The 72089-nt window shown below is 48.8% G+C and overlaps 1 protein-coding gene across 1 annotated transcript; it reads right to left on the bottom strand.

Annotated features, from left to right (window-relative positions):
- Window positions 1-36172: 36172 nt before the first annotated feature.
- On the bottom strand, window positions 36173-51778 carry LOC135808206 (zinc finger protein ZIC 1-like). The gene is made up of 2 exons (XM_065321361.1): window positions 51361-51778; window positions 36173-38855 (listed from the first exon to the last, which is right to left on the bottom strand). Exons 1-2 carry the CDS (start codon window positions 51488-51490, stop codon window positions 37192-37194), a joined length of 1794 nt encoding a protein of 597 aa, XP_065177433.1. The 5' UTR covers window positions 51491-51778; the 3' UTR covers window positions 36173-37191.
- Window positions 51779-72089: the final 20311 nt, after the last annotated feature.

Below are 72089 nucleotides of genomic sequence, written 5' to 3'. Positions count from 1 at the left end.
AAAACGTGGTCGGAGCATATGCAGCATGTCCGGTCGGTATTGAGCGTGCTCCGGGACAACCAGTTATTTTGCAAACGGTCAAAATGTGAATTTGGAGTGGAGAGTGTGCGGTTCCTGGGACATTGCATCGATGGACTGCACATCGCCCCTGACCCAGACAAGATTGCAGCAGTAAAGGTCTGGCCCGCTCCGACTTCCGTCACAGAGGTGAGGCAATTTCTTGGATTTACGAATTATTTTAGGCGATTCATAGATCAATACTCATCGCTCTCTAAGAACTTAGAGGAGATAACGGGAAAACATGCACGATTCGAGTGGAACAGCTCTCGGCAACATGCCTTTGAATCGCTAAAGCATGCCTTGTTGAATGCGCCCCTATTGCGGCTGGCTGATGTGAACCGACCATTCAGAGTGGTAACAGATGCAAGCGATTTCGCCTTGGGATGTGTTCTTCTCCAAGAACTAGAGGAAGATGCCTGGCATCCAGTGGCTTATGCTAGCCGAAAATTGTCTGCTGCTGAACAGAATTATACAGTTACAGAAAGAGAAACATTGGCCGTAGTGTTTGCGCTAAAGACCTGGCGCATCTACCTCTTTCAACACTTTGAGGTCATTACAGACAACATGGCGGTAGTTTATCTGAAAACAAAACCAAGCATTACAAAGAGAGAGGCGCGATGGGTTGAATTCCTAGCTGACTATGACTACACAGTCCGTCACAGACCCGGCAGAGAGAACCCTGCAGATCCCCTTTCGCGTCGCCCAGATCTCCATGAGAGTAACCTCGTGGAGAATGCAGTACCACGTTTGAATGCTATTGAGTATGCTTTAGCAATGAATGATGACGTGTCCAATACAATATCAGATGCCTACCAGAGAGACAAAGAGCTAACTCCCATCATAGAAAGATTGAAGCATTCTCTCCGAGATAATTTGCATGATCGCTATTATTGGGACGAATCCACTGATCGCTTGTACCTCAAGGCATCCCCCAATAACCGGTTGTGCATACCACAGTGCGGTGTCCGGTTAAAGCTCATTCAAGAACACCATGAGTGTGCAACGGCTGGCCACCCGGGTCGTGATCGAACGTACTTCCGCCAAGCACGTTTTTTCTACTGGCCCCGAATGGGTCTCGATATCAAGAGATTTGTCAAAACCTGTGATCTCTGCCAGCGAACGAAGGGAGGTCAGCCACGAACAGGGCTTCTCCAGTCACTTCCAATACCTAATAGTCCTTGGCAGGATATCTCAATGGATTTTATTGTTGGATTGCCCCTTACTTCTCGTGGCTTCGACGCAATTTACACCTTTGTGGACCGACTTACGAAATGCGTACATCTTGTTCCAACAAACTCGAAGATTGATGCTAAGGGCAGCGCTCAACTGTACATTTAAAACGTGTTTCGTCTGCACGGGCTGAGCTCGACCATTGTTTCCGATCGCGATCCACGATTCACTGCAGCTTTTTTCAAAGACGTATTCTCTCAGCTAGGAACTAAATTGGCATTCAGCACTGCTAACCACCCTCAAACGGATGGTTTGACAGAGAGAGTTAACCGGCAAGTGGGAGATGTTCTAAGAGCATTTGTGAACTTGAGACAGGACAATTGGGATTCGCTTCTACCACTCTGCGAGTTTGCAATAAATAGTTCACAACAGTCATCTGTAGCTAATACACCGTTCTATCTGAACTATGGGTTTGACCCTAAGTCCCCGCCCGAATTCATTCTTACGGGAGGGGAAAGGAGTGATTCGGTCGATTGGCTTCATGAGCAGGAAGCCGCACTAAGGATAGCTCGAGATGCAATGCTCGACGCCCAGGCAAGGCAAGCTCTATACGCAGACCAGACGAGAACGCCCAGTGATTTGAAGGTTGGTGATAGCGTTCTTGTCTACAGAGACTTTCTACTGACCCCGGAAGCTCGTGGCCAGCCCTCTCGGAAGTTGCAACCCAAGTGGTTTGGTCCGTATCGTATCCAGGCTAAGATTGGAGCGAATGCTTTTCGCTTGGAACTACCCCGTACACTTCGCTGCCATCCCGTGTTTAATGTCACTGCTCTTAAACGCTACGAAGAGAACACGATTCCTGGAAGACACCAACCCCCGCCTCCGCCCTTCACAGATCTAGATGGACACACACGCTATGTTGTCGAAGCCGTTTTGAATCACCGACACCGCAGTGGTGAGCAACACTTCCTGGTGCATTGGAAGGATTACCCCAGCAGCGAAGCTACGTGGGAGCCCGCTGGCAACCTATGTGATGAGTCTGGTCGGAATATTAAACCGCTGCAGAACTATCTAGCCTCACAACGACAGCAGCCTTGATCTAACTGGGCTGAGCCATATGCATCTCTTACTGAGATAGTTAATAATATGTTATAGACTGATATAGTTTTGCGTCATCTCCTTGTGAGAGTGATGAAGTTGAGTTGGATTACACTTCAATGTGGTTATGCATGTGCATGAGTGATTATTTAATATTCCCCTTTCCACAATTGCATCTCCTAACTGGATTGTGTTATCTAATAGAACCTTGGGCTTCCTATGGGGCCGGGAGAGTGTAATAGTTTTACCTTGACACTTCTTACGAAGTAGTGGTTGCGACTTCGGCGATGATATTTAAGAAAGGTTTGCTCCCCACTCCGGAGCTCGCGCTATTCCGCCGACTTTACTTGACACTTGACTGACTCACGACTGCCATCCAGAGCACACGAGAAGTCCATCAAACCTTCAACTCGGCAAACCTGCAAGAAAGCACCACTCCCTGCTCAATACACAGTGTTTCGGGGAATTCACCCCTCATCAGTTGAGCTTGAGTAGGCTGAGGAAGATTGTGCCTGAAGAGCACCACTTATATAGTGCTCTCCAGGCACAAACATCACCAGGGATACAAACTTACAGAGACGCTCCGCTTCCAGCGCGACAAACACCTCGTGAACACCAGATAGCAGCGTGAGTCAGTGTCGCTCCTGGACGGTGAGACAGACGTCGAGGACCCTCGGTCATTCGCAACGCTGTCACCTCCAAACCAACTAGTCGCAAGCCCGCGCTGGGCTTGCGCTGGGCAGGTTTGCCGAGTTGAAGGTTTGATGGACTTCTCGTGTGCTCTGGATGGCAGTCGTGAGTCAGTCAAGTGTCAAGTAAAGTCGGCGGAATAGCGCGAGCTCCGGAGTGGGGAGCAAACCTTTTTTTGACACTTCTTGCTTGTCTTATGGTAACACCTTGTGTTCAAACTATTCTCACTCCTGCGGTTCTCGCCTTTCTTTTGCTTTATAACCTCTGGTTTGAACATCATTCGGGGAATTCTCCAATCAATCAAGTCTATACTGTTACAACTTGTCCGTATTCCATCGCGATGACGTCCCTGCTGCAGTCGACCACCCAGCAGATGGAGAGGTAACACCTGACGAGGAGCCATTTACTCAGGAAGAAGTTCGAGCAGCAATCTCACGGCAAAAACCGGGTGGTGCTGTTGGACAGGATGGAGTTTCCGCCGTTTTGCTGTAGGCCGGTAAAGATGCAATCACCACTAATCTTGGTTAACAACATTCTTCAACGCTGTTCAACTGGCAAAGTATGGTCCAGAAGACCTCAGACGCGGTTTGATCGTGCACATATATAAGCCAAATAAGCCTGCCGGCTTCCCCAAAAGTTACCGACCAGTTATGCTTCTGTCGGTGATCAGAAAGGTCCTGACCCGTATTCTCACACAGCGCTGCACTACATTCGTGGACTCCTTTGTGCCTGAAAGCCAGGCTGGCTTCCGCCCTGGGCGGGCGACTGCGGACTGAGTATTCTTCACAAGAATGATGTGCGAGAGGGCCTTGCTAGGAGACTGGAGTTACTCAGCGGCGCTTTTAGATTTCAGTGGCGCATTTGATACAATAATCAGGCAGACTGCTGTTGACCGTCTGGCTTCGGCAGGTGCACATGTTAGCACTATTCAGCAACTAGTCTCCGAAACCTCTGCTTGCGTGAAGCTGGGAAAGCAGCTCAGTCAGTCATTTCCAACTAATGTTGGAGTGGTGCAGGGGGACCCCCTGTCACCCCTTATGTATATTGTCTACGCAGAAGGTGCAATGCAGAGGATCAGAGAAGCCTGCCCAGAACAAGTCAATCTACCTACTAAGTTCACCCTGTATGCAGATGAAACAACAGTGCATGACCACAGCCGGACAGCAGTTGAAGCAACCGTAGAGAAATGCGAACCCATCTTCGCAGAAGACAACTTAAAACTAAACATCAGCAAAACACAATTTGTAACAGCTACAAAGTCAGATGCCTCCTGGAGGTCGGTCAAACTGTTGGGTTCTCGTCTGGGATCAGCGGAGGACATTGATGCACGTATCATAGCAGCGAACCGGGCATTTTCCAGTGTATCATGGAAACGCCATACCCAGCAGTCCCGCTTAAGCATGTTCAACTGTCTCATTTTGCCAGTTCTCCTATATAACTGCGCGCTATGGACTCTAACAAAAGACTTAGAAAGCAAAATTGATGTATGGCACCGCCGTAAACTCAGATACATACTTGGAATCATCTTTCCCAATAAAATTTCGAATAATGCTCTTTATGCTAAAACTGCTCAATGCCCAATAAGTGCAGTCTGTAGACGCCGGCGCTTATTATTGTTTGGACATGTCATTCGTGAAGGGAAGGACGCTGTGTCCTACAAAGCCCTTCACATGGCAATGAATATAACAGATATAAAGGAGCCCAGAGGTCGCCCAGTGACCAGATGGGTAGACAACATTAGGAATGACCTTTTACTTCTCAATATGTCTCTTTTGAAAGCGGAGCAACTTGCCACAGACAGAACGCACTGGCTCGACGTTGTCGACAGATGCATGACCCTCCTTTGATTTTTCATATGAGCTATATGCGTGCTGTATTATCATTATTATTATGTACATTATATTGTTAGATTGACAGCATGAAAAAAGGTGAAGGACACTAAAAGGTTCAGGTCTCAGTAGCTACATGACTACCAGGACGACATCCAGGAGCGATCAACGAATACACGATGGACGTAAGGAGAAGTCTTAAAACTCCCCTAGCACAATGAGGGTCAGAACCGGGTTCAACACCCATAATTATGGTTCAAATGGTCCGCAGGGACCGGGGCTCTGCCAACCGCGGAAGGTTGTAGTAAGGTCACTGTTTCCGAACACAGTGTCCACCACCTTGTTTCATGCTGTCAATCTAACAATATGTGTGAACTATAACAAGGTTTATCTAATACTAGTTTTGAAATAGTATTGGGTTATATAAGTCATGTCCCCGGCTCCCTCTCTCTTTCTCTTTTTCTCTCTCCCTCTCTCTCTCTCTCTCTCTCCCTCTCCCTCTCTCTCTTTCTTTCTCTCTCTCTCTCTCTCTCTCTCTCTCGCTCGCTCTCTCTCTGCTATTGGCGTGCCTGATTGTGATGAAGCCGAGACCCAAGGTCGGCAGAGCATCCCAGACGACGCCACCACTCCTCTTATTCATGGATCACACAGGACGGGTTTACGTGGTTCTAGTAAAAAAATTTTTTTTATGTACAATGTCATATACATGCCGCCCATCTGATCTGGCTGCGAGCTTGTTAGTGATGTAATGCTCTGTGTAGCAGAGGGTATGCGAAAGCACGGTCACCCTAAGGCTAAGATTTCCTTTGTTGACAATGCATGTACATGTATGGTCTCCTAGCCTGGACAGGGAGTGGCATGTCTCTGCATGAGAATTCTCAGTTGGCACGTGACAGAGTTGCCTGGTAGTCACATCATGCATCTACTGCTTACACAGCTGCAGAATGTTGTTGTTGTTGTTGTTGTTGAAATTTTATTTTGTATCGCAGACCAAACGGGCAATGGTGCCCAATATTATGATGGCGATAAAGTAACGGCCGAGAGCCAAGGATACAACAAGCAAGCCTCCACGAAAGAGAGAAAAACACAGAAAACACTGACTGCAAATACTCAAAAAGAAAAAAGAGAAAGGGAAAAAAAAGAAAAAGAAAGAAGAAGAAAGCACAGTTGAGTCACAGTTGAGTCACGACTCCAAGTCCAAGCCTAGATGCTGGCTAACCATAAAAATAAACCTTTAAAAGTCTCTTGAATGATCTATGGCAGGCGAGGGACTTGAACTCTTGGGGCAGGGCGTTCCATAATTTAACAGCAGAAACGAGCGGCCGACAGTCACCAGAGACTCGCCTGGTGGCAGGGACAACATACGCATTTGGATCGTTGATCCGAGTGACGCCTTCAGTCTGGCGACGTTGGCGCTTGGACAGGAGATTACTAATTCTGGCGGTGTGGATACGAAGCATGAGGAGGCGGAGTTTACAGTGGGCGTTTTGGATGATGGGGATGAGGCCTAGACGGGTGTAGATGGGATCTGTGTGGGAGGGGAATGGCTGGTTGGCAACGCAGCGGATACATCGCTTGTCGAGGACCGAAAGCTGATGCCGTTGGTGCGCAGAGAGAACCGAGAAGAAGGCATTAGATCCATACAACATGTCCGGTAGTATTAACGATCTGTAAAATAGCAGGGCTTGTTGCTCAGTTAAGCAGGAGCGAATGGCTCGCAGCGCCGTCAGTTTCTGGGAGGTCTTCCGTGTAATAGTTGCAACTTGAGTCTCCCACCGAAGCTGGGTGTCGAGATGTAGACCTAGATATCGAGCATTTGTGGTCTGAGCTAGGGGATTTCCATTGCATTCTATGTTAAGTAACAAGGGCTGCCTGCGAGACGCATGAAGGGCTAGAACGTGGGTTTTGGAGGGATTTAGTATTAAGCCTCTTTCTTCCAGAAAGTTGGCCAGGTTGGAGACTGAACGGGAGAGGATTAAATTCAAGAATTCGACGGATTGACTGATGGCGTCTAGCAGGATATCATCAGCAAACAGCTGTGAGTGGGCTGGAGCTGTGATCTGTTCTATTTCCATTGTGTAGATGGAGAACAAAAGAGGACCCAGCACACTGCCCTGAGGAACACCACACTCACAGGGAGAGAGGGCGGACGACTGGCCATTGCTCAGGACGACTCGCTGACGGCGGTCAGTTAGGTAGCTCATGAACCAACTGAGAGCCGTTGAGGTAATACCAAGCTGAAATAGATCTGTAACTAAAATTTGGTGTTTGACCTTATCGAAGGCCTTGCTCATATCGACAAGTACAAGACCTGTATGGCGCTGCTGATCCGCTGCCTCCAAGTATCTGTCTACAGCCAATGTCAGGGCATCTTCTGTGGAGTGAAGTGGGCGATATGCGAACTGGTTTGCGGGGAACAAGGAATTTCCGGAGAGGAACTTACAGAGTCTCGTGTGGACTACCCGTTCTAGGACTTTGGAAACTATTGGTAATAACGATATTGGTCTATAGTTCTTAGCGACAGCTTTGTCGCCTGACTTGAAGAGGGGACGAACATCCGCAATCTTCAGAGATGCAGGAACAACACCAGAAGCCAGAGATGCATTGATTAGTATGGTGAGGGACGGTGCAAGGACAGGAGAACAGTGTTTGAGGATTGCAGCTGGAACCTGATCGCTGCCTGCAGCTTTGCGCACGTCGATGTTGGAGAGCAGCTTAGCGATCTCTTGCACACTTGCTGGAGCAAATTCTTCGAGGCATTCCTTCTTCGTGGGACCCAATGGGGCTGAGAGACGTAGTGGTCTAGTTGGGTCTGACACAACACCGCTGAATTGGTCACTGAGCTGTGAGACACTGACGGCTGGTGGAACTGAGGACTTTTTACGACCGCTGAGGTAGTTGATGGTCTGCCAGGTTTTTCGTGCGTTGGCCTGACTAGCAGCAAGAAGGTCCCTAAATTAGGTGGCTCGGAGATGTCATGACATACGCTTGGCTTTGTCTCGGGCAGAAGTGAAGACATTGCGTAGTGCCGGGTCTGCAGGTGATGCTTTCCACCGTCGATGGGCCGCGTCACGTCGCTGGACTAGGTCATGTAGAGCTGGCGTCTTCCAGGGGAAGGATTTCCGGGTAGGAGCTCTTGGGCGGTGTAGACGGATAGGAGCATGAGTGTTCAAGGCCGCGACAAGTTTCTCCAGCCACATATCCCACATTTCATCTTCTGTCCGCGGTATGCCGAAGTTCTCTAGATCGCTATTTAGAAGGTGGTGTACAAATTGACCCATATCAATTCTTGCAATGTTACGGCCACGTCGCACGGTCGGTGTGCAGGACGTTGTGAGTCGCAAATCAAGTGCCAGAGCGAAGTGGTCACTGATTGTACAAGGTACTACGACACAAGAGTTCACATGATCGTCTCCGACCAGAGCGAGATCCAGGGTTGTTTGGCTGCCTTGGGGTCCAATTCTGGTAGGACTGTCCACTTGGTTCTTGATGTCGAAAGAATTACACAGGTGCAGCAAGCTGTTTAGCTGGGGGCTGTCGCGGGAGCTTACATCGACATTGAAGTCTCCAACAAGGACCAGAGGTGACGTGGGAAGTGTGGAGATGACAGTGTCTAGTGCATTCGTCAAGTCTTGCCAGAATTGCACAGGAGTGCCTGGAGGACGGTACACACCACCAAGGAGAACCTTGGAACGCTGCCCACTGACCTCTAACATGAGCATTTCCACCTGGGTGTCAGCCTTCACAATTCGGGCTCGGAGATGATCTTGCTAAGCCGCCGCCATGAGTTGGCCTGTCGCGTCTGACCAGGGTGTAATTCTGTATGCGTAGGATGTCATCGGAAACGGAAGTTGTTAAGAAAGTCTCTGCCAGCATCATTATATCAACTTTATGGGAAAGAATATAATCTTCAATTTCATGCTTTTTATTGAGAAGATGGCAAACATTTAGGAATCCTATTTTGAGGTTACTTTTAATTAATTCATGCTGTAGGGGATTTACCGTGGGGCAACTATTTCGTGGCTGAAAGATAGGTGCATGAGGGTTTAAGGGTTGAAAGGGGGCTGCGTGAGGATTTAAACAGAACATTTAGTGCTCCTCTGCAGCTCGACCAGTTGCTACACTGTCAGCCTTGAAGCGCCATTCTCGAACTCTATGCAGTTTTCTTCTTTAAAAAAATTCTCATTTTTGATTTTTTTTCTCACTATTGCACAGAGACTGTGCGCCTTAGCCTGCAATAGTGCTCAAATCCCCGGAATAGGCAGAGCGTTGTACGCAAGAGGTACACAAAAGAAAGTATAAAGGACTGTTTTTTGTTGTTCCTCAGAGTTTCATGGTAAAAACCAATCATCAGAAAGACAACATAAGGAGATTAGAAAAAAAGCGCAGGTATATGAAGGCAATCGTGGGGTCGTTCTTCCAGCCGGATGAAATCCGAATGATCAGTTACCTCCTCCAGGACACCGTACTGAGGGTTGTACTCCCATCCGCTAAAATAAATAAAATAAAATAAATTCACGGTTCGCGCGGTACTCGGCTGGAAGCCGAGTTTTCCGCATCCGCCGTGGGAACGCCACCACCCTCTAGGATCAAAGGCGCAGATGCAGCGCCTAAACGGTGGGAGGTGAGTAGATCAGACCCACCACCAAGTGGTCAAAGACCGAAATCCCATTAGCTGCATCCATGTTGCTCTCGTGCCAGGCCACGAGTTCCCAATTAACTGTGGGTCGCAGCACGGCTGGAAAAATTCCTTCCGCTTCCAAGCAGGACTTGAACCTGGTACCCTCTGTTTCTCAATCATGGTCTTAGACCATTCCACTATGCCTGCCTGTTCTTCACCTGTTCTTCCCATCCGCTAAGGGCCCGTCATTCCCCACTCTCCGCGGCACACCCCAAGGTGACTCGTTGTCTCCTGTTCTTTTCATTGTTAACCTTGAGGTTGCCTTGCGTGATGTTCGGCTTCTTCTTCTACCACAACCCCCTGCCGAAATCTCCCTGGGATTACCAACTGAAACTGCCTACGCCGATGATGTGGATTTCGTCACTACTACTTATTATTTTTTTATTCTTCTTTTACTAGGGAATTCCCCACAGGCGTCAGCGCCTTTTTACAGGGAACCCTAGGTATAATTTGATGGATGAGCGAAATTCAGCTGGTGAACTAGACATGCGGCAAGACGGTGGAAGTGTATTCCACCTGGCAGTGCCCAAATAAGAAATTGCACTAAAGCCATATCGGGTGTTAGCGGGGGGGGGGCAGAACAAGAGCAGCAGAGACTTGGCCACGGGTGGTGGCTGCAGTGTGAGCACCATGGGCGCGCAAGGTGAAGCGGTCTCGCAGAAGAGGACTATCAAGTCCATCCAGGCAGCGGTAAACAAATACATAGGTTTTGAAGTTGAGGAGTTTCTCTACTGATGGTGAGAGGCTGAGGACCCTCCTTCCAACCATATCCAACAAGCTCCTCGAATGGGATTTGAAAGTGAATGAGACAAAAACAGAGCACACGCACATCGAACGGCACACTGATCGCATTGAGGAGGAGTGGCGAACTACCAAGAAACTCGGGTCCCTATTAGGTGATGCCGAGGATATGCTACGACGACAGCAACTGGCAACTGTTGCCTTTGGTAAACTCTGGACGCTGTGGATCCGTAGGTCGCTTAGTTTCGGAGGATCTCCGCATCCCGCTTTATAATGCCTTTGTGCTCACTGTACTCTGCTACAATTGTGCAACATGGGCACCAACGAAACAGCAGCTGAGCCGTATTGAGGCCTTCCACCGAAAACAGCTTTTTATTTTTTTTTATTGAAAACCACAAACCTTCAGACATGTGAATGTGCACATGATATACAGTGTACATACGTATGTATCGAGAAGGCAGCACGGAAACGGCAGTGGTGGTGAGGCCTGGGCAGCTCGTCCGACCGTGGGTCTCGGAGTCAACACTGGGCAGACGCACCGGGGGGGGGGGGGGGTGGTGGGGGTGGTAGCTTAGGAGATAAGGGATGAAGCCAGCATGATCATAGTATGTAATGCATATGCAGAAGTAATAATGATGTTAATCTTAAAAACAATAGTGCGGTGGACCTGCGCAGAGGAAAGGCATCATGGACATGATCTACGTGTATAACATAATAATAATAATATTATAAGTGAGCTAGGGCACATCATACACACACATATGCGCATGTTCAAATAGGAGATCAACCTGATACACATACCAACCATGTGCACCCACCCACATACACACACACGCGCGCACGCACGCGCGCGCACACACACACACACATGCTCGCACGCACACACGCACGCACACACACACATACACACACCACACACACGCACACACATACACACACCACACACACACACACACACACACACACGTACACACACGTGCACATTCACGCAGACGCGTAATCATACATAATATTTGTGCACAGACTCACTCTCTCACAGTAACGTCCAGAAAACCACCACGCCGAGTCCCTACAGCCGGTCGGTCGCCCAGTCCCAGTGGCTCGAGCGCAGGAATCGGTGGACGCTGCACTTGAAGGACTGCAACCTCTTCTGGTCGGGCTGATCCAGGAGGTGTTGGCGAGGCAACTGGTTCCAGGTGTCCAGCACTCCTTCAGGGAACGACCGGCGGACGTTGTTGCGAGAATTGGCTGGGATATCAGACTGCAGCTGGTAGCGGTGGCCGGCCGCCATCCGCGCCTGCTGCCTGGTGTTGGCAGGATGTTGGTCGTGGTCTGGTACTGCTTGGGAGGGGGGCAGCATTCGGGTTAGCATCTGTGGGCCTGTCAGGTAGTGGATTTTGTAGAGATAGCAGAGAGCAGCCACTTTGCGCCGGAGTTCGAGGCTTGGCAGATATGCGCCTTCGCCGATCAGATGCAGGGCTCTCCGCTGTACAGCATCGAGTTGGGCCAGCACCGTCTGAGAAGCACCCATCCAGACTAGCATGCCATGCTCTAAGACTGGGCGAACAAAGCCGTTGTAGACCGTAAGACGGCAGCCAGGGTCAAGCACTGCTGAGGCCTTCTTCAGGAAGCCCAGTCGCTGTGTGGCGCGCAGGGCTGACTGTCGAATCTGCTGGCAGAATGTCAGTTGACTGTCGAAGGCTATCCCAAGTAGCTTCAGGCACTGGGTTTCAGGAACGATTTCACCTTGGGATGTGACCGGAGGGCAGGCCCAGGGCCGACGGTGGTGGCTGACGTGGAGTAGGTATGACTTGGTGGGCTCGAATGTCACTCGCCAGGTCGCACCCCAGGCAGCAAGGGCATTGACGGCGGTCTGGAGATCATCACAGTCAGCTGCGAGGTTTCCGAGATACCGGATACACTTGTAGAGCGTTGTGTCGTCTGCGTACGTGGCAAGGCTGGTCGATTGGGGAAGGTGGTCCTCAGCGTCATTAATGTAGATCAAGAAGAGAGTGGGCCCCAGGATGCTTCCTTGAGGCACACCTGCTCGGATGGCGTGTGTGGCTGATGTTTGTCCACCAACTACGGCCCGGATCTGGCAGCTCTCTAGGTAGTTTTTCAACCATGAGAGCAGGTGGCCAGTCAGCCCAAGGCATCTGGCCTTGTGAACTACACCGCGGTGCGACACTTTGTCAAATGCGCCGGCCACGTCGACAGCAAGGACTCGGGTCACACCCCCAGCATTGGACGTCCGACTCCACTCATGCTGAAGTGAGAGGAGAAGATCAGTCGTGCCCAGGCCGCGTCGGAACCCGAATTGCCGTTCGGAGAGGACCTGATTGCTTTCCAGGAAGTTAGTGATGCTGCGATTGATGATGGCCTCCATCACCTTAGAGAGTATAGAGAGGAGGGAAATCGGACGGTAGTTCTTCGGGGTAGACTTGGAGCCTTTCTTGAAAATAGGGACAACGTTCGCGATCTTCCAGGATGCAGGTTGCACCCTGTCCCGGAAGCACTGGGTGAATAGCTTTGCCAGAGGGCTGGCGAGTGACTGCGCTGACTTCCTGAGCACTTGCGCCGGAATGCCGTCAGGGCCAGTTGCTTTTGAAGCGTCCAGGTTCTTGAGAGCTCGCTGGACTGTGGCAGGGCGGAAGTGTACGGTCTTCAGCCTATTGTCCGTGCGTTGGCGAATAGGGGGCAGAGGTGTGTCTGGCAGGTCATTGGCACCAAGGCTACATTTCTCCGCGAAGTAGTGACCGAGGCAGTTTGCTTTCTCGATGTTCGTGGCATGCTCTTTGCCAGCAGGGTCGACAAGAATCGGGATGGAGCTATTTCGGGAGGTTCCGATGGACTGCTTGATGGTTGACCACCACTGTTTATCTCGAAGGCTGCCGGCCTGGAGTCGTGCACGGACTATTGCTAGATGGTGATTCTGGGCATCACGTAGGCAATCAGAAGACCGGTGGACAGCGAGAGTATAGTTAGCTTGACATTGGGGCGAGTCTGGTCGTCTCTTGAGGGACTTCCAGGCACTCTGTTTCGCCTTCACGGCCTTGCTGCAAGCTGGCGTCCACCAAGCGGGATCAGAGGGCCAAGTACAGAGAAGTTGGGATGGGATAAACTGGTTCATTCCATCTATGATGGCAGAGGTAATATTGGTGCAGCTGCTGTTTGCATCCTCAGACATGAGGGCATCCCAGTCCACACTCCTAAGGTGGTGGTTTAGTCTGTCCCAGTCAGCGCGGCCATATTGCCAGACTGATCTGGCCGTCTTGGGCTCTCGACATAGTTCTGTCTTGAATTCTGCCAAGATGGTGGCGTGGTCAGATCTACCAATTGGGGGGCCGAGCCGGACCGTCGGGTTGCCCAGGTCACTCATGATGAGGTCGACAGCTGCGGGCGCTAATCGGCATTGTGTTCCCGAATCGGATCAGGAGCGAGAAGCTCTATGAGCGTACCGGCGCGGTTCCTCTTGGTATTATCATCTTGAGAGCTAGGCTGAGGCTCTTTGGGCACGTCCTCCGGCTCCCGGCTGACTCCCCACCATCACTGGCCATGGGAGCGTACTTCGCAGAGCCTCGTCCAGCGGGCTGGAGGGGACGACCAAGACACACACTACCAACGCTACTACAAGATGATGCCAAGCGGATTGGACTTTCCTTGTCAAGCAAAGTCGATCTGGAGGCGTTCCGTGCCCTTGCTGCTGACCGAAGCGGTTAGGTGGGCATCTGTGCCCGAGTGGTGTCGGCACCCTAGTTTTTGTCTTCTTTTCGCTTATTTCTTCTGTTTTTCTGAAACTGTTGTGGTCTTTTGTATCTATTCGAAGTGGCTTATGCGAACACTTTTGGCTGGTTTGCATGATTTTCGTACCCATTAATGCAGCTGCAGGCCATGCTGATGTCTACGCGAACAAGCACAGTCTCTGAAGCACAGTCTCTGCTGGGATGACGACTACACCATAGCTCAGTGGTTAGAGCCTCGCTATCTACAAGCGAGGGTCCCTGGTTTGAGTCCTGGTGGTGACAGTCAATTTTTTCTTCAGACTTTTCCCGTTTGTCTCTTTCCCTCAAACTAGTGAAGAACAAGCACATAATAATAATAACAATAATAAATAATATGAAACTCGGGTATTGAGCCAATAATAAAAGTAGAAAGGAAAAGGACATATGGAAACGAGTTAAGAGTAACTCTCCACCACTGTAGGCACTGTAGGCACTGTAGGCACTGTAGGCACTGCAGGCACAGTGGGTTGGTCAAAGACCATGATTGAGATACGAGAGGTACCTGGTTCAAGTCCTGCCTGGGAGCGGTTTTTCCAGCCGTGCTGCTACCCACAGTCAACTGGGAACTTGTGGCCAGGCACAAGGGGTACATGGATGCAGCTAATGGGGTCGCTTTCGGCACTTGTGCCAGTGGTTGTGAGACTTACCCACTCACCCCCACCGTTAGGCGCTGCATCTGCCGCTAGGGTTTATCGGGTGTTAGCGGCCGTCGTGAGTTCCCTTCGGGAACGGATACGATAATTTACTTTTTTATTTTTTTTTTACTCCACCACTGTAACTAGATACTATGATACTAGATACTATAGTATCTAGTTAAAGTGATGGAGAGTTACTCTTAACTCGTTTCCATATGTCCTTTTCCTTTCTACTTTTAAATAATATGAAGACCAGCATTGGAGATGGAATAATTCAGTGCAGACAATATGATATTCAACAACCTCCCAGAGGCAGTACGATCTAACGTGCAAGAATGAACATCTCAAGGTACTGGGTGCCTATGGTGAAACATGAACACGCACACTCGTCCACACACACACACTGTCTCACAATAATCCACATACAGCCTCTCGCTCTCACACACTCCACACTCCCGCATTATTGCACCTAAACACACGCACACGCACACACACACACACACACACACACACACACACACATACTGTACTTACTGTTGCTCACTGCCAAAACTGGTCACGTGAGTCCCCCGGGAGAGGGGAGAGAGACTCAAAAGGAATCTTGGAAAGATGACTCAATTGGTTATTGAACCGCCCAACGGCCAACACCCCCTGAAATCCCCAAAACTCTGGGTGGACTTGAAAATGATCCCACTTATGGGCTCACCACACCTCAGTAAGTGGGTGAGGACAAGGTGCAGAAAAAGGATTGACGGCATTAGGGTATCCGTCCCGGGATCCAACTGCAGTTACCCCTGCCCCCAGTGAAGGTAATACTCGATACACACACACACACACACACACACACTAACACACTCACACATACACATACGCAACAACTGTAACACATGCGCCAAACACACACGCACCACACATGCACCACACACACACATACCTGGTCATGGTAATCACTGCCATTATGGTCACGTGTCCCCTTGCGGGCCGACAATATGGAACGACGAGCGACGGCAGTCTGCTGAGAGAGAGAGGTCAGGGACCCAGGAACCATGTTCGAGAGAGCCATCTCCGGCAGCTATGGATCTGGCTTATCATCGAAAACGATTCCTCTCAAGGCTGCCGCTTGAACTGGTTCATCATTCTTTACAACAGAGCGAACATTCCATGAGCCAATGCTCACAGTCGTTCCAAGTCGTCGTCTTCGTGTGGTAGTTAGCTCCATTCGCGGGCTTGTAAGGCCTCGCGAAGGACTCCGAGGTGGGGGCGACGAGGAGAGTGTCGGCATCGTAACTATCCGACCAAGTCTCCTGTCAATGAAATCCCCATCTCAGGCACTGTTGGCCTGGACGGCTGGGGACACCCCAGGCCGTCCACAATGCCGAGAAGAAGCACGGACGGAGGCCAGAAACAAGAGCCCAAAAAGGTACAACCGTCCTCCACCACAGTAGAGAACACACTAATTTTGAAGATGTTCAACTATTTGGAAGATGTTCTTATCGTCGGAAACCATTCCTCTCACGGCTACCGTCCGAACTGGTCAATCACTCTCCACAACAGACACACACACACACACACACACACACACACACACACACGCCAAACCCATAGCACGCCATACACGTCATGTCACTTCATAACCCAGAAAAAACTTTTAAAAATCTGATGTTGCTGTAGGATGGGGCACGATCCTCTATTTTCCAGCTGATTTCAAAGTTGCGCTGGGCGTTTTGAAGGTCCCAAATATGCTTTGAGAGCTCCGTCGATGTAGAGTATCTCTCATGCGGAATGTTGTTGAGTGGTTGTTGTAGCGCGATTTGAAGGTGTTGGCCGTCCGTCCGGTGTATGATGTCTTGGTCTGGGGGTTGACACATGTGCCTGGTACAGTCAGTATCGCCTATAGCGTTGGTGTTTGATTTTGGGCATTAACACTATAAGCCATAGTAATATTATTACTATGACCGATATTGCATGCAATGTATGCGAGTGGGGTGTCAAACGACTCAGCGCGCCGTGTACATACGCACTACATACATGTACAATGTCATGTAGCTGGCTGTAGCTCCCGACACACAAAATCAGCATTTCCTCATGATGGAGGCATATTTTGGCAATTTGTTCGAGCAAAACTCACCAAACAACACTCACTGGACACGTTCTTCACGAAGAAGTAACACCCTGTTCTCCTCTGACATCGCTTGATTTTGCATCAATCACTATAACCGATGGAAAATAATGTAATAAAGGTCTTTTGAAATATGAATTTGATCACTATAGGCGATATATTACTATAGAGGATGATTACTATACGCAATAACTGTGTATACTTAGTTATGGCAAATGAAAATGAATTTGAGACATTGATCACTATATCCGGTAGATTGCTATAGCCGCCAACCTTATACTAAGTTATAGGCGATACGGACTATATATGATGTCAGTCGACTGGCACTACCCCTTGAGCGGGCAGGATGGCTTGACCTGGCAGTTGCAAGGCTCAACGGGCGGCCTTGGCTGAAGCTTCGCAGCGTTGTGACCTTTGATGATGGAGGCTACGTTTCTCATGCAGCTGTAGCTGATTTTTATCTTGTTTTTGTTGAAGATCTTCAACAAAAACATGTGCCGATCCCTTTGGAAAATGCTTTTGGATGAGGCCCAGGAACCTTGCACCAACGTTGGTTCTGACCGTTGTGCTATAGGGCGGGTTAAACCAAATCACATCTCTGCTCCGCCTTCTTTTCCTTTGTCCGGTTCGTCACTATATGCCATGGTTCTTGGATGTCCGCTTGCTGCCAGGGCGTCCTCGTATACGGGCTTGGCATCATTGAGACTTCTTCATTACAAGATATCCGCTGAAGACGCTTGTTAACACCAATCGGGATCTGCTTCAATACTTGTGGCGGGTGGCAGGCGCTGACATCAACATATACTGGAGTGCTGTTTGGTTTTCTGTACGGTTGAAAGGTACCGGTGTTGAGGTTCATTGATATGTCGAGGTAAGTAATCGACGACATTTCTGTTAGCGTCTATTGTAATCTTCAGGCCGTGTGTTTGGAACACCTGGATTATCTCCTTACGCAAGTGGTCAGCTCCATGGCCAGTGGCATCCTTCACTATGGCCAGACCATCATCTCGACACAACCCGACACATTCCTCGCCTAGAAGAGGGCGGAGCTTGCTGAGCATAAAGGCTCCTACAAGCTCACAAGCCTCAGCTCCATCGTATGGTTTTCTCACTTTTAAAGAGTCGACGAGGAATAGGCTTTCCCCAAATCGGCCCATTTTTTTCACCTATTCGGCTTTTCGCTCGGTTCAAAAATACATCAGATTCGGCTGCAAAATGGGGTCCAGCGGATAATGCCGCCATTATACTCGGCATTATGAGACTATCCGAGCATCAGAGCATTGTGGAGCATTAGAAAGGAACAAGACGAGCATTATGTGAGGTTTGAGCGGCATAACGAGTTTCACAGTACAAGCCCGACGTCATTGGCATCACTGAAACATGGCTGTCTCAGCCAAACTCCCTTGTAGTTCCAGGCTACGACTGTTACCGTCGTCACCGACCCACAGCGGACAACAAGAAGAGCACTGATAGCTTTAGGGGATTTGGAGGTGTCGCTCTTCTAGTCCGCTCGGATTTTCCAGGTACAGTTAAGCATCGCACTGACCTACACCTCCCCAAATTTGAGGCCACGTGGGTCGAAATAACAGCTCATACATCGACCTCGTCATCTGCACCTCCTGAGTCTCTCATTACTGGATGCGTTTACAGGCCACCAAATGCGTGTTCCACTGATATTGACAATGTTGTGGGCTGTCTGCAAACAGTCCTTCAGACGACCAGACACACCACTTCCTCTATGCTTATGATGGGTGATTTCAATGCCAAGTGTAGTGACTGGCACGGCAATATCACGGACGCTGCTGGACACCAGCTACAATGCCTGCTAAGAATGTTTTCCCTCTCCCAGTTAGTCAACTGCCCTACTCACCACACTCCAGCCGGAACAGGAGCAGCCTTGGACTTGGTAATCACTGATACACCATCTGCGTTTTCCATTTCAGACGTTCTTGCTCCTCTGGGTCAGTCTGACCACGACATCGTGTTGGTTCGTATGGAAGCGCTTAGCCTGCAACACTACCAAACACCAACGTTCTCTCCTGCATCAGGTACAGCCTATGAGCGCTCACCGTCCACGCCAGATGACTTGATCGGCCGTTCACCGCCCCGCTATCATTTCCGTACGATCACAAATGACCAGTGGAACTGTATAAACCAGCAGCTTACTTCCGTGGATTGGAGGGAGCTTCTTGGTAACACAAGCACTGACGTAGCATGCAAGAGATTCTCATCTGAACTCTCTGCTGCTCTCGCTAAGCATCAGTCCCCAGCTTCTCCTATTAATCGCCCCTCTTCACAGGGTCGTTCCGTCGACAGGCCAGCACGTCCACCCTGGCTCACGACCTCAGTAACAAATGCAGTCATCAATCAACGGAATATCTATAGCATCTACAGGAAGTTCCCCACAGCAGAAAACCTTGCTCGCTATTTTTTTTTTTTTACTGAATACCACAGTACCATCAGATGCTGCACAGCGGGGGCGGTGGCATTTTGGATGGAAGTGGGGGCGGGGCAAAAGTAACTCCTCCGACCAAAGGTCTCGGAATCATCCTTACTCCTGTGCGGCGATACATGGGAGAAAAGAAACATGTGCATCCAAGAGGGAAGCACCGGCTTTGCAAACGATAATGGGGAGAAATTGAGATTGAGATAGGACAAAACAATAGTAAAAGCAGTGCACCGTAGGAAGATGGAGAGAACTGATAATCGGATTTTAAGGCTGAGCGAAGGGGATCAAAGAGGGGTAGAAGGGAGCTGGAGTGCGGTCAGTATGATTAGGCTGGTGTGTTGGCAGAGATCATAGCCTGTCTGTGGCCCACTCCCACTTGCTGCGCCGCAAGTGGTCGTTGACATTTTTCTTGAACGTGTGCATACCTCTGCGAGAAGGGGGAGACTGCAGAAGGGTAGGTGGGAGCTGATTCCACGTTGCGATGAGGGAGTGGGGAAATGAGCGGAGCGTGTTGTTTCGTGACTGAGGAGGAAGAATACTGGTGAGTTGCGATGGATGATGTGTTGCAGATCTGGTTGTCTCACGAGTAGACATGCGGCATTGCGGTGCGGCTGCTGATGGTGGCAGAATGGCTTTCAACATTTCCGGACCCTCCACAAAGTGCAGCTTGTACAGAAAGCAGAGCCCTGCTACGGTACGGCGAATGTCGAGGCTCGGGAGGTATGATCCATCTCCAATTATGTGCAGGGCACGGCGCTGGATGGCAGTGAGGCGGGCCAAGGTGGTGGGGGCTGCGCTCATCCACACCAGCATGCCATACTCTAACACAGGGCGGACAAAGCCACGGTACACGATTGCCCGGTGCTTTGGGTCTAGCACAGCCGATGCCTTACGGAGGAAGCCGAGCCGCTGGGCTCCGCGTACTGCAAGCTGTCGGATATGGCTGCGGAATGCCAGCTGCCTGTCGAAGGTGACGCCAAGAAGCTTGAGCTCCTCTACTTCTGGCACGACTGCTCCTTGGAAGCGTATTGCGTTCGGGGGGGGGGGGGGGGTTGGCGAGCAGTGGTGGCTGATGGTCAATGCCTGCGACTTTGTGGGCTCGAACTTGATCCTCCACCTGCTTCCCCATGCTGCCAGTGAGTCTACTGCCTGCTGGAGGATTGCTGTCTCTTCTGGCAGTCTGAGTCGGGTGGTGATGCACTTATAGAGAGTTGTGTCGTCGGCGTATACAGCCAGCTTCGCGCCATCAGGCAGGGGTCTTCGGCGTCGTTGACGTACAGAAGGAAGAGGGTGGGGCCGAGGATGCTGCCCCGCGGCACGCCAGATTGGATTCGGTGGGTCGGTGAAGACTGGCCACCTATGACGACACGGATGTGGCGGTCTGTCAGGTAACTCCGGAGCCAGGCAAGGAGGGAGCCACTTATGCCGCACCGCTCAGCCTTGTGGAGGACGCCGTTGTGCGAGACCTTGTCGAAGGCCCCGCCAATATCTACTGCGAGTACCCTGACGAGGCCTCCACTGGTAGCTGCAAGGCTCCACTCATGCTGAAGAGCAATCAGCAGATCAGAGGTTCCCAGTCCAGTGCGAAAGCCAAACTGCCTGTGAGAAAGGATGTCATTCTTCTTCAGGAAGTTGGACAGGCTGCGGTTCACGATGGACTCCATACACTTAGACATTATGGGCAGTAGTGATATCGGTCGGTAGTTTCTGGGGTTCGACTTGGGGCCTTTCTTGTGTACCGGTACGACGTTGGCAACTTTCCACATGGCAGGTTGATGACCACTGCAGAAGCACAGGGTAAACAGCTTGGATAGGGGCAGGGCCAGAGAGTCGGCACATTTGCTCAGCACTCTAGCGGGTACTGCATCAGGCCCTGTGGCTTTACTTGGATTCAGGGCTCGGAGTGTCCGGCGTACGGTGGCTTGGCGGAAGTGGACTGTTGCAAGCGTATTTGCGGTGCGCTGGCGGACATGCGGGAACGGCCCCGACTGTTCTGCAAAGTCATTGTCTAGGCTGCACTTCTGGGCAAAGTACTTCCCGATGACGCTAGCCTTGTCGTGGCTTGTTGTTGTAGAAGTTTATTTAACGTCGCACCACAAACAGGCGATTTCGCCTCCTTTGATACATGTGGACGACAGAAGGAATGAGAGAGAGGGGGGGACAGAAGTATGGAGAGAGGAAGGGTAGAAATAAATAAGCAATCAACCTCAGGGCTACACCAAAGCAAAAACGGAATGGGAACATACTATATACGAAATAGCTTCATACATATATTGCAAAACACGTTTACTATTCTTCAGTCCGCTATACCACAGAAACACACTAGCCGAAAAGCATTTAAGCGGAGCCATGATGCGCTTTTAGCAGGGCACAGAACTGAAGGTGGCTGGGCTCGGAACGGAGATCAGGCGGGAGCTGGTTCCACAGGACTGCGCCGATGAACTGCATGGTCGCTCGACCCGCAGGACCGGGCCAAAATGGTACTCGAACGAGGTGATGTGCTTTTGGTGCATTCCATGCCATCGGGGTCAACCAGGAGTGGGATGGAGCTGTCCCGGCCATGCCCTCCAACTCGTTTAATCACGCTCCACCACTCTCTGTCCTGCAGGCTGCCCGTCCGGAGCCGTTGCTTGACATAGTCGAGATGTCTGGCTTTGGCTCTTGCTAGACATCTTGTTGAGTCAAGGCCTGCTAGCTTGTATGTACACTGGAGCGCTCCATTTCTGGGGTCATCGCGGAATTTCCGCCAGGCATTGCGCTTTCTGTCAACTGCTGCAGAGCATTCTGGCGCCCACCAGATTGGGTCCTGCGGTCTGGTCTTGAAGACCTTGGATGGTATAAAGCGTTGCATTCCCTCAGTGATTCGCATGGTCAGAAGCTCACATGATATGTTAGGGTCGTCGCCGATTATTGTGTCCCAGTCAGTAGTCCGGAGGAAGGCAGAGAGGCGGGGCCAGTCAGCCCGCTGGTATCGCCATACTGTACGAGTGGTGGGTTGGTCTACAGATGCAGTAAGCTGGAAGTCGGCTATGACAACAGCATGGTCTGATCTGCCAAGAGGTGGTTGGGTGGTGGTTGACACAGTTCCAGGCACATCTGACATGACGAGGTCAAGGATGTTTTCTCCACGAGTGGCTGAGGTGACGTGTTGTCGGAGATCATGTACACAGCACATGTCTTCTGCAGCTTCTCCAGCAGCCGAGGTGCGTGGACTTCCAAGCCATTCCCGGTTGTGGGCATTGAAGTCCCCTGCCACAATAATGTGTGAGCAGGACTGCCGGGCTTTGTCGATGTCAGATTCCAGCTGGGTGAAGACACTGCAGTCGCTGTCTGCACTCTTCCCAGGTCTGTAGGCAGCACAGATGCCAAATTTCATGCCTGATGGTGCAGCAACACTAATCCAAAGAGTTTCACACTCAGAGTTGATGTCCAGTTGTTTGTACGCCATCCCTTCTTTCAGCCATATGGCGACTCCGCCCCCTTGCGCCGTCCGGTCTCGACGTATTGGGGGGGGGGGAATAGTCAGGGATTGAGACTTCCGCAACTGTAGCCTTGTCGGGCGATAGTTTGGTCTCGGTGACAACAGCGATGTCTACATGAAGGCTTTTCAGAGTATGCTAAAGCTCATCTATTTTGTTGTAGATGCTGAATGCATTCGTGAGCAGAAGACGGAGTGAGGGGACCTTAGTTTTCATTGTGACCGTTGGCGTTGTTTGGGTTGGTGCATGGCCTACATTGGGTGGTGGGCTCGTGGGTCTGTGTATCCTGCTGGGGTGGCTGCGCACCATGCTGGTCAGCTCGCTTTGCATCCTGCGGCAGCGAATCTGGTGACCGTTCTGCAGAGGAACGTTTGTGGCTGTGAAGGGGGGTTACAGGTGTGCCGGCAGCGGCAGCGGACAGGCCACGACTCGCGCTCAGGAAGTCGTTAATTGTGGCGCCAATCCCAAGTTGAGGTTGCTCTTGATCATGGTGCTGTGCTTCCAGCCGGTTGGTGCTACTGTCGCTACTGCTGCTGCGGCGACTGCTGGTGCTGCTGCGGTGACCACTGGTGCTGCTGCGGCGACTGCTGGTGCTGCTGCGGCGACTGCTGGTGCTGGTGCTGCTGCTTCTGGTGTTGTTGTTGGCGTTGTTGCTGTTGCTGCTGCTGTTGTTGTGCTTGTTGTGGCTGCTGCTCTTGCTGCTGCTGATGCTTTTGGCCGCATTTGCATTTGTGGCGGTGTGGAATCTCCACGGCCTGCAGTAGAGCGGCCTTGGCCAGAAATTGGCTGACATCACTGTCAGCTTGCAGGTGGCATCAACTGATATCCTGGCGGACACTTGCCCGTTTCCGGCTGTGTGTAGGCTGCATTGGTGGGCTTTGACAGGCGTCCCCACGCTTTCCGACCTACGGTGTACAAACTCAGTGAGGCTGTCCACCGTACAGTCGGGGCTCAAGTTGCCCACAAAGAACACCGATCGCTTCTTTCTTCGCGGGCCCGCGGCAACTAATTTCCAACTGTCATCCTTGATGACGGCCAGGATAGGTTGGCTCTTCTCGCAGTTTGATTGCACAGGATCGACCAAGCCGGGGTCGTCCGTACGGGTACGGGTTTCGTGCTGTGCAGAGCCAGAGGTCACGTCGGCCTGCCCTGACTGTTGTCCATCATCTGCATCTTCTGGGTCAAGCTGGTTTGCTGCTGGGTCAAGCTGGGGAGGTTTCGTACGGGTACGAGATTTGTCGCCTTGGGCTTTTTTTATTTATTTTTTTATTTGGATTCGCGAGACCAACGAGCAGGAGTGCTCAATAACTTGGTGCTGAGATCGTGCAGGGGCCTTGTCGGGAACAATGGCGGATTTCTACAGGGTACAAAATTCCTCACGGAGGCCTAGGAGCTGCTCGGAGAGGTCGTCCACACGCTGATGGATACGCGCCTCACGATCCCTCGACTCGCTGACATGAAAAGCCAGGGTCTGCACCACGCTGAGCAGAGTCTGCTCTATACCCGGGAGGGAGCAGAGAAGTTTCATCGCAGGCTCTCCTGCGAGCTCGCCCATGGCGAAGAAGTTCTCCCTGACTGCTTTACCTACCTACACCCCTACACTACGCTACCCTACTACACTATGCTACCCTACACTGCCACTAATACTACTGTCCTACTTCCAGACCGGCCTGTTGCCGGCTGGGCTGTCAAACACTACGGAGCTGAAAAAGTCACAACTGTCCACAGTCAGTGCATTCTACACTAGCTTCCATAAGCTATAAGGCCCAACGCAATTTGGTCAAGCATCTCTCTCGCCATGCTCACAAAAGATACAATTCAGTCACTCCAAAGCAAACTCACTAACTCAGCCCGCCCGTCGCTTTACCTACTTTGTCCGCTCCCTGTCTGGTGTGTCTTCGCATCACCCTGCACCCTCAGCAATGACCACTTCCGCTGACACCCTCACACATAATCCTGCTGAGATGGCAGCTGCTCTCAACGAGCACTTTGTACGGGTTGGCACACAGGATGATCCTGACTGGCCCGTCCCAGATCTGTCTCATCTCCCTTCTCCGGCCTCGAACCTCTCAAACATTTTCATTTCCTCCGAGGCCGTGATTCGCTATATTGAGAAACTCCCCACAGGGAAGTCCCCAGGCTATGACGGTATAAGCAACGAGATTCTGAAGGCCTTGAAATTTTCTATCTCCTATCCTCTCTCCCTTATCTTCAATAACTCCCTGTCCAGCGGCGTTTTTCCCTCTGCCTGGAAATATGCTGTGGTTGTGCCCATATACAAGACCAAGGGAAGCAGACATGATCCTGGTAACTATCGCCCAATCTCTCTGCTGAACACCTGCTCCAAGATACTTGAGCGAATCGTCTATGATCGGCTGTACCATCATCTGGCACCTCTGCTCCATGATATGCAATCTGGGTTCCGCCATGGTGACTCTACCTCTCTACATCTAACCAACCTTGTCCAGAGACTGTGCACCCTCCGAGACCGCCGCCATTACCTTGGCCTGTGTTTCTTCGACCTGGCGAAAGCGTTTGACTCAGTTTGGCATAGGGGGTTACTAGCCAAGCTGCATGCTTATGGGGTCACCGGACGCCTGCAGTCGTGGCTCACCTCCTATCTCAACAATAGGACTCAATCAGTCAAGCTTGGTCCAATCCTCTCAGATTCTATCCCTATTTGCTCTGGTGTACCGCAAGGGTCCACTCTAGGACCGTTACTTTTCTTGGCCTTCGTCAACGACCTCCCTGTCCTCAACCCTGGCGTGTCTCTGTTTGCAGACGACACTTGTATGCTGCGCAGCAGTCCCTCTGTTTCCCGTCTTGTATTAGACCTCCAAGCGGGTATCACGGATATCACCTCGTGGATGGCATTGTGGAAGCTAAAACCGAACGTCAGGAAGACCAAGGTAATGATCATTCCCCCTCTGTCTGCTACTCTCTACTACCCTCTCCCTCCCCTAGTATTCCATTTCTCCACCACTCCCATAGAATATGTAGATCATCACAGGCATCTTGGTGTCATTTTTGACACTAATCTCTCCTGGACTCACCATGTTGCCCACATATGTAAGAAGACTAGTCAAGCCATAGGTATAATATACTCACACCGCGCCCATCTTCCTGACAGCTGTCGTGCTCTTTTCTATAATGCATATATCTTGCCGCATTTTGACTACTGCTGTACTGCCTGGACAAATCTATCTATTGCCCAACAGCAGAAACTGGAAACTCACAAACGTTCCCTCCTTAAGATTCTTTATCATATGCCCAAGTCCCTTTCTAGTGTCGCTCTCTATATGTTATCCTCGACCAGACCTCTCCTAGAAAGACGACGAATCATGATGTGCTGTCTTATCCATCGTATTCGACTTTCCAAAATACCCCGCATCTTAAACCATTTGACTGGTTCCGACGGGATAACTTCACTAGGAACAAACTCTCCCTTCCTCTAGCCCGCGCTTCTGCATTGCTACACTCCCCCCTTTTCAATGGCTATTTGCATTGGCTTAGGCTGCACCAGGAGACAAAGGGCCTTTCTACTTTAACAGCATTCAGGAACGCCTTGCTTTACCAGTAGACCACAATTTTAGTCCATATTTGCTTCTTTCTTCTTTTCCTTTTCTTTTTGACTTCTTACTCTTTTCCATGTTAGCCATGGTTGGCTATAAAAACCCTGCAATCGCCACGCAAAGTGGTCATTGGCTACCCCAGCCATGTATTGCTTGGAATAAAATAAAATAAAATAAATAGTGGATACTGTCGGGAAATGTCCGGTTTTTGGCAACAATCGGCTAAAGCCATGAGGTGCAATGCCATGTATTGTACCGGCTGATGATTTTGTGATTGTGTAGACACGAAAGAACTTTAGCACTAATGCTACATTTAACTGACTACATAATGCCATTGATACATAAAGGCTTTATGTGGCAGTTTAGTCAGGTAAATGTACATGTGGTGTAGCATGCCCAACTAAGCGTTGCAACTGAGGCTGTTGCACAAAATCCGTAACGATGATTTACGAGGAGTTTTACTTTTTAGAAATCATGGAGAACCACGGAGGAGACTAGACGTACGCGAAGTGAATATCAAACAGACGAAGAGGAGTTTTCCTGTTAATAAAAAGTGTTATGCCATACACTCTGGCCATAGCATCTCTAGCGATACAGAAGTATACCAGTACACTGATCCATTGATAAATTTGGACCTAGATGAAGGAGCGACCATAAATAGGGTCCAGCGGATAATGCTCCGAAAATGTTCGTATAATGCTAACCATAATGCTCCGAAAACTGCCTTATAATGCTGATTATAATGCTTCAGCAAGGGATATAATGCTCTTGGTTTGGGACAAAAATGGAAGAAAGTCTGCACTTTGTCAAACTTCCAGGAAATTATGCATATCGGCGATCTGCATCTGAAGTTGCCACCTTATCTCTCACGAGCTCCACCACTTCTTAGCACTATGATACATGATCGCTTCTCCATTGATTGCTCTCCATTCCAACTTTGATGTAGGGGTGTGGCAGAATAGTCGGTGTATCAAATTTTTCCCCTAATTATCCAGGTAGTGAGAGATGAAACCATTATTGCAGGTAGTCATTCATTGTTGGGATGAAGTTAATCTTGGCAAATAGTATTCCTGCCTGCAGACGTGCTGTCACTGCGTCCACACTGTGAATAATGCCTTCATCTGTAACACCAGACGTGAGGCCAGCTCCTGAGATCCGATCTCAGATGGAGAGCCCTCCCATTTGCGGAAATCCTGAAAACACGTGGTCAGAAGTTATTTTGCCACTCTACATCCTTTGCTTGTGCTCTCATCTTCTCCTTAAGATGGTGTGTAGACTTATGGCTTGCCAAAATACTCTTCCTTTCTGAAAGAATTTGACTGTAGACCTGTCCACAACTAACTGTACGTGCTTCATCAGGAAAGTAAGACAGGCGCTGCTGAGCAATCGACTTGGTACTGAGTCCATGAGAAATTCTAGTTCTTTTCGAGCCTCCTGAGCTGGACTCGGCAAAGGCGGTTCTTTTGAAACGAACTCTTTCTGGTTATAGCCGCTCCTTCATCCTGGTCCATATTTAGCAATGCATCAGTGTCTACTTCATTATCTCTAGAGATGCTATCGCCAGAGCCTCTGGCACAACTAGAAATCTCTTCTTCGTCTGTTTGATAATGCACTTCGCGTATGCCTTCTCCATAGCTCTCCATCATTCTAAAAGTAAAAGAAACCTCGTAAATAATTTCTTTGGATTTCTGTCACTTGAACTGCCTCGGCGATCGCGACCTCGGTTGGGCATGCTTCACAAATGGCTTGTATACATTTACCTGACCACATCGCTACAATCAAAACGTTTTTGTAGCAATAGTTAAGTAGCGTCTAAAGGTGTTACGTGTCTACACAATCACAAAGTCATGCGCTGGTACAATGCATAGTGCTCAAATGCCTGGAATGGAAGGAGCATAGTACGCAAGAGGTACACAAAAGGAGTAAAATAGGGCTGTTTCGTTGTTACTCAGAGTTTCATGGCAAAAACCAATCATCAGACAACATCTCATGATCATGATTATAGCCGATTGTTGCCAAAAACCTGGGATTTCCCGGTATTATCCACTATGAAACTCGTTATGCCGCTCAAACCTCACATAATGCTCGTTTTGTTCCTTTCTAATGCTCAATAATGCTCTGATGCTCGGATAGTCGTATAATGCCGAATATAATGCTGGCATTATCCGCTGGACCCTAACCATAAACATAAAGAGCTTGTTCCAAATAACTACCTTTGCCGAGTCCAGCTCAGCAGGCTCGAAAAGAAGTAAAATTTCTCGTGGACGCAGTACCAAGTCGATTTGAGTGCTCAGCAGCGCGTGTCTTACTTTCCTGGTGAAGCACGTGCAGTTCGTTGTGGACGATTGTAATGCAAGGCCTACAGTCAAGTGCTATCAGAAAAGAAGAGTATTGTGGCCAACCATTTGTCTCCGCGCAACCTCAGGAGAAGAAGACAGCGCAAGCAGAGGATGTAGAGCGGCAAAATAACTTCTGACCACGTGTGTTCAGGATTTCCGCAAATGGGAGGGATCTAGATCTGAGATCGTCTCTCAGGAACTGGCCTCACGTGAGCTGTTTCAGATGAAGATATTATTAATTTTGTCACAGAGTGGAAGCAGTGACAGATTGTCTGCAGGCAGGAATATCGCTTCCCATGATAAGCTTCTAGCATCCAAATGATCACCAGCAATAATGGTTTCACCTCTCACTTCATGGATAAGCAAGGGAAAAGATTTGATGCACCCACTATGCAGCCACAGCCCTGCATCAAAGTTGCAATGGAGAGCAGCCAATGGAGACGAGCATGTCTTATAGTGCTAAGAAGTGGTGGCGCTCGTGAGAGATATTGTAGCAGCTTCAGAGGCAGATCGACTATATGCATCCTTTCCTGGAAGTTTGACAATGTGGAGCCTTTCTTCTATTTTTTCCAAAACAAGAGCATCATAGACCTTGTTGAAGAATTATAATCAGCATTATGAGGTAGTTTTTTTAGCATTATAATTAGCATTATACGAACATTTTCGGAGCATTATCCGCTGGACCCTATTGCAAAATCAGCTGATTGTTCGAAAATCGGCTGCAAAATTGGACTTTTATTGTCTCCTGCGCTGGCTTGCGAATTAGATGGTTTGGAGGCAACAACATTGTGAATGGACAACGGTCCTCAGCGCTTGTTCAGCACACCCATGAGCGTTACTGACCTACGCTGCTATCTGGTGTTCAAAAGGTGTGTGTTTGTCGAGCTGGAAACGGAGCGTCTCTGTAAGTTTGTATCCCTGGTAATGTCTGTACCTGGAGAGCGCTATATAAGTGGTGCTTTTCAGGCACAATCTTCCCCAGCCTACTAAAACTCAACTGATGACGGGTGAATTCCCCGAAACACTGTGTATTGAGCAGGGAGTAGGCACCGGCGGATTATGCCGGCATAAATATTGGCATAATTTGGTGGTTGAAAATTTGGAGCATAATTTGGCATCTTCTCGGAGGTAGGAGCATAACTGCACGATTATACCACAGTTCTAGTATGTAGGCTACACAATTGTGCACAATGCACCTGATCAGTGCTGGTGGTCTGCATGGTAAAGGGTTCGGAGGTCATGCAGATAGTGTTTTCAATAAAAATCAGGGAAGAAATCATGGCAATACAGAATTGTATGCTCGAACTCGTCTTCTTCAAAGTTCTTTCTCACACTGACACAGTACATGTAGCAGAAGATGCGAGTGAATCAGCCTTCATCGGGTATCCCGGGGCGGAAGAGATAGTGGCGGGTAGTCCGCAAAACTCCGTGTACATGTATATGAACATCACATGTGTACATTATCGTGCATATATGTATGAAGCTATTTTGTATATAGTATGTTCCCATTCCGTTTTTGCTTTGGTGTAGCCCTGAGGTTGATTGCTTATTTATTTCTGCCCTTCCTCTCTCCATACTTCTGTCCCCCCCCCCCTCTCTCTCATTCCTTCTGTCGTCCACATGTATCAAAGGAGGCGAAATCGCCTGTTTGTGGTGCGACGTTAAATAAACTTCTACAACAACAACAACAACAACATGTTACGAAGTCATGACCTCTAAGCTATTTCGTATATAGTATGTTCCCATTCCGTTTTTGCTTTGGTGTAGCCCTGAGGTTGATTGCTTATTTATTTCTGCCCTTCCTCTCTCCATACGTCTGCCCCCCCCCCCCCTCTCTCTCATTCCTTCTGTCGTCCACATGTATCAAAGGAGGCGAAATCGCCTGTTTGTGGTGCGACGTTAAATAAACTTCTACAACAACAACAACAACAACATGTTACGAAGTCATGACCTCTAAGCTATTTCGTATATAGTATGTTCCCATTCCGTTTTTGCTTTGGTGTAGCCCTGAGGTTGATTGCTTATTTATTTCTACCCTTCCTCTCTCCATACTTCTGTCCCCCCCCCCCCCTCTCTCTCATTCCTTCTGTCATCCACATGTATCAAAGGAGGCGAAATCGCCTGTTTGTGGTGCGACGTTAAATAAACTTCTACAACAACAACAACAACAACATGTTACGAAGTCATGACCTCTAAGCTATTTTGTATATAGTATGTTCCCATTCCGTTTTTGCTTTGGTGTAGCCCTGAGGTTGATTGCTTATTTATTTCTACCCTTCCTCTCTCCATACTTCTGTCCCCCCCCCCCCCCTCTCTCTCATTCCTTCTGTCGTCGACATGTATCAAAGGAGGCGAAATCGCCTGTTTGTGGCGCGACGTTAAATAAACTTCTACAACAACAACAACAACATGTTACGAAGTCATGACCTCAGCATTTTACCCATTGACCCCGGATCTCCTCAAGTCTATCGCCGAGCACACAGAAGGCTCCGCTGTCCCTTCCGGTCTGGATGCTGCTGCCTGGCGCCGCATGTATTTGGCGTCCAAAGGAGCCTCAACACGCCTATGCGAGGCAATAGCTGATTGCGCCCGCTTGCTTGCGACCCGTGTCATACCATCGAAGGGCCTCATTCCATGTCTTGCTGGTCGGCTAATTGCACTGGACAAGAAGCCTGGGGTCCGCCCAATCGGGGTTGGCGAGGTGCTGAGGTGCGTTGTTGCTAAGGCGGTACTACGTGTCGCAGCCCCGGATATTGAGAAAGCCTGCGGATTTATCCAGAAGGCATGCCAAGTTTATGTCGGTTCTCGAAAGTCACGCTCCCCTGCGTGAAGTCAGAATCTCCACCAGGAGGACTCTGTACTCGTACTCAGTGACTTTTTACATTTTCCAGGCAACGTTTTATTATTATTATTTAATATTGTAAAGCTTTCCTTTTGATCTTGTCTCTTTTAAAATTGTGTTCCATTACCAGGAGGACTCCCCCGCCATGGTCCGACCGTGATCTATTCCAACTGAACATGCACAAGAATAGACTTCACCGAAAGTGGCTACGAGATAAGACTAACGTGCATCTACATGAGGAGTACAAGCGAGCCCGTGCAGAAGCCTCAAATGCTTACCGGCGAAAACGCAATCAGCATTTCCAACAGCAGTGTCGTGATCACTCCTCCAACCTGCGGATGATGTGGTCCGTGATCAACTCTGTCACTAGCCGTTCTCGTCAACATCATCAGCCAACGTGCGACATCACAGAAGTCTCGGATGCCTTCCACAGCATTGTACATGATCCGTCCCGTCCGGCGCAGCTCCAGATTCCCATTGGTCCACAGCCGCAAGGCTCAATGCTGACCTTCCAGTCAACCACCCCAGATGAGGTCAAGCACCTCCTGGAACGGATAAATCCCTGCAAAGCCACAGGCAGTGATGGGATTCCTGGGTGTCTGCTACGTGCTTGCGCTGACCTGTTGGCTCCATCGCTTTCAGTGCTCTTCAGCTCATCGTTGAGGCATGGTGAAGTCCCTCTGGCTTTCAAACATGCTGTAATAAGCCCTCTCTTCTAAGCTGGCGATCCATCGGTAGCTGCAAATTATCGTCCTGTGTCGCTCCTGCCGATCGTATCCAAACTACTCGAGAAGATAGTCCAGAAGCAACTTGTTGCACATCTGGGGCGATCATGTGCCATACCACCGACTCAGTTTGCCTTCCGCCGTGACCACTCCACAGAGGACGCCCTAGTTGTAGCAACAGATGGCATCTTAAAGGCCCGGGACGACAAGTTGACCACAGGCGTCTGCCTAATCGACATGTCAAAAGCCTTTGACAAGGTCAATCACAGCCAACTGGTCCAGGACCTATTCGATCTCGGCCTGGACAATGCCTCCCTTCGCTGGTTCTGCAGCTACTTAAGCGATAGAACCCAGCAAGTGCGCATTGGCCCCACCTACAGTGTTGCTGCTAAGTGCTCATCTGGTGTACCTCACGGCTCGGTCCTAGGACCGATGTTTAGCATGTACACCCGTGATGTCCCTGCCATAGCCCATCCTGCTCTATCTCTGCAATTTGCCGATGACATTGCCGTGCACTGCCACAGAACATCAGTGCTAGCCACATCAGCCTGCCTATCAGGGGCCGTCACCAACGTCGCTGACAGGCTCAACTCAAGCATCGACATCTGCTTCTAAATGACAAGAAGAGCCAGGTCCTGTCAATTGTACCACAACGCAATGCGGGTCAGCATGTCGCTGTCCGCTGCAACCAGACAGAGCTTCCCCTGAGCCCAACAGCAAGGTACCTCGGCGTGACCCTTGACGCCGCTGTGAAGTGGGACCCCCATGTTGACGCGATGGCGAAGAAAGTTGTGCAGAAGATTGGAGCACTGTGGCGGTCCCGCAGATGTCTGAGCCTCAGTAGTCGCATCCAGTATGTGAGGTCAGTCATCATGCCTGACCTCCTATATGGGTCTAACGCCTTCTCTTCCTCTCTCAAGGTTTCGCAGCTTGATCGCCTTCAGGTCCTGCAGAACCGAGCGGCGAGAGTGGTATACGGTTTGCCGCCTCACACCTCGGCTCAGCCTCTGCTCGAACGGATGTCCCTGTACAGAGTTCGCGAGTGCTACGCCCAGAAGCGGCTCGTCCTGGTGTGGCACTGTGTCAATGGGAAAGCCAGCAGTGTCCTCCAGGACCTATTCTCACCATCAGCTGGCAGCACCACCCGGCACCAGGTTTCCAGGGGCCTCACTGTCCCCTCGGCACAGTCAGAAGCCGGCATATCTCGCCTGGCCTTTCAGGCAGCCTTGGCCTGGAATGCTCTCCCAAGGAGTGTAAGGGAGATCAAGGCTGCCCAGCAATTTAAGCTTGCCTCCATCCCCTACACCTTGCAATGAATGCTCTGTCTGACTTTTCCCGTCCACACACCACGTCATTTACTCTTCTCTGCGTGCTTGTGCGCTTATGAACTCTTTGTGTTCCCTCTGTTGACGCTTCAAAATCGCTCTATTGACACTGCAAAATCGCTCTGTTGACGCTGCAAAATTGCTTATCATCTCCCTCCCTCCCTCCCCCTCTCTCTCTCTCTCTCTCTCTCTCTCTCTCTCTCTCTCTCTCTCCTCCCGTAGCTCTCTCCCTTTTGAAATTCGCTTCCATAGAATTGGGCACCATTGCCCGTTTGGCCTTGCGAAGTAAAATATAAATCAACAACAACAAGTGTGCGGGCCAACCAGCTGGGATAGAGGCGGCGGTGCATGCGGTGCAGCAGATTTACAATGAAGAGGAGACAGATGGAGTGCTGTTGGTGATTGCTCGCAATGCATTTAACAGCTTGAACAGAGAAGCGGCGCTACACAATGTCCAGCGGCTATGTCCTGCCCTCTCCAGCGTCATCATGAACTCCTATCGAAACGGCCGCACGTTTATTTGTTGCAGGTGGAGGGGAAGTCAAGTCGAGTGAGGGAACCACGCAGGGCGACCCCCTCTCCATGGCCTTTTACGCAGTTGCCACCATACCGATCATCACTCGTCTCCAGGAGCAGCACACATCAATCCGGCAGAGCTGGTATGCGGATGATTCCAGCGGAGCAGGTAGGCTGAGACAGATTCGGTTGTGGTGGGACGAGCTGCAGGCAATTGGACGGCGATACGGATACTTCACGAACTCCGAAAAGACCCAGCTCCTTGTCAAGCCAGAGCTGGATCAGGGAGCACGCCAAGTGTTTGCCGAGACAGGGATCCGCATTGTCACGGGGAGCCTGCGTTATCTCGGCTCCGAGATTGGATCGGAAGAGACGGTCGCGGAAAATATGCAGCAACGGGTGGCGAAGTGGAAGGAAGAGCTGAAGCAGCTTACTGAGATTGCAAAAACGGAGCCACATGCTGCCTATGCTGCAATATCTCATGGTTTACGTGGTAGGTGGACCTACCTATTGCGTACAGTGCCTTTCCCTGCACAATGCCTTACCGACCTGGACAAGGTGATCACGGAGGAGCTTCTACCTGCTCTAGCGGGCCGTGATTCCTTCCTACCAGAAGAATTGAACCTTCTCCGCCTGCCCTGTCGACTGGGGAGGGGATGGCCCTGCCGTGTTTTCAGCAAATGGGTACGGCGGAGCTCCCTGCGTCGAGAGCTGTAACGGCCCTTCAGGTGGAGGAGATTGTACACCAGAATGATGTTCAATTCACCCATAACTCCACGGAGGATGTTCGCCAGGCAGCCCTAAGCGAGAAGACACGGCTAGCGCATGACCGTCGTCAGAGGGAGCAGAATGATTTCGTCACGATCAAGAGCAGTGCGTCCCCTGCCTTGGCTCGTCGGCTGGAGAGTTTATCCACGAAAGGCGTGTCGAGTTGGCTCGGGGTGTTGCCTCTGGCAGACCATGGTCATTCTGTCCAAGGGAGACTTCCGCGACGCTCCAGCTCTCCGCTATGGTTGGTCTCTCTTGGACACACCAGCGAGCTGTGTGTGTGGGGAGCCGTTCGACGCCACGCATGCGATGATTTGCCTGCTAACCTGCGAGAGCGCATGTGATCATTCACATGCTCTACAATAATATTACTTACAAGAGCCGTAGCTACTACTACAGTCCATTCAGAAAAAAATGAACTTCTAGCTTTTGGCCATAAATGGGTCAAACTTTGAGTTTTTTTAGAATTTTTTTGGCAATCCCCTATGGAATCCTCTTCCAATTATGTTTCTGAAGTTTTTTTGTCCAAAAAGCAAGCCATAGCAAGAATAGGATTTCGGCCAGGTTTTGCCCCAAAAGCACAGAATTGGGAAAACCATCAAAATCCAGGCCGTTTGACCCCGCCTGGCAACAGTGCATTCTGCACTGTGTACGATGAAATCACGAAAAACCGCCAAATACGGGAGCTCACCAGAGCCAGAGCCCATCTTTTTATGAATGGACTGTAGTTCTAGTAGTGTAGTCACACTATACATGTACATGTATGTACACCAATCCTACGCAACACTTGCCTATAGTCTATACAGTTTTTACTGATTTTGGCATTTTAAATGAAAAATGTATGAAAGTTCTGAAGTGGAGACTGTCAGAAAATGCCACAGAATTAGTGAATGTGTCAGCGGTGAACAGGAAGGTCATCTTGAAAACGATCGCTAACAGCTGTGAGTCAGAGAGATGTGGCTTCGCCCGCTCGTTCATTATCAAATTGCGCTACCACTCGAAATCCACCAGATGTGCCAGTAATGCCTCTAACGTTATTTCTAGCACTTTACTTAGATAGTGGTTGACATGAACTTCTCGCTACTCTAGAACATGCATACATGATGTACTGGAACATGCATACATGATGTACTGGAACATGCAAGGCATAGTACCACTAACTCTGTCTTGTGCTTTCTCAGTCTAGCCACAAATAACTTTAAAAGAAGCGTCTCAAGTTACTTTCTTATGATTTTTGCTCACGAATACTTCGCTATCGAGTATTGTTTTCTATGATGTGCTTGCACATCTGTACTTCGAGTACTGGCTCACAAATTCCCATATGAATAAGAAGAAAATTCCATCCCATTATTTTGAAAACAGATACGATAATTATAAGTGTTTGAAGACTCAGCGCATAAGACAAGACTTTCTTCAGCAGTTGTAGAATCTGTTAGGCCAGCATTAGTATCGACACATTTCTGCGAAATGAGCAGATCAGCCGAAAAAGTGAACTAAAAAGAAACGGGTACTATGGTTACTAATTGGAGGGGAAATACCCGATCCTGACAGTGAGTGGGTAGAAACAAGACTGAAGGCAGTGCGGATTAGGATGTTGAGCTGCAATTCTACTGACGCTATATACATGTGGCCAGCATCATGGGTAATGTTAGTGGAGACAACATGCGGAAAATGAAATTGACAAGACATTTGAAAAAGGAACTTCTACAAATGTGTCAGTCGTCTGATTGACAAAGTTCCACAGCCGAATAAGCAATAACCTAGCTCCATCTATAATGAAATAACCTTAAAAACATTCAGCTTTGGACAGCGTTGATACGATAATTCAATATCACAAAAGCGAGTATTGAACTTGCATCTGTACACTTCATACCTCTTTATTGAATTAGGTAATTATAATAAAAAAATTGTGAACTCCGTAAAAAAAAGCACCAAAAAAAAGCACTCACAGCTGCCACATTCATCTACTGCTACCATTCTCAGATACACTGCAAAGGTTCACACTACACGCGTTATGCATAACCGCTAGCTGTGCTGCATTCTCACGCTTCTTTTCATGTTACTCTAGCTATATAACTGGTTGTTTTAGTGATTCTTACTATGTGACGATGTTCCACTGATGATGGTCACACGAAAACGTTCTGGAATTGTTTCATTTTAATTGTTTATACATGGTTATGAGTGCACAATTGATATTTTTCATTGCTATAATAATTACGAAATTGTTTGGTTGAAAGTGATGATGTGCCTTAAAAACCTTATTGACAGTTGTTAACACATCCATTCACGAAGCTGGCTGCAGCGCCATTTTGAAAAGGCAGTTGTCCAGCTCATGAGAACAGTGTTTTCAAGCCGTGTAATGTTTGTTTGCTTAGTAATGCCTTTTTGGTAGGTGTCTTCGTGCTGACAGAGAGTGAGCGACCTGCGAGGGCAGTACGGGGTGCAGCAATTGTCCTGCATGAAATAGTGTTGGCTGAGCAGTTGCCGAATGCTGTGCAAAATGCTGCTGGTGCAGCTGCATCGGCGATGGGAGAGAGTGCTTCTGTGCCTGATGGTTGTCCGTCTGAGACACAGTTGATGACTGGTGCTGCGGTGTGTGAGCCACCAGCGATAGCTGTGTGTGTGTGGGCGTCGGCAGTGCACTGTTGACCAAATCACTACTAGCAGTAGCCTGGGCAGAGTGCAAATGATAAGGTAACTGAGGCAAAGATGAGGTGGATGCTGAATTCACAATCAGCATGCTTGAGGACGTTCCCAGCGGTAAGTGTTGCGGCTGTGCAGGCTGACACTGGTCCATGCAAGTCACAAGTGCAAAACCTTGTTGTTGATGTTGGTGTTGATGCTGCTGCTGCTGCTGTTCTTCTTGTTGTTGATGGTGGTGGTGCTGGTCTGCAAGTACCTCATCAGATGAAATCGAACTGCCATGATCACTTTCTCCGTCCGCAGCAATAGAACCATCCGCAGTCGTCAAGTCACTGTTCTCTGCGCTGGTGTCCGTGGTACTGTAGGAAAGAGCATTTCCGCCATTGGCTGCATTTCGAGCATCATGCTGCTTGGAGTGCTTTCTAAGCGAGCTCGGGTGTGTATATCTCTTCGTACATCCCGCTGCCCTGCATTGGTAGGTTATATCATTCGTGTGCACGTTCATGTGCTTCTTTCGATCCGAGGAATTTGCGAATCTTTTCTTACAGTCCGGGAAGGTGCAGGCAAACGGCTTTTCCTTTGTGTGGACTCTGTAGTGTATCTTCAGGTTTTCGGATCTTGCGAATGCTTTGCGTGTGCAGTCTTGATGTTTGCAGACAAAGGGTTTTTCACCTGTATGAACTCGTATATGGTTGACAAGCTTGTACTTAGCTTTAAATCCTCTCTTGCGTGAACACTGGTCCCAGTGGCAGATGTGCACGTTGCCATCCTCCTTTTCGGTAGTTTCCTGTTGCTGGAGATGAACGTTGCTTATGTGCTGCGCTAGTTCGGTGACACTATAGAAAGCCAACCCACACAATTGTAGACCGTTGTTTACACGCCATTCGCACAGATTTCTGGGATGTCCGCCAAACAGTGGAGGGGCAGAGGGGTTTTCCGGTTGATACTCGACGCCTTGTGCTAGATGGTTCAGTGGGGTCTGTGGAAAGCCGGCGTGCATTTCCGCAGGATGGTTAGAGCTGGCCATACTGCCGTGCATTGCTGGGACACTACTCGGCAGATAGCTGCTAGCAGTGGCATGGAAGAGGTGACTCATTTCCTGGCTGTAGAGAATCGGAAATTGTGCTGGTGATGACATAAGACCAATGGTTGGTTGAGGCTGTGGTGGGAGACCCAGTGTTGACTCCACTAATGATGGTCTAAGCCCCACAATATTACTGAAGCCACCAGTGTTGATAGGTTGTCCAATAAGGCTGTGCTGCTGACCAACAGGCTGCGGTTGGTTTGCAATAGGCTGAGTTAAGCTATTGTTGGGATCAGGCTGTACTGGACCGACATATGTCTCTGCAGCTTGCAGCCCTGTCTGTGCCTGTTGATATGTCCCATCGAATGCTGTGTTACATAGCAAAGCAGAAATTGACAATGTGCAAATAAGATATTAAAGATAGCAATTAAAGATAGCAATTGTTTGATACTTGAAAATACTGACTGAAGTGGGCCTCCCTAATCTCGGTTATCACCGTTTCAAGCCCGTACAAGAGGCCGTTTCCAATGATGATGATGATGATGATGATGATGATCACGAGCGAAACAAGAAAAATCAATACGCCAGCCGTGTGGTTAACGTGGAGCGCGGCTCCTTCACGCCACTTGTGTTCTCGACGTACGGCTTTAGTGGCCCAGAAACTACTCAATTCCTGAAATCATTGGCCTCCCTGTTTGTTGAGCGCCATACTGAACTGAAGTACCCACTAGTAATGGGCATACTACGCACCCGTTTGTCTTTCTGCTTGCTGCGATGGGCAGTCACCTGCTTCCGCGGTTGCCGCGGTTCGTACGGCAAGAGGCGACAGCCGAACTCATTTCTGGCCCAGTGCCGCCAGGCGGAGTAGGGTGCTGCCTTTGGCCTCAACTTAATATAATGCTATTTGGTTTTTCCCCTTTTATTACTCTGTGTTCATTGCTTGTTTTTGTATTGATTTACTTCCTTGACTGCTTTTGTGTTTCATCATTTTCCGGTTGGTTTTGTGTTGATTTCCCCTGTTCACTTTACATATTGTAATGATATACATTTGCTTTGCCCGTAAAAGAGGCTTTTCTCATGATGATGATGATGATGATGATGATGATGATGATGATGATGATGCCATACCCTTAGAGCACGTTGATGTGTACGGGTGTCTTATGTTTGTTCTTTTATTTTCCATTATGAGCCGGTCTTCTCCGATTGGTGGCCCAATGCCCCATGCTCATTGTGTTCAACTGCACTTTGCGTTCCTTTTTATATTGAGTTCCAGTGCACTTTGTGTTCATTTTCCTCTCTTTTTTCATTCTATTTGAATTTTGATGTATTGCGTTTTTGCTTGCCCGTAGAAGAGGCTGTTCAAATGATGATGATGATGATGATGATGATGATGATGATGATGATGATGATGATGATTCGGATGCGCTTGCGGCGATCGGTTGGACTTTTGGCTGCTCTGGTTGGAGGAAGAAGCTTGCTTGGCTGCTGAGCTGCTTGATTGCTGTTTGGTCTGGAGTTGACTGGAGCAGCTGTTATATCTTCAAGTTGGCTAGGTTTGGCAGTGTCCTGCCATTGGATGAAGTCTCCTGGTCCAGGTCTGGTCGAATCCTTAGCGCAAGGGCTGAGTCGTGCGTTGCGCCAAGCTGGATTAGCTACATCGCTGCATCACGCTGCATCACGCGCTGAGGTGAAGTGCTTGCGCCACTCATGGGCGCTTACTAGTGACGGATGTTTCTCCTGCTGTTGCTGGTCCAGGTCGTGGCACTTGCCTTGCCGGGCTGTCACCAGGGGTCTGCGCTATCCGTGTTCCGCGCTGACTGGGTGGTTGGCCTGATGCCTTGCTGTAGGTGCCAGACGGGCAGAGCATGTACACGATGTTCGTGTGTGAAGGCTGGGAGAGTTTGTAGCGATTGCTACCCGAGTAGGTCTACGCCCAGCACTTGCTGCAATGTGTCTGCAGCTGCCAGAGTGCTACGCAGCCAACCACCGCCTATCGCCAGTGCTGGTGTGGACCCAGCTCTCTCTTGTGGTGTGGATGGTGCAAGTCTACAGTCGCGGCCTCCGGTTATTCATTCTGTCTCTCGGGATTTGGCACCTCCTCTCACCGTGGCAAGTGCTTTTGATGCCTCTGTTAATAGCAGCCAGGAAGGTGATGGCGGCTCTAGTGAGAATGCCTCCGGCTCTAGAGCCTCCGGCTCTAGTGAGAATGGCGAGGAGGGTGATGAGTGCTCCCCACACCTTGCCACGGTCAATCAAAGTGCGACCCCTGATCGTCCTCACGGAATAGATGTGACATCACCACCTCCTGCCAATATCTCTGCCGTCGGGGCAGAGCATGAATCTCCTGGAGGTGATACATTGTTCTTGGCTGGTCTTGCTGACAGTCAACGCCCAGTGAATGCAACATCGCGCTTGGAGGATGCAAGTGTAAGGGACCATTTCGTGCAGTCGGTGAAGGCAGCATATGAGGTAGTGGTCACGTGGAGGCGCAACCTATTCATTGTTCCTCATGGCTCGGCCGGCATTCTATTTGTTGGGGAATTGTCTCGGCTCATTAATTGTTTTGCTGATGGCTCAGATATACGATGTGTGGCCTGGAGAGCTGTATCAGTTGCCTGCCACCTCCTGCTACAGCAGCCACACGACTCGAGACTGCAATGCAATCAGGCGGATCATCTGCGCCGCCGTATGGGTCTATGGCAACGAGGAGCCATCAAGGAACTAGTCGAGGAGTGTGCCTGCATTCAGGCTCATCTTCCCAGGCGTGTCCCTACGGCACCGGATCGCCCAGAGGAACTGGATGACGTCAAGTTCAGCAGGCTGGTGTTCTCGGGACGCATCCATTCAGCCATCAGGTATCTGGACCCGGCATCCTCTGGAAGGGTTCTGGGAATGGATGAAATTGGGAATCCGTCCACAGGTGCTACAGTTCGTGAGGTATTGCTGGAGAAGCACCCCATCGCGACTCAGCCTTCCGAAGATGTCCTCCTTCCTGGTGATCCGGCCGAAGCCAGCAACATCTTGTTCCAGAGAATCACACCGGAGCTGATTCGTAAATTAAGCCGGCGGATGCACGGATCGTCGGGCCCGTCCGGCCTGGATTCTGATGCATGGTGTAGAATGCTGACGTGTTTTAAGAAGGCTTCAGATACTCTCTGCTCTGCATTGGCTGCTGCCGCACAATGTCTGTGCACGGTGACCGTGGAGCCAGAATCAATGTTGGGGTTTACATCGGCTCGCCTGATTCCACTCGACAAACAACCAGGTGTGCGCCCAATCGCGGTCGGTGAGGTGCATAGGAGACTGATCTGCAGAGCTATTGCGAGGATCACGGAACACGACGTCCTCCGCGTAACTGCCCCCCACCAGACATGTGTTGGTGTTCCATCAGCCTGCGAAGCCTCAGTTCACGCAATGACGTCCATGTTCGCTGGACCAAATACGGAAGGAGTATTGTTGGTCGACGCATCAAATGCATTCAACTCGCTTAATCGTCAGGCCGCACTCCATAACGTTCCCCGCATTTGCCCTGCTCTAGGCAAAGTGTTTGCCAACACCTACAGCTCGCCAATTCGCCTTTTCGTTGCTGGTGGCGGTGAGATATTGTCACAGGAAGGGACATGCCAAGGGGACCCATTGGCAATGGCAGTGTATGCTGTTGCCACAGCACCTCTGGTGAAGCACCTGGCAGCGGCTTGCCCGTCGGTCGTCCAGTCCTGGTATGCAGATGACGATGCGGCGGCGGATAGACTCCTGCAGCTCCGACAGTACTGGGATACTCTGGAACAGGCTGGCCGCGGATATGGTTACCACGCCAATGCAGCCAAGACCATCCTCGTTACGAAGCCAGAGCACCTCGATCGAGCGAGAGAGGTGTTTGACGGTACTGGGGTGACTATATCAGCCGAAGGAGCCCGATACTTGGGCGGTGTGCTGGGATCGGCCAGGTATACCGAAGAATGTATATCCGCAAAGTCGCGTTGCTGGGCACAAGAACTCAAGTCTCTGGCTGGACTGGCGAGGACCCAGCCACACGCGGCATACGTGGTGTTAACCAAGGGTCTGGCTGGCCGGTGGCAATACCATCTCCGTGCCACACAGCACAGCCCTGAGGTTCTTCAGGTACCTGGCCAGGTTATCGATTCGGAGCTTTTACCAGCTCTCCTGGGCCATGAGTTCGACCCCAATAGCTCACAGCGGGAGCTTCTGTCTCTGCCAACGAGATGTGGTGGTCTTGCTGTGCCGATTCTGCCTTCCCTGGCGCCTGTGGAGTATGCGGCCTCAACAAAGATCACTGAGCCGTTCGTGCGCCTGATTGTACCGCCAGATACATTAACGCCTCCAGAAGAGGCACCTGCTGCTCCATACCAGTCCTCCACACAGCCTCTGACCGTTGCGGGCGCGGAACAGCCTCACAATGTTCGGGGCCATTCTCCCGGGTTGATTTTATCGTCATCTCTACCCGATGATTTCCGCCTACATCCTGTACCACGGCTGGGGATCACTAGCCTGGATGACGCAGCCGGAGGCTCGGGCGCAGATGTTACCCTTGATGCCATCGGGGATGTTCGGCAGCGGGCACGTCAGTCACGTCAGCAGCGGCAAAAGAAACAGGATGAAAGAGTGGCACAGTTGCGCCCCATGCTACCGCCGGCGCAACAGCTTTTGTTGGAAACGGCTGGTGAGAAGGGTGTTTCAAATTGGTTATCCTCCATGCCGTCTTTCATAACGCCCAGTTCAATCCTGAACAAATCGGATTTTCGTGATGCTGTTTGTATTCGATATGGTTTGTCATTGGAGGGAGTGTCCAGTTCCTGTATTTGTGGGCAAGACATGACAATAGATCATGCCATGAGTTGCCCGGCGGGTGGTTACCCAATTGCAAGACATAACGAGATCCGGGACATTCTGTCAGAAGCTATTCGGGAAATACTACCAGATGTGGAGAAGGAGCCTCTTCTCAAGCCGTTCGAAGGAGAAACACTACCACATCGAACTGCGAACCGGTCTTTGGAGGCGCGTCTGGATATCAGGGCGCGGGGCTTCTGGACCCGGCAGCAGGATGCCTTTTTTGATGTACGGGTAACACACCCGAAGGCAAGCCTGCTGTCGCGTACAGACGTCCTGCGTCAGCTGAAGACCCATGAACAGGCCAAAAAGAGAGAATATTGTGCCCGTGTAAATATTGTAGAGAGAGCATCATTTACACCGTTAGTTTTTTCAACTTCAGGCATGTGTGGGCCAGAGGGGTCTCGCTTTTTGAAAAATTTGGTATCGCTTGTTGTTGAGAAAAATCCTGAGTTACATTATTCTGTAGTCATGGGACAACTTCGATCTGTATTGTCGCTGTGTTTGCTCCGCTGGTGTATTACCTGCATACGTGGTTCGCGGGCATCATACAAGCGCCCGCGCCACAGCTTTTTAACAAGCTGCCATACCCTTAGAGCACGTTGATGTGTACGGGTGTCTTATGTTTGTTCTTTTATTTTCCATTATGAGCCGGTCTTCTCCGATTGGTGGCCCTATGCCCCATGCTCATTGTGTTCAACTGCACTTTGCGTTCCTTTTTATATTGAGTTCCAGTGCACTTTGTGTTCATTTTCCTCTCTTTTTTCATTCTATTTGAATTTTGATGTATTGCGTTTTTGCTTGCCCGTAGAAGAGGCTGTTCAAATGATGATGATGATGATGATTTTGTAAGTCAATCTCATTCTCCACGCTTTGCTGTCATTTGGTTATGTTTTAAAGTAGTTTTTATGACCTGATGTTTGTTTTTTATGTTTATAGTTCTATTGTTGACATTTTTTGTCTTTTCTTTGGGTTAAAAGGTTAACTTCATCCTCGTTTTCTTATTGCCTTGTATTGGAATTTGCCCATAAAAGTGGCTACGGTGTGATAATGCATTTTTATATTTCGTGTTTTAACATTATTTTCAGAAAATTGCTCTTACAATACCTTGCGTTTTATATTCATAATATTGTTGCCCGTAAAAGCGGCTTGGTATGATGATGATGATGATGATGATGATGATGATGATGTTGCCCGTAAAAGCGGCTTGGTCACATGATGATGATGATGATGATAATGATGATGATGATGATGATGAGGATGCAATCATTTAACGTTTCTTCTTTAGTGGTGTAGGTAGATTCTGTTTTGTAAGCATAGTAGGACTACTTTTGTTTTGTAAGTCAATCTCATTCTCCACGCTTTGCTGTCATTTGGTTATGTTTTAAAGTAGTTTTTATGACCTGATGTTTGTTTTTTATATTTGTAGTTCTATTGTTGACATCTTTTGTCTTTTCTTTGGGCTAAAAGGTTAACTTCATCCTCGTTTTCTTATTGCCTTGTATTGGAATTTGCCCATAAAAGTGGCTACGGTGTGATAATGCATTTTTATATTTCGTGTTTTAACATTATTTTCAGAAAATTGCTCTTACAATACCTTGCGTTTTATATTCATAATATTGTTGCCCGTAAAAGCGGCTTGGTCACATGATAATGATGATGATGATGATGATGATGATGAAAAGTAAATAAATAAAAGTGGCTACGGTGTGATAATGCATTTTTATATTTCGTGTTTTAACATTATTTTCAGAAAATTGCTCTTACAATACCTTGCGTTTTATATTCATAATATTGTTGCCCGTAAAAGCGGCTTGGTCACATGATGATGATGATGATGATGATGATGATGATGATGATGGTCGTTAGATAGAGGCCGGTGTTTGTGAGACTGCAATCATTTAATGTTTCTTCCTCAGTGGTGTAGGTAGATTCTGTTTTGTAAGCATAGTAGGACTACTTTTGTTTTGTAAGTCAATCTCATTCTCCACGCTTTGCTGTCATTTGGTTATGTTTTAAAGTAGTTTTTATGACCTGATGTTTGTTTTTTATTTTTGTAGTTCTATTGTTGACATCTTTTGTCTTTTCTTTGGGTTAAAAGGTTAACTTTATCCTCGTTTTCTTATTGCCTTGTATTGGAATTTGCCCATAAAAGTGGCTACGGTGTGATAATGCATTTTTATATTTCGTGTTTTAACATTATTTTCAGAAAATTGCTCTTACAATACCTTGCGTTTTATATTCATAATATTGTTGCCCGTAAAAGCGGCTTGGTCACATGATGATGATGATGATGATGTGCCAGCGTCCGCATGATTCTAAGATGATGTCAAACTATAGCGACCATTTACGGCGTCGACTCACTCTATGGAAATCTGGCCGAATAGATGATCTGACTACTGAAGGAGAGTCCCTTCAGGATCGTCTCAAGCCCCGGTACTCTACCTCGTCTGGTGGAGGAGAGAAGAGTGATATCACATTCAGCAACCTGGTATTTTCGGGAAAAATTAAGTCTGCCATTCGCTACCTGTCCAGTGATTCTTCCAATGATGTGCTGGATATGACAGATGTAGTGGACGAAGAAACTGGAACTACCGTGAAGGAGGCACTGTTGCAAAAACATCCACCTGCTGCCGAGCCCCCGGTTTCGATACTTCTCGCCGGCGACCCGGAGCCAATCAACAGTATAGTGTTCCAGAAAATCACACCGGAGCTCATCCGACGTCTGGGCCGACAGATGAAGGGGTCCTCGGGCCCATCTGGTCTGGACTCTGACGCGTGGTGCCGGATGCTAACCTGTTATCGCAAATCGTCAGATGGTCTCTGTACTGCTCTTGCCAGCTTTGCCCAATGCCTGTGCTCGGAGGACTTGGATCCGGAACACCTATCCGCATTTACCGCCGCTAGACTTATTCCATTGGACAAACACCCAGGTGTGCGGCCGATTGCAGTGGGTGAAGTGTTCCGCCGGCTTGTGTGTCGTGCCGTTATGCGGGTGCTTGAGTCCGATGTACTGCGTGCTACTGCTCCCATGCAATTGTGCATTGGGGTGCCGTCTGCCTGTGAGGCAGGGGTTCATGCAATGCAGGAGTTGTTCGCACGAGAGGACACGGAAGGCATCTTGTTTGTAGATGCTACGAATGCGTTCAATTCATTGAATAGAAACGCGGCCCTCCATAACGTGCCCTATGTATGCCCCGCTATGGCAAAGGTGTTCCAGAACACGTACAGTTCTTCAATTCGTCTCTTCGTCTCCGGCGGCGGGGAGATTGAGTCACTGGAGGGTACTTGCCAGGGCGATCCGCTGGCCATGGCTCTGTATGGTATCGCTACAGTCCCGATGATTCGGCGCCTCCAGGAATCCAATCCATCTGTGGCTCAGGTTTGGTACGCGGACGACGATTCTGCAGGTGGCCGCGTTTCTTCATTGTCCACATACTGGGGAGACATAAGCCAACTGGGCCCTGACTATGGATACTTTCCAAACCCACAGAAATCAGTGTTGCTGGTCAAGCCGGAGCATGAGGAAGAGGCCCAGCGCCTCTTCTCCGCCACTGGAGTTACCATCAAGACCAGCGGCAACCGTCACCTCGGCGGAGCGATTGGCAGTGAGGAGTTCTGCTCTGCCTTCATGGCCAAGAAGGTGGATAAATGGAAGCAGGTTCTGGATTCCCTGACGGGGATGGCTGTCACTCAGCCTCAGGCCGCATACACCGTTTTTACGAAGGGTCTGTCATCCACATGGACATACCACTTGCGTTGCTCACCTTGTTCGGCTGAGATACTGGCCGAGCTTGATGAGAGGATCAATGATTGCCTGATACCTGCCCTTCTGGGGGATGGCGTTCGTCCTGGTAGCCCTGAGAGAGAGCTGATGTCATTTCCAGTGCGTCTTGGTGGTTTGGCCCTCCCTCTGTTGCAGGATAGTGCACCAGCAGAGCTCGCAGCATCCTTGAGCATCACAAAGCCTCTTGTTCAGCTACTGTTGACTGGCACATATGCGAACCCTCCAAGCGTGCCTGGTGATATGGCAAGGAGCGATTTGTCGGATACTGCCCAGTCAGAGGGCTCCGGTGATACAACCCAGGAGGTTGCCGACCGAGTGAGGCTCTCCAATCATGATCCCGTCCGCGATGCTGTTGGGGACACCCGCCAGCTGGCACGCTCGACTCGGACAAGCAAAATGCGGAGCCTATGCAGCCGGCAACAAGACATTAAGGCGGACTTGAGCTCGGAGCAACAATTTCTTGTTGAAATCGCGTCCGAAAAGGGAGTATCGTCATGGTTGACTGTTGCCCCGCGGTGGCAAGATGGAACCATCCTGAAGAAATCCGACTTCCGTGATGCCCTGTGCATCCGCTATGGGCGGAGGTTGAGTGGGCTACCCGATTCATGTGTTTGTGGTGTGCCTCTCAGCCCCGCTCATGCACTTACCTGTGCCACTGGCGGCTATACCATTGCCCGTCACAATGAGGTGCGGGACTTGGTTGCTGGACTACTGAGGGAGGCTGGAGTGGTGGACGTAGAGACGGAGCCCCGGCTATTGCCCTGCAGCAGTGAGCATTTGCCTGGTGGTCGTTCCCTCAACCGATGCGCAGAAGCTCGTCTGGATGTGCGGGCTCGCGGCTTTTGGTCGTGGCAACAGGACGCTTACTTTGATGTGCGGATCACTCATCCCGCAGCGTCTGTGTTGTCTCGATCACAAGCCCTGAGTCAGCTGAAGTCTCACGAGCGAAACAAGAAAAATCAATACGCCAGCCGTGTGGTTAACGTGGAGCGCGGCTCCTTCACGCCACTTGTGTTCTCGACGTACGGCTTTAGTGGCCCAGAAACTACTCAATTCCTGAAATCATTGGCCTCCCTGTTTGTTGAGCGCCATACTGAACTGAAGTACCCACTAGTAATGGGCATACTACGCACCCGTTTGTCTTTCTGCTTGCTGCGGTGGGCAGTCACCTGCTTCCGCGGTTGCCGCGGTTCGTACGGCAAGAGGCGACAGCCGAACTCATTTCTGGCCCAGTGCCGCCAGGCGGAGTAGGGTGCTGCCTTTGGCCTCAACTTAATATAATGCTATTTGGTTTTTTCCCCTTTTATTACTCTGTGTTCATTGCTTGTTTTTGTATTGATTTACTTCCTTGACTGCTTTTGTGTTTCATCATTTTCCGGTTGGTTTTGTGTTGATTTCCCCTGTTCACTTTACATATTGTAATGATATACATTTGCTTTGCCCGTAAAAGAGGCTTTTCTCATGATGATGATGATGATGATGATGATGATGATGATGATGGCTAGTGCTGACACCTACACTGGGCTAAAGTACAGTACACGTAGTGACGTACTTCAACTTTTCAAGCATTACTATCTACCCATAGAAAATAGCATGACATCACGCTGGAGTAGCAAGTAGGTTCCTTCCAAGCCCTTGGCTCCCAATACTAGAAACAGGCACAAGCTTGAACCTGAACACTTTCGATCAAGTGTGGTCTACACCCAGTCATGAGCTAGTACTAGTACTAGTACCAGTACAATGACGTATTGCCTACTATTGGACTTGAACACCTTGATACTAACTACTTGATAGTGAACAAAACATGACCGACTTGCAGCTGTACATGATGGCTTCTTTTTAAACTCTACACATGTTTTTCAGTATCAATAACCCCCCCCCCCCCACCTGACCACTCATTACATGTACATGATTGTAGTTCCGGATTTCAACACGAAGAGAACATCATTTTTTTCAACACGAAGAGAACATCATTTATCACACAGCTTGCGGCAGAGATTCCCCAGATAGTAGGAACGGTCTTTTGCAGTTTCTGATTTCATGCAGGAGACCGAGAGCAGGTGTAAACCTTCCGAACCCTTAGCGACCTCTCTCTGCAGCCGCACAATATGTTCCTCCGTTCTCCCTACCGTTTGGCGACCTACAGTTTAGAAACTGTGATGCACTCATCGTACTCTCTGCTGGGGCTTCTCTCCTGGATCCTGCTTCACTATGGAAGGAATGAAAGTCATACAGCGAGCTTCCCGTCTTGACTTCTAGCAACCATCCTCCGAACCACTCCACAGCACTGAATCTGCCAAGTACTAGTACACAGCTTCCTGACTACCTCCAAAGAAGTACGTGATTGGCTCAGCTGTGTGACACAGAAACGTACATTTGCCATCCTCTGCTCAGCTATCAACTCCCTAACGTTTCAGTGCAATGTCCCCTGAGCGCCGCCTTTCCTCAACCTCAGTTCGAAGTAGAAGACTTTGCCTTGATTGGTTGCAAAACGCAGTGAAAAGGTCTACAAAGGTCGCACCGCACTTGTCAGTATCCCGGAGTTAGTGCATTCAACCAGCAATAGCAGCACAGTAAATATACCATTGGCGATGATTTGCTTGCCGGCACCAGTTGATCCGAAGTTTCACGATTGCCACGCAATCATACTAGTTCTTCGCAAATTCCCACGCAATTAGTACTGTTTGCTTTTCGTTTCAAGCGGCTCGTTGACTACTGCATTTTGGGTCAAGAAAGGATAAGCGACAGTGAGTAAACCCAGTGGCTAAAATGCACTCATTTCGCCCGAGCTTTCTGACTGTCTCTGTGGGTAGTTAGCTGATTCGTTGCTACTGTTTTTGCTTGACCTTTACTGTCAGTGTTGTGCGCTTACTTTCTACACATTGCCGGATCTGCAATTAGGAAACGACATTCTAACTGCGTGAGGAAAAGGAGATTCGCTGACTTGTGACAGCGAGGACATGTTTAATATAAACTGCTTGCAATGACATTATGTAAGTTTGAAATAAGAGCTCTCCTTCTCTCCCGCCCACTGGCAGGTTGTGCAAGAGCCTGATCCATGGCAGGTTGCTGAGGTCTAGTAGAGTGGTTGGCCGTGCCAGGCTGTCAAGGTCCGATATAGTAGCTGGCCATGCGAAGCTGCTGAGGTCTGACACCTTAGTATGTACATGTACATGTACATTCCGCTAGCTGCTACATCAGATCAAAGTGCAGGGCGGATAGGGACTTATCACCATGCCTATCGTTGTCCAGCCCAGTCTCTCCATCAAAGATTCGCTAAGCCTAAGAATTCTACCATGAGTGACAAACTAACTTCTCATCGTATAAAACTATATTTTACTTTCCACCCTACAGTCAAAACTTACTGCCCGACTGTATACATGAGTTGAATTCCAAATTCAAGGTCATACTGCGAGGAAAATTAGATCTTCATTTTCGATTGGTTATACCCAGCAATGAACACACAGAAAATTCACTGACAATTTTTTGTAGAAAGGAAAAATTACCAAGGAACTACAAGTTCCGCTATAATGTCCACTAACACCACCAGTCACTCAACAATCAGCTCATGCGATAACTTTGCACGACACTCACCGACGGTACTGACGTTCTACAACTAACTGGCTATCAGCTCTAGCAAGCCTTGGATGCGCACTCCAACAGCCTTCCAAATTGGAAGGTCCTAAGTTATATGACAACATAGGAGGGGAAGGTGAGGGGAGGGGGGAGGTGAATTGCTCACTAAATCCTTATACAATCCTATTGGGCTCTCCATCCCAGTCCATTCTAACACGCTTGATAAACATTTACACTGTCTTGGCCAGACGGGGATTAGATGTAGTGACTGTGTTCGACAGCTTCTACTGACTGACTTAGAAAATTCCATGCCGGCCGTGATTCACAGCCCATTTCACACACCTTTGGACCTTTGGAAAGCCCATCGCCGAAGGCGATGATAGCTTCACACACAGACACACACACACACAAACACACACACACACACACACACACACACACACACACATGAAGTCCCATCCACGCTAGAGAGCAGAAACTAGACAATTTACAAAGCAAATATATCGGGGCAGAAACCATGTCTAGCAGGATAATATTCTCAAGTTTTTATCCGATACTGGAAACACTCAATATCCCAAGACATAATGTACAGAGCATACAGGTGCAAAATCCCAAGACATTATGTACACTAGGTTGCAAAACGTTCGACTTTCATCCCTTACCCTGTACAGTAGGCATCTTTGGACGTTGTGAGTCCAACGGCGGAAAATACTGCGTCGTGTAGCTGGGTAGTTGAGCTCCCGTCATCCCTTGGCGGCCTTCTGCTTCTGACGTGTTCCTTGAGGAAGACATTACGAACGTGACAACTAGTGCAGTGTCAAACAGCCAACCGAGTCTCTGGGAATTGGCTGTACTTTTTCGACCACAATGGTAGCCAAAACAAGTGAGGTGACTGGCTTGTCCAGAGAACAGCAGCAAGTTCTGGTCCGGGAGATACGGATAGAATGCACGGAACGACAGGATAGTCCTGATCCACACTATTACAGGAGAGTTGGTTGGTTGGTTGGTTTTTATTTCAGAGTGACTGCTGGAGTCTAGCAACGTAAAGAAGAATAGGAGATGACCCGTTGTGAAGCGTACTCGTAGCCTGTGACTCGACGAATGGTGCCGTTTCTGCTAGTCAGAGGGTTATATTGTTGCCCGGAATCTACCTATGCAGCGCGTATGCGCTAGTGCTGGCTGGAGTCCACGGTGTTCGTGACGTCATTCAACAGGCATTACTAACGTCTTTACCCCTTTGTCTTTCGCTGTCGCCGGCAGTAATGTATAGCAGTAGAGATCGCACATTGTACAACGAGCCGTTCTGAGTTCGGTATATTTTTAGTAGCAGTGGGTAGACTTACTGCAGATTCATTCATAGGAAGTAGCTTAGAGCAGACCCGCTCGTTTCGGCAAAATTGCCCCGACCAGGTTTGTGATGGTATGCCAGCTTGAAAAAGAGTAGGCCAGTGATGAAACTGCAAAAGACATTCCCCTTTGTCTAACTTTCATCCGTGGTCAGCATGTTGACGCAATACTACTCAAGAGCAAGGAAGCAATTGCTATGAGAGTTTCGCACCCTTCACAGTCTAACCAAGTTACTTCGATTTTAATTATTATTGGTACCCCTTCACTTGTACCCTATAACACCTCTTTCTCGATTCGTCGAACGCTACTCAGTATGTGGTGACGTGATGGACATTGCGTGTAATCGGTAAACAGTACATCACAACTGTTAACCAAGAAGTGGAAGCGTGTCATGCAGCGCGATTAGCACATCAACGTAGAATTCGCAACAAGCTTACTGCAGGTTCCCTCCGGGACAAAGAGTGGTGGTCAACCATCAAGAGCGCAGCAGGCAAGGGACGTTGCTCTGACATCCCCCTGCTGACCAACCCTGCAGGACAAGAGTTCCACTCTTCTCGTGAGAAAGCCGATTGCTTTGCAGCGCATTTTGCGAACAAGTGTAGCCTTGGCAATAACGACCTCTGTGCTGCTGACCTGCCTGACCTGCAACGACCTGCCTATGCCACGCTAAAGCACATTCACTTCCGCGCAGCAACGGTCAAACGGCACTTGGCGAACTTGGCTGTATCAAAAGCAACTGGACCGGATGGCATCTCTGCTCGTGTGCTCAAGATGTGCTCATCTGAACTTGCAGACCCACTGGCAAAGCTCTTCACCCTCTGCTTCTTAGCCGGTGTGCAACCCGGGGCATGGAAACTTGCCCATGTAGTCCCAGTTCACAAACGGTCCTCCAGATCTTTGGCATCTAACTACCGACCAATATCACTGCTAACGATAATGTCGAAAGTCATGGAGGGCATTGTAAACACGCAACTGGTTAACTACCTAGAGAAGCATGAGGGGTTGCCAAACAGCCAGTTTGGATTCCGACGTGGTAGAGGAACCGCAGATATCTTAACGGCTCTCCAACATGAATGGGTCCACACCATAAGTACTGGCGGTTGTGTCCAGGTCCTCGCCGTGGATATTGCCGGTGCGTTTGACCGGGTATCGCACACAGGAGTGCTGTACAAAGCAAAGCAGGCCGGCGTCGACGGACGCCTGCTTGTATGGCTACAGGACTACCTCACCAACCGAAACATCCGCGTTGTGGTTGGAGGCCAGACGTCAGATGCTCAACCCATCCAGGCTGGTGTCCCCCAAGGCAGCATCCTAGGACCCAGCCTCTTCCTTCTATACACCTGTGACATTGAACAATGTTTAACTCCAGGAACGCAGCTGAGCAGCTTTGCAGACGACACCACACTCTACAGCTTAGTACAGCCAACTGACGATCTCCAACAGTCCACCGCCTCCCTCCAAGGGTCCCTCAACAGTCTTGAGGAGTGGGGCCGCAAGTGGCATATCTGTTTTGAGCCAGCCAAGACACAGCGCATGACTCTACATCGCAAGCACGTTCCCCCCTGCACTCCACCAGTCACCTTTGGAGGTGAAGCACTCCAGGAGACAGATACCCTGAAGCTGCTGGGAGTCATGCTCGACCCCACTCTCTCCTACAGAGCGCACACTCGCAGTGTTGCACTGCGCGCCTCCCAAAGGCTGGGTTTCCTACGAAAGGCAGCACCCATCCTGGACGACCATGGTCGAGTGACGGTCTACAAGGGATTCGTGCGACCCCTACTTGAATATGCCCCACTGGCCTGGTCGAGCGCAGCCGCAACTAACATGGCCCAGCTGGACAAGGTTCAGCAACGTGCCCTGCATTTCCTGGGACCTGGAACCATCCTCCAAAGTCTTCAGCTTCGTCGGATGGTGGCAGCCCTGTCATACTTGTTCAAGCTGCACTACATTCCAGGGCCTCCCCAGGTAAAGGCCATGCTGCCACCAACCAAGCCCCCTGCCGTAGCTAGCATGTGCACACGGCAAACACGTCAGACGCACCATGCCTTTCAGCTGAAGTGGACACCCCCTCGCACAGCCCCTGACTACCTCCTGCGATCCTTCCCCTTCTTCGCCATCACACCCTGGAACAACCTGCCTGCGGACCTCCTGCTTCACGAGCCTCATTCAAGACGCCTCCAAACCTTCAAGGTCAACGTATGTAAGGATCTAATCCGAAAGAGATGGCTGTGGTCCACACAGTACCTGTGACGATGATATTGAGATTTGAGACCCATTTAGTATTTACCTCTCTACTACTACTTGCTTGTTATGATTACTGTCCTCTTTCTTCATTTTCCCTTCTGGCTTAGTCATTACACGTATTAATTTATATTATTTGGTGCAATACTAGCGCCCCTTTCTCGCACCAAATTATTATTTTTGCTACCTGACCATGCACCCCCCCTTTTTTTCGATGCCAGGTTGCAACGCTAACGCCGAGACCCCTGGTCGGTCGAGTTGCTCCCTGTACATCGGCACGTCGTCCCTACATCCCCTGTGTCTTGTCTTGTGTTTGTCTCCACATGTCTCTTTGTAGGGCTGTGTTCCCAATAAAAAAAAAAAAAAAAAAAAAAAAAAAAAACAGAACAACGTAGTTTGCATCTTTGTGGTCTGGACTACATTGTTTGAGCGCCAACTCGGTGCAGGATACCGCGCCTTGTACCATTAGTAGAATCCGCAGTGAACAGACACTGCAACAACACAGTTACGTGAGGTGCCTATCAAGATCTTAAGCTTTTGCTCATCGCGCCCATTGTGCTGACTATTTTCTCACGTCAGCTGATCACTAGCTAGGATTACGAGATCTCCACTCTTATTGTCTTAACATGCGGTACACGTCTACAGTAGTACAGATCACGTCCCCGGACAGCCCGGACAACAGTCAGTACAGTACAAGCTGACCTAGCAGTTAAAAGTTTAAAAAAAGTATATTATCGTGTCCGTTCCCGAAGGGAACTCACGACGGCCGCTAACACCCGATAAACCCTAGCGGCAGATGCAGCGCCCAACGGTGGGGGTGAGTGGGTAAGTCTCACAACCACTGGCACAAGTGCCGAAAACGATCCCATTAGCTGCATCCATGTGCCCCTTGTGCCTGGCCACAAGTTCCCAGTTGACTGTGGGTAGCAGCAACCCACTGCCTTACACCACAGTAAATACATGTACACCAAACAATATGGAGGAGATGCGCAGACGGCTTCGTTTGATCGCTTGTGCCAATCGGCATGTACACACTGTCCACACGATGAAACCCAGGAGAATATCCATATTGCTACTTTCCTCCACGCCACGAATGTCATTGGGAATCTGGTGTTGAGAAAGGTAAACTTGCACACTTCATAGCAGCAGGGGTTATAGCCGGCTATACTACACACTGTAGCCTGAGTGTAGGGTATTATTAAGAGTACATAACCCCCCAGAGTGTGCAACGCCTGATCCAGCTCTGCATAGGGTCTTGGTCGAGCGGAATCGGATCTTTGCGTCGTAATACCGTACACATCTGAGAGGGAACCCGGGGAGTCGCGGGTACTCTTGGATCAAAAACAAAAAAACAATGGTGCCCTGCCTCGAGACCGGCCTTGCGCTGGTGTGGAGTGTACGCATGACATCAGAAGATCCGATTCCGCTCGACCAAGACCCTATGCAGAGCTGGATCGGCGTTGCACACTCTGGGGGGTTATGTACTCTTGGTATTAGACCAGCAGCAGCAGGAGCAGCCGTACATACAACAGGCATAGAGTACTCTGCAGACCTGTGACCTGGCAAGACTAAGCACCGCCGCCATATTCTACCACCACTCTACCTGGAGTTCAACCTCATGAGCAGGCGAAACCTAGGAATCGGATACTAGTAACCATAGTAACGAACCATGATACTAATACTGCAAGGCCCATGTCACGGACAAGACAGGCTTATCATGGTATTCTAGATATATTTCCGGGAGATCTTCGTTGCAAGGAGTACTCCGGACCGGTGCTGCCTTTCCTGGATTGGCAATAAATTCAATGAATTTTTGAAAATTCCACATACCTAAATAAATTAATTTCACGGTTCGCGTGAGACTCGGCTTGAAGCCGAGTTTTCGTATCCATAGGAACATCACCACCCTCTAGGATCAAGGCGCAGATGCAGCTCCTAAACGAAAATTCCACATGCAGGGACAATAATAGTATTATCATCTGTTCTGTGCTGAGGACCTCTAACAGAGCGAAACAGTTGCTGTCCACAGATTTGAGTATTATCATCTGTGTGTTCAACTTCCAGAGCACTGGGATCCGAGGAGCTTCACGCTTGCACCGGTGACTAGAATATCTTCTAAGAGACGTGCTATTATTGGAGACTGTGCTTATATTAGAGATAATACGGTCGGTATGTAAGACTCAGTGACCAGTTCCCATGACCAGGCCCCATGACCAATCACGGTCCCCGTGACCAGTCAAACAGTCACAAACCCCCCATGACCAGTCACAAAATTAGTTTACCAGTCACAATGCTCCATGACCAGTCACAAATCACCATACATCTGCATGTGTAAGCACACAGTTCGTGACTGCTCGCGGAGTGCTTCATACTGCATGATTTGTTGTGGAAACTATAATTCCCTATGAGCGGTCACAGAATACAGTTGTGACCACTATAATTCCATGCGAACGGTTGCATGCGGAATGTACAGTTGCGACCACTCTTTCTCTGTGAGTAGTCACAGGCAGAATATAGGTATTTCTGTATTATTATTTTTATCTCTTTTCGAACAATCCACAAGCCAAGAAGAGATGCGTAGACAGAAGAACCGTACTCTTGGTAATACTGATCGCAAACATGATTAATTCCTCCAGGCCATAGAGCACCCAATTCTAAACCGTATCTAACCAAAGTTCTTGTCAAAGCAGCATGCCAGTTCAAGAACATCTCGTCAGACATACATATCAATACATATCCGGTGCACTCTCCCTAACAAGCAGGCATAGCAGGCTACATTGGCACCAGCAATCACAAGAAGTTGTAGCGAGTGAATATTTCTATAAAATTAATAATTGATTTGTTTGCAGGCAACCTGCCTACACTCAAGAGAGCACTGCATTTCACACAAATCCATTGGTATCGTTACAACGTTTCGGTCTTTATGACCATCATCAGGAATGAAGTGGACATGGAAAGAACAGCAGTATAAAAGAAGGAGGCAAGCAAGCAAAGCGCGGTACATAGTGACAGCGCGCGTAGAGAAGTGCAAAGCACGTCATGGCGGGTGTGCATTACTACATATACATGACAACACAAGCACAAACGGCGAGGAAAGTAGATACTGCGCTACAGCAGTGATAACAGCCCAGTTCCAGTCTCACACCACTAGTGAGGTGTCTAGAGCCCCGCGCCACTTGCAGTAAGGTGGTGTTATAGCAGATCCCAGCCACTGTTATTGTTAATTTCCGGGGATCGCTCCCTGATATTGATGGCCTCCCGGATCCTCCTCCTGGGGCGGTCACGCTCAGATCCGAGCGTGACCGCCCCAGGAGGAGGATCCGGGAGGCCATCAATATCAGGGAGCGATCCCCGGAAATTAACAATAACAGTGGCTGGGATCTGCTATAACACCACCTTACTGCAAGTGGCGCGGGGCTCTAGACACCTCACTGGTGGTGTGAGACTGGAACTGGGCTGTTATCACTGCTGTAGCGCAGTATCTACTTTCCTCGCCGTTTGTGCTTGTGTTGTCATGTATATGTAGTAATGCACACCCGCCATGACGTGCTTTGCACTTCTCTACGCGCGCTGTCACTATGTACCGCGCTTTGCTTGCTTGCCTCCTTCTTTTATACTGCTGTTCTTTCCATGTCCACTTCATTCCTGATGATGGTCATAAAGACCGAAACGTTGTAACGATACCAATGGATTTGTGTGAAATGCAGTGCTCTCTTGAGTGTAGGCAGGTTGCCTGCAAACAATTCAAGTATATTGAAGCTGCGTGAAGCGTCCTTCAAAATTTTGAAAATTAATAATAATAATAATAATAATAATAATCAACGCAATAAATAGAGTAAGCTGCGCACTCAGTACAAACACCATAAGCAAAACTTGCTTTCATGTAAATAAAGAAGCTTGTTCCTAAACGTTTTCGTCGCCATCTCATCTTCGTCTTCTTTGACTTCCTTGGTACCGTCATCCGGTGTGTCCACCTCCGGTGGCAAAAAGCGTGGCCGGCCACCGAAGAAACCACCGGATGGTGTGTCTGCGGGACCAGTGACTCGCTCTAGGGCGAGGTTAGCAGAGTCTTTATCGTCACCGTCGTTGTCGTCATCGTCGTCGTCAGCGTCTTCCTCATCTTCCTCCTCCTCTTCATCAACATCAACAGCCATTGGAACGTCAAAGGGAGCATCATCGCAGCAGGCAGTGCCAGTAACGGACGTGACTTTGGTTCTGACATCTACATCGGCCTCGTCTGGATTGGCAGTAGCGGCAAGGAATGTCAGGTCGGTTTCATTGTCACGTAATTCCAAAGTATGTACTGGTTCTAGTAGCGTTGTTAGGGTGTATGAATCTTCTCTTGCCAACCATCTTGTTCAGAATAGTGATTGTCATTCTAGTTATGCTGATGATTGCTTTTCTGTTTGGTCTCGTTCACGTAGTCAAAGGTATTTGCGTGTATTGGAGTCTATCTACATTTTCACCACCAAGCCGATTTTGTGTAGGCAGAAAAAGAATTTGTTTACGTTGAAATTGTTTGTGAATTTAGATCAGTAGTTCTCGTTTGTGGTTGCATGGTAACTTTCTAGTGGTGAATTGATCGCATCTGTTGTCACCTGATATCGTTGAATGGTGTAATGTTTCTTTCAGCTCTCATTTTATCGCGCTAGGTAGGGTCTAAATTATTACTTGCATTTTGCGTATATATATTGAGTTAAGAGCTATTGTTGATTTGCCAGTAATCCTCTGATGAGATGGCGACGAAAACGTTTAGGAACAAGCTTCTTTATTTACATGAAAACAAGTTTTGCTTATGGTGTTTGTACTGAGTGCGCAGCTTACTCTATTTATTGCGTTGATTACATTTTTATCTCCACGGAAGCTTAATAATAATAATAATAATAATAATAGTATTGACTGGTTTTGAAGGAAAGAGACAAACGGGAAAAGTCTGAAGAAAAAATTGACTGTCACCACCAGGATCTCTTTTTCCATTGCCCTTTTTCTTCTTACATGTATTTTTCCTTACCCTTTAGGTTGTTTCTTGCATCGTCTCCATCGCTTACATTAATCGCTGGCTACAAGCGAGGGTCCCTGGTTCGAGTCCTGGTGGTGACAGTCAATTTTTTCTTCAGACTTTTCCCGTTTGTCTCTTTCCCTCAAACCAGTTAATAATAATAATAATCATCAACGCAATAAATAGAGTAAGCTGCGCACTCAGTACAAACACCATTAGCAAAACTTGTTTTCATGTAAATAACGAAGCTTGTTCCTAAACGTTTTCGTCGCCATCTCATCAGAGTATATTATAAGAGTATATTGAGTTTAGAGCTAATGTTGATTTGCCAGTAATCCTCTGATGAGATGGCGACGAAAACGTTTAGGAACAAGCTTCGTTATTTACATGAAAACAAGTTTTGCTAATGGTGTTTGTACTGAGTGCGCAGCTTACTCTATTTATTGCGTTGATTAAATTTTTATCTCCACGTAAGCTTAATAATAATAATAATAATAATAAACAAAGCTCGCATCTTCCCTGAACCTGTTAGACAGGAGCAGAGTCGACGCATCTGTCAACAGTATCAAGCCAAGTTAGTCTATCTCCTGCAGCTTGGAGAGCGCTCTCCACGGAGAGATCCGCTGCCTTCAGGTCGTGCCGAATCGTATCTATCCACCGCAATGGCGGACGGCCACGGGGTTTTTATGTCGTTTGTGCTGATTGATAGCTCCAGTGCTTGGAACGAGGCGGATTCTGGACCCTCTCGCACCACATGGCCAAACCACAGCAGCCTGCGTCGCCGGCATGTGGCAATAACTGGAGATTGTTTTTTCTGTGTATAAGTTGTTATTGGTGATGCGTTGCGGGTAGACAATCTGCAGCAGTACGCGTAGCTTCCTCCGTTGCCATTTGTCCAGTTTGTCGTTCAGCAATTTGGACAGAGTCCACAATCCACAATTGTATAGAAGGATCGGCATTATGAGGCAGTTAAACATACTCAAAATTAATAAAGTATAAGGAAAATACGACATGGACAAATGAAGGTGTGGAGGATCGCCCAAAACCACTGACAAGGAGACAGCAAACGGTACACAGTACTCGTATGCATGTACAATTGCAAATATTATAATACACGTTATAGCAGCACAACGAGAAAGACCATGTACCATAATGTTACATCAATACATTTTACAGAGTTATTTTGGGAGTAGGAATGAAGATGTGTTCGAAGCAGTAAACTGCGTAAGCACTACGTTGAGCCACAATATTGAAATACAGTTTCCTGCAGTCAAAACAAGACACTCATACTTCTCTGGTCTAGTTCTCCATTCTTATCGCTAACATAACTTGATTTAATTTCTTACGATGGTTCTTGAGAATCGATCAATGATGTCTTGAATAGATATCTTCCCTGAACGACTTCAACTGAGAGGCAGTTTCAGTTTCAACAAGCTGGACATTGTTATTCTGTGGAGTCTTCCACAAGAAAGACAGAGCTACACACACGAAGGTGCTTCATGTACTCAGTACATGTACCTACTTGGAGACGAACATATTTTCATTTCTATCTTCATTATATTTTCGTCTTTGCATCGTCGACGATGTCCACTTCTGGCTCCGTAATCTTGTCACCCGTCCTCTCCAAAAACAGAAAGCTAGTGCTGCTTGTATGCTGGATCAGTTGAAATCAGTCTCCGTTCTAGCAAGATCGGCATGCAAAAATTGCTTAACTGAAAATATTCCGGAATAGCTTTTCTGAATGACGAAACTTCAAATATGACGAATGGCACAATCTATTGGCCAGAACGTCCTCTCAAAAGAGATTCTATCTGAAGCCTCCAAGATTTTCGACCACCCTTCGTTTTGGAGAGGAGCCCCGACACACACCAGACTCAAGCAAACAAGTAAACTACCCGGAGATAGAGAGTTGATCGAAATCTTTCTTGCTCACTTCTGAAACCTGTGAAGGAAAACGTTTGCTGATCGCGTGAATGCCTACAGTTGAGTCGTAATATTTTGACGTGGATCCTGTGACCGTTCACAGAGAAAGTCGCGGCTGTTTGTGACAGGTGATCGCGATTCAAACTGGTGTGTGACTTTATGACTGCTCTTCGGGGATTTGTGACTGTTTGATAGGTCACGGGGATCGTGATCGGTCATCGAGACGTGACTGCTCACTGAGTCCTTATACATGTATGATGTAGTATATTCGCATTCCAAGTCCTGCTTGGAAGCGGAAGGAATTTTTCCAACCGTGCTGCGACCCACAGTTAATTGGGAACTCGTGGCCTGGCACGAGGGTAGCATGGATGCAGTTGATCTTGGACCACTTTGTGGTGGGTCTGATCTACTCACCTCTCACCGTTTAGGCGCTGCATCTGCCCCTTGATCCTAGAGGATGGTGGCGTTTCTACGGATGCGAAAACTCGGCTTCCAGCCGAGTCAGAGCGCGAACCGTGAAATTTTTATTATATTCCCATTCCGTTTTTGCTATAGTGTAGCCCTTTTTTTACTTTGTTTTACTTCGCAAAATCCAAACCGAAATTTCCTCCCAATGACAAGGTAGCGAAGAGGCAAGAAAAAAGAGAGAGAGAGAGAGAGAAAAAAAAAGAGGTTGACTCTCTTAATTTATTATTAAACTCTCTTAATTATTTTCTACTCTTCTTCTAACAGTAGTTTGGAGGCGGTGGGAAAACAGTTTCGTAATAAGTATTCGCATGCAACGACGCAAATCCACACAATTCAGTAGACACTTCTTTTCTATCAAACGTTTTCTTTCCCTTCTCAAGAGCCTCCCTTCTCTCCTCAAGAGGAAACGAGGAAGACCAAGAAGTGAAACGAAAACGGCCATGAAATCAACAAAAACGGACATGAAATCAACGGACGTTGGAGGTGTGGACCGGAGCAACCAACCAAACAAGCCTAACGGAAGAGAACAACGGCAGGCGTCGAAGGTGACAGAGCTAAGTGATCGGACATCGTCCATCCAGCGTCATTTGTCGGGCAGTGCTAGTTGTCGTAAGTTGTATAGTGGTGATATCTTTTCGATTTTGACTCGTGGAAGGTCTAAGTTACATCTTGCTGTGTTAGAAGCTCTGTATATTCGTAAACTAGATCCAGAACTATGTGTACAGAAGGAGAATGTGTTATCGTTGCAGTTGTTTGGTGTCACACCTCGTGAAAGTGTGACAAGTGTTCCCTGATGTGTTCAACGTGTTTGTCTACACCTTGCAGCTGTTTGTTTTTGAGTTTTTAACACTTGAATCATTTTAACACCTATGTTGAAGTGTTGACTTTTTTCTTTCTTTCATTCTCTATATAGTTATGTGTTTTTTCAAATTTACAACATTCCCTGTACTATCCTGAAGAGAAGGGAAAGAAAACGTTTGATGGAAAAGAAGTGTCTACTGAATTGTGTGGATTTGCGTCGTTGCATGCGAATACCTATTACTCTTCTTCTCTCCGTATTTCTGCCTCTCTCTCTCTCTCATTCGCCGTGTTTGTGGTGCAACCTAACCCCCTCGATAGGCGAAAACCTTTGTGGAATCATTAAACAATAAAATTACAAATTACAGTTACCTCTACAACAGCAGCGTTACAACAATGACCTGGCCGGTCGTCTCTGTTCTCTTCTGCCGTTTGTGCAACAACAGTAGACGTATGGGCTGTGCGTTCCTTTCTTCATTGAGTGCATGTGGTGCTGCTGCTTATCGAATGTTTGTGGTATGTAGTCTTCACCAATTCGTCTCAGCGAAGCAACATGCACCGGACGAAGCGAGGAAAGCACCGCACACCCATTGGTCGCCTAGTCTCCCACTGTGGATAACGCCATTGTTAGAGGAGAACTGTACCCATTTCATCCACTGTGCACATTTGTTTCGCTCGCCGTGAGACCTTTTCAAACATTTTATTAAAATATTTAAATGGGTCGAGTATATTCTCCAAAGGCCAGTGCAAGCATGTTGCTCCTGTTGTTGTTGACATTTACAAAACGTCGCGCCATAAACAGGCGGTTTCGCATCCTTTCATACATGTGAGCCACAGAGGGAGAGAGGGAATGAGAAAGAGAGATTAATTGAAATGGGAATACTTTACTTGTCGTGAGAAATGCTCTAACCAACGGAGCGACGGGCCAGGCCAAACCTCTAAGGCGCTGACAGGTTTTTTTACTTCAAGGCCTTGGCAATGGCAGCTCATGGCAAAAAACCCTCATGACAAGCAATGTCCCGGGTTCGAGTCTTGGTGGGTCTGGCATTTTTCTCCCTTTTCAGGCAGTTCACTTCCCCTGTTTACCTTGAATTTGAAGTTTATCCCATTCCCATTTCAGAGAAAGGCAAGCAAATAATTTAAAAAGGGCGAGTCAACCTCAAGGCTAATAACAATAATACTTGATAATAATTTGAAACTCGGGTATTGAGCCAATAATAAAAGTAGAGAGGAAAAGGACATATGGAAACGAGTTAAGAGTAACTCTCCACCACTGTAACTAGATACTATTATACAGTCAGAAAGTGCAACAACTAGGCACAAAACTGACAGAGTGCTGAGACATTCGACGTCCTGACACCTAGCTTCAACACATCTCCGTAGCGCTAACGCCTTGAAGTAACGGACAGCCTTCCAACTTGGAAGGTTCAAGGTTATGGAAAGACCCAAGGCGGGAAGGCAAGCGCAACGAAAACGAGCACAGGCTACAGTCCCAACGGAACAAAGAATGTCGATTGTTACTGGACGATGACGAGACCAGTAGGCGATTTGACAAAAAGTATGTCGTGTGAAACAACTTGTTTTGTAGTCAACTAGTCCATCACAATGTCATGCATGAGGAGTACTGTAGGAGTTTGGCTTTCGGCTTGTACAATTCGTTTTCGCAAAGCTTCCCCCTTCTTTACTTATCTTTGATATTTATGACCCACCCAAGTTGGGTGGTGTGCTGCTTTGCTGCTTCGAATTGTAGTTAGACCGCTTTGTCAAATCGCCCACTGGTCTCGTCATCGTCCAGTAACAATCGACATTCTTTGTTCCGTTGGGACTGTAGCTTGTGCTCGTTTTCGTTGCGCTTGCCTTCCCCTCTTTAGTCTTTCCATAACCTTGAACCTTCCAAGTTGGAGGGCTGCCGGTTAGCGCTACGGAGATGTGTTGAAGCTAGGTGTCAGGACATCGAATGTCTCAGCACTCTGTCAGTTTTGTGCCTAGTTGTTGCACTTTCTGACCGTATAATAGTATCTAGTTACAGTGGTGGAGAGTTACTCTTAACTCGTTTCCATATAATGTCCTTTTCCTTTCTACTTTTAATAATAATAATAATAATAATAACCATCGGACTGTGCAGGGAGGAGACCTGGCTATTGTACAACAGGAGGCTGTCCAAGGTTCGGTTAAAATTCTAGGAACTGTCCTTAAGATAGTCTCTGTTGATCAGTCGGTATCCGTTACCCGTGTTAGCTAGTTGCCAACAAGGCGGGCTTCGGCAACTGGAACATCTGGAGAGGCGTCATCCATCCCCCTATGCCAGGGGAATGGTGAACGGGCCCCTCGCAGACACATAATATTAGCACGCAGTAAAGCAAAGGCCAGACGACTCCGGATAAGCGAGATATGGGTATGATACTCAACCGATCACGCTCCTCCATAAAGACAGCCAGCCGCCGATAGAATACAGTAGCAGCACTGTCCATACCACCAGTTGTCGCCAGGACAAGTGGAGTGAAACCCGACATCTCCACCTCTCGCACTCGTTCAGCGTAGTGGCGTCGCTTCTCAGCTTTGTGCTTGTTGAAGGCAGATTGGATGTGGGCCGACCGGTTCGAAGCTGCATATGGGTTGAATACCCTTACATCAAAAAAGCAGCGTTCAAACCGTCCACCCCACACTCCGCCTGCCGCATTGTCAAGCCGTGCCTGGTCAGTTGATATTGTCGTCCGATGGCGAAACCGCTCGTCAGTGATTGGCTGAAGATGAGGCTCCGCCGCAACGGTATTATTTTTGCCACTTTCCGGAGCATGCTGGCGGTGACGTCACGTACCGCATTGTGGCGTAATGTTAGAAAGCCACCCTTTGGCTTTGGGCAATATATGGCGTGGCACAGATCGAAACTGGCCCCACAGGCACAGCTACTGGGCAGACTAGTCAATGGCCAGCCATACCGAAGGGCAATGCCGTCCCGGAAATCACCCTTGGTCAGAGCGAATCCGTCGCGCTTCATCGGCCGGCAAGTCAGCCAACTGGACGCTCCTGGCTGGGAGGCCAATTGGCCAGAATAGGAAAGTTCTGCCGGCGCCGCCGCTAGAAAATCAAGCACTTTGCTCTTCGTAGAACGTCTGTTCGCTGCCGACAACTTGCGCTTCGCGGAACGAACACAATCCCACGAGTCGGCCAAGGGGAGCCTGAGAACAGACGCATTCCACCAGAGACGCTGTAATGGTCTTCGATGTTGTGTGCTGGTAGTTTAGTTTAGTGGGAACTACCATGCCCAAGCCACCATGTTTGTTTGTTTCTTTCTTTTATTTGAATTCGTTTAGAGCACAGGCTATTCTGCCTTCTCACCAGAGGAAAAACCTCCGGTTCCTGCTAAGAACGAATATTATAATATATTATTATGAGAGAAGGAAATATTAAAAAGAATCATAACATGATAATTTCAAAGCACAAAGTATGTGCAGTATCATGACCCAGGGGCTGCTGAAGCCTAGTGACTGCCAAGCGTCTTGGCGCGACGGGCGAGCAGTACAGTGTCATGCCCCAGGCCCAGGGACTGCTGTGGCTGTCGACGTCGGCGAGTCGTGAGGTGCGTTCGCAGACCTTCATGCCGGCACTCGGACAACTGCAATACTAGTACACAGACTCTCACTAGCTACATAGTACTCTGATTCTGGCACGTTATTTCTGCATTGAATAGTGATTGATTTTCCGCGCCGAATTTCCGACGCTGCATGCATGTCCAATGCACGTCAACAGTACTTCACACTTTTCTTTTTCCCGCGTTATCACCTCAGCTATGCCAGTTTTGTATGTGGAAACCCCCTATATAATAGCAGTTTGGTCTATATTTTTAATCATTCAACATCTAACTTCACTGATGAGCTATATATTAGCGAAACAGCTGTCTGAAGGAGTTTATCAATATCGTCTACGGAAGTGTCCTCGCAATGGTGATGGTTGTGTGCAGGAGGGTCTAGTCGGCTAAAGAGCGCAGTTTAATGGTGGAGGTGACTCAACATTCACAAAGTATGTATATAATTCAAATGGGTGTGTGCATGTGTAAGCATGCAGTGAAGAACACACAGAGAAAACATGCAGTAATGTGTAGGGATGCCGAGGAAGGAAGGAGCGCGATTAACACTGGTTACAAATTACAATAATATTAATTCTGTTCAGAGCCAGTTTAAAGGAAAAAGCCTCCCTGTGTAGGCGAATATCGCTGGAAAGGGCATTCCGAAGAGTGCTTCCCATAAATGTCAATGACTGACGACTGGAAGGTCCAGTAAGGAAAGGCACTTGCAGTAGCCGCTGTTCCTGTCCTCCAGTAATTCGGCGATCATTCCGGAATGCTTGGCCTGTATTAGCCATTAACTGAAAGTAGGTGCAGAAAAGAGGACTTGCAAGATCATGTAGGCAACAGAAAACAAAAAAACCTTGTAGTGAAAAATTTGAGTTAGGGATCGAATAGATAAGCTCACGAGGAGAGGGACTGTGGATGCACGGCTGGAGAGTCGGAAAAGTGCACGAATTTTAAAAGGATTTGCTGAATTTGATTAAACGACTCTGCAGCTGCTGTGTCAGCGACGGGAAGAATGCACTGGATGCGTACGTTAGTCGTGCTTGCACAATGCCAATGTACCAAAGTCTGCGGGCTCTTATGGGCAGAGATCGCCCATGGCGCCATAGCTGGCTGATGGCGACTGACGCCTTCTGCACAACACTGGAGACATGTGGCTGCAAGGATAGCTGGTCATCAATGGCTACGCCAAGGTATTTGGCAGTGGAGGAAACAGTAAGGCTTGATCCTTACATTTCACGACTGGTATGTTGCCAGTGAGTCCCCCTAGATTGAATTACTATGACTTGGGCCGGTTTTGCCGGTATTCAGCAGAAGCCCAATTTCGGAGAGCCAGTCAGACAGACGTGTCACAGCTGTAGTCAAAGTCTTGCAAACAGTGTCCAGACCTGAATCAGAATAATCTAGGATGATGTCGTCCGCGAACTCCTGATGAACAACAATGCAAGGTATGACGTCGGAAATGTCACTCGTGTAAAGGACAAAGAGAAGCGGCCCAAGAACACTGCCTTGGGGCACACCTCTTGAGCATGGGACTGCATCAGAAAGAGCCTCACACACCTTGACACGCTGAGAACGACCAGACGGCAAGGAAAGTAAACCATTTCTCTCTCCATTTCATTAGGGGGATATCCAGTTACCATTGGGAGGAGCTTGTGATGAATAGCCTCCTCCAACGGCTTGACGGCTTCTGCAGCACCCTCCACTGTCCGGCAAAGAAACGTCCATTTACTCCGCAGCGCACTCACCAAAGCATGGTAGGCTGCCTGCGGCTGCGAGTCAGCAAACTCACACAACTTGTTCACCTGCCCGAGGAATCCACTCACTCTGTCAGCCAGGTATTCCTGGACGAACGAAGCAGTGCCGAGGTCTGCAACAAGATAACGACAGCCATCCATCCTCACTTGAACGCCTGTGTCAGGGACTAGATCAAGCACGGCATGATACCTGTCTGGCTTCACCAGAAGAATCGACTTGGTTGGATTCAAATGGTACCCGTATGCTTCCCCAAGGCTGCTTAGGGAGTCCCACCACGCACGAACTGCCGGCAATCGGCCTGCTCCGGAAGAATCATCCGCAAACCATGTTTGAATGATGTCAGCCGTTGAGACGCCCTCAATCAACGGCAGCCCCCCCCCCCATGGCCCCAGCCCATACATGGTCATTGATAAGGTATCTCCCTGCGTGATACCCTCTGATGAGTGCACAATCTCACCATCAACATACAGACGGGCGGGATTACGGTATGTGTTGATGACCGCGGTACAGAGAGAAGGGCATGAATGACGTATATTTTGTAGACAGCATCCGCCATTCAGTCTATTTCAAAAATGCATTTGCGAAAAAAGTGGCGAGAATCTTTGGGAAAGGGCTACTGCTAACTTGCTAAAGGTATCGTGGATGGAGAAGAGAACAAAATAATGACAGTATCTTGGTGGAGCTACAAAGTGCAGCGACAGCGCAAACTAACGGTTAAACCAGCATGCACAGTACAATCATGGTAGTCATGGTAATCATGGTAGTCATGTACATATATTGTTAGATTGACAGCATGAAAAAAGGTGGAGGACACTAAAAAGTTCAGGTTTCAGTATCTACATAACTACCAGGACGACATCCAGGAGCGATCAACGAATACACGACGGACGTAAGAAGTCTTAAAACTCCCCAAGCACAATGAGGGTCAGAACCGGGTTCAACACCCATATGGTTCAAATGGTCCGCAGGGACCGGGGCTCTGCCAACCGCGGAAGGTTGTAGTAAGGTCACTGTTTCCGAACACAGTGTCCTCCACCTTGTTTCATGCTGTCAATCTAACAATATGTGTGAACTATAACAAGGCTTATCTAATACTAGTTTTGAACTAGTGTTGGGTTATATAAGTCATGTCCCCGGCTCCCTCTCTCTTTCTCTCTCTCTCTTTCTTTCTTTCTCTCTCTCTCTCTCTCTCTCTCTCTCGCTCTCTCTCTCTGCTATTGGCGCGCCTGGTTGTGATGAAGCCGAGACCCAAGGTCGGCAGAGCATCCCAGACCACGCCACCACTCCTCTTATTCATGGCTCACACATGACGGGTTTACGTGGCTCTAGTAAAAAAAATTAAAAAATGTACATGTGCATGCCGCCCATCTGATCTGGCTGGGAGCTTGTTAGTGATGTAATGCTCTGTGTAGCAAATGGGTATGCGAAAGCACGGTCACCTTAAGGCTAAGATTTCCTTTGTTGACAATGCATGTACATGTATGGTCTCCTAGCCTGGACTGGGAGTGGCATGTCTCTGCACGAGAATTCTCAGTTGGCACGTGACAGAGTTGCCTGGTAGTCACATCATGCATCTACTGCTTACACAGCTGCAGAATGCCGTTTTCTTCTTAAAAAAAGTTTCTCATTTTTGATTCTTTTCTCACTATTACACAGAGACTGTGCGCCTTAACCTGCAATAGTGCTCAAATCCCCGGGATGGGCAGAGCGTTGTACGCAAGAGGTACACAAAAGGAAGTAAATAGGGCTGTTTTTTTTGTTCCTCAGAGTTTCATGGTAAAAACCAATCATCAGAAAGACAACATAAGGAGATTAGAAAAAAGCGCAGGTATATGAAGGCAATCGTGGGGTCGTTCTTCCAGCCGGATGAAATCCGAATGATCAGTTACCTCCTCCAGGACACCGTACTGAGGGTTGTACTCCCATCCGCTAAAATAAATAAAATAAAAAAATTTCACGGTTCGCGTGAGACTCGGCTGGAAGCCGAGTTTTCCGCATCCGCCGTGGGAACGCCACCACCCTCTAGGATCAAAGGCGCAGATGCAGCGCCTAAACGGTGGGAGGTGAGTAGATCAGACCCACCACCAAGTGGTCAAAGACCGAAATCCCATTAGCTGCATCCATGTTACCCTCGTGCCAGGCCACGAGTTCCCAATTAACTGTGGGTCGCAGCACGGCTGGAAAAATTCCTTCCGCTTCCAAGCAGGACTTGAACCTGGTACTCTCTGTTTCTCAATCATGGTCTTAGACCATCCCACTATGCCTGCCTGTTCTTTGCATGTTCTTCCCATCCGATAAGGGCCCGTCATTCCCCACTCTCCGCGGCACACCCCAAAGTGACTCGTTGTCTCCTGTTCTTTTCATTGTGTACCTTGAGGGTGCGCTGCGTGATGTTCGGCTTCTTCTTCTACCACAACCCCCTGCCGATATCTCCCTGGGATTACCAACTGAAACCGCCTACGCCGACGATGTGGATTTCTTGACTACTACTTATTATTATTATTTTATTCTTCTTTTACTAGGGAATTCCCCTTTTTACTAGGGAATTCCCCACAGACGTCAACGCCTTTTTACTAGGGAATTCCCAACAGACGTCAGCGCCTTTTTACTAGGGAATTCCCAACAGACGTCAGCGCCTTTTTACTAGGGAGTTCCCAACAGATGTCAGCGCCTTTTTACTAGGGAATTCCCAACAGACGTCAGCGCCTTTTTACTAGGGAATTCCCAACAGACGTCAGCGCCTTTTTACTAGGGAATTCCCAACAGACGTCAGCGCCTTTTTACTAGGGAATTCCCAACAGACGTCAGCGCCTTTTTACTAGGGAATTCCCAACAGGCGTCAGCGCCTTTTTACTAGGGAATTCCCAACAGACGTCAGCGCCTTTTTACTAGGGAATTCCCAACAGGCGTCAGCGCCTTTTTACTAGGGAATTCCCAACAGGCGTCAGCGCCTTTTATCTAGGGAATTCCCAACAGACGTCAGCGCCTTTTTACTAGGGAATTCCCAACAGGCGTCAGCGCCTTTTTACTAGGGAATTCCCAACAGGCGTCAGCGCCTTTTTACTAGGGAATTCCCAACAGGCGTCAGCGCCTTTTTACTAGGGAATTCCCAACAGGCGTCAGCGCCTTTTTACTAGGGAATTCCCAACAGACGTCAGCGCCATTTTACTAGGGAATTCCCAACAGACGTCAGCGCCTTTTTACTAGGGAATTCCCAACAGACGTCAGCGCCTTTTTACTAGGGAATTCCCAACAGGCGTCAGCGCCTTTTTACTAGGGAATTCCCAACAGGCGTCAGCGCCTTTTTACTAGGGAATTCCCAACAGACGTCAGCGCCTTTTTACTAGGGAATTCCCAACAGACGTCAGCGCCTTTTTACTAGGGAATTCCCAACAGACGTCAGCGCCTTTTTACTAGGGAATTCCCAACAGACGTCAGCGCCTTTTTACTAGGGAATTCCCAACAGGCGTCAGCGCCTTTTTACTAGGGAATTCCCAACAGGCGTCAGCGCCTTTTATCTAGGGAATTCCCAACAGACGTCAGCGCCTTTTTACTAGGGAATTCCCAACAGGCGTCAGCGCCTTTTTACTAGGGAATTCCCAACAGGCGTCAGCGCCTTTTTACTAGGGAATTCCCAACAGGCGTCAGCGCCTTTTTACTAGGGAATTCCCAACAGGCGTCAGCGCCTTTTTACTAGGGAATTCCCAACAGGCGTCAGCGCCTTTTTACTAGGGAATTCCCAACAGACGTCAGCGCTATTTTACTAGGGAATTCCCAACAGGCGTCAGCGCCTTTTTACTAGGGAATTCCCAACAGACGTCAGCGCTATTTTACTAGGGAATTCCCAACAGGCGTCAGCGCCTTTTTACTAGGGAGTTCCCAACAGACGTCAGCGCCTTTTTACTAGGGAATTCCCAACAGGCGTCAGCGCCTTTTTACTAGGGAATTCCCAACAGACGTCAGCGCCTTTTTACTAGGGAATTCCCAACAGGCGTCAGCGCCTTTTTACTAGGGAATTCCCAACAGGCGTCAGCGCCTTTTTACTGGGAACCCTAGGTGTAATTTGATGGATGAGCTGGTGAACTAGACTTGCGGCAAGACAGTGGAAGTGTATTCCACCTGGCAGCGCCCAAATAAGAAATTGCACTAAAGCCATATCGGGTGTTAGCGGGGGGGGAGGCAGAACAAGAGCAGCAGAGACTTGGCCACGGGTGGTGGCTGCAGAGTGAGCACAATGGGCGCGCAAGGTAAAGCGGTCTCGCAGAAGAGGACTAGCAAGTCCATCC

Source organism: Sycon ciliatum, chromosome 2 (genome assembly GCF_964019385.1).
Source record: "Sycon ciliatum chromosome 2, ocSycCili1.1, whole genome shotgun sequence".
NCBI lineage: Eukaryota > Metazoa > Porifera > Calcarea > Leucosolenida > Sycettidae > Sycon > Sycon ciliatum.
This window is presented reverse-complemented; position numbering and strand designations above follow the sequence as displayed.

Coding starts and splice junctions, on each gene's coding strand:
- LOC135808206 (XM_065321361.1), bottom strand. CDS start 51,490: ATGTCTTCCTCAAGGAACACGTCAGAAGCAGAAGGCCGCCAAGGGATG. Junction 38,856..51,360: donor AAAGATGCCTACTGTACAGG/GTAAGGGATGAA, acceptor TATGTAACACAG/CATTCGATGGGACATATCAA.